The 71,784-nt window shown below is 48.3% G+C and overlaps 3 protein-coding genes and 1 long non-coding RNA gene across 5 annotated transcripts; 1 reads left to right on the top strand and 3 right to left on the bottom strand.

Annotated features, from left to right (window-relative positions):
* Window positions 1-5,849: 5,849 nt before the first annotated feature.
* LOC144948362 (uncharacterized) lies at window positions 5,850-7,448 on the bottom strand. The gene is made up of 3 exons (XM_078877790.1): window positions 7,398-7,448; window positions 6,996-7,121; window positions 5,850-6,064 (listed from the first exon to the last, which is right to left on the bottom strand). The coding sequence occupies exons 1-3, from the start codon at window positions 7,446-7,448 to the stop codon at window positions 5,897-5,899; spliced, it is 345 nt and encodes a 114-aa protein (XP_078733916.1). The 3' UTR covers window positions 5,850-5,896.
* Window positions 7,449-7,872: 424 nt separating this feature from the next.
* Window positions 7,873-9,816, bottom strand: LOC144948386 (uncharacterized). Its single transcript, XR_013640152.1, has 3 exons — window positions 9,730-9,816; window positions 8,736-8,851; window positions 7,873-7,951 (listed from the first exon to the last, which is right to left on the bottom strand). It is a non-coding gene; the product is annotated as an uncharacterized LOC144948386 (long non-coding RNA).
* A 25,782-nt stretch (window positions 9,817-35,598) lies between these two features.
* On the top strand, window positions 35,599-42,540 carry DOLK (dolichol kinase). 2 transcript variants are annotated; one of them, XM_078878076.1, is made up of 2 exons: window positions 35,599-35,723; window positions 38,457-42,540. In XM_078878076.1, the coding sequence occupies exon 2, from the start codon at window positions 38,524-38,526 to the stop codon at window positions 40,102-40,104; it is 1,581 nt and encodes a 526-aa protein (XP_078734202.1). In that variant the 5' UTR covers window positions 35,599-35,723; window positions 38,457-38,523; the 3' UTR covers window positions 40,105-42,540. The 2 variants fall into 2 exon arrangements, with proteins under 2 accessions (XP_078734202.1, XP_078734201.1); XM_078878075.1 differs by having other exon boundaries at window positions 37,872-42,540.
* A 6,468-nt stretch (window positions 42,541-49,008) lies between these two features.
* Window positions 49,009-71,554, bottom strand: PPT2 (palmitoyl-protein thioesterase 2). Its single transcript, XM_078878074.1, has 8 exons — window positions 71,362-71,554; window positions 67,133-67,286; window positions 64,416-64,511; window positions 60,725-60,832; window positions 58,732-58,815; window positions 57,768-57,852; window positions 56,815-56,869; window positions 49,009-55,622 (listed from the first exon to the last, which is right to left on the bottom strand). The coding sequence occupies exons 1-8, from the start codon at window positions 71,533-71,535 to the stop codon at window positions 55,479-55,481; spliced, it is 900 nt and encodes a 299-aa protein (XP_078734200.1). The 5' UTR covers window positions 71,536-71,554; the 3' UTR covers window positions 49,009-55,478.
* Window positions 71,555-71,784: the final 230 nt, after the last annotated feature.

Below are 71,784 nucleotides of genomic sequence, written 5' to 3'. Positions count from 1 at the left end.
CAGTGTTCATTGGACCAAGTCTTCATATTCTCCGAGCGTCGCGTACAAAGAGAGTGGTGCCATAGGGGTCATCGTTACTATTCAGCCGTACGAGCGGCGTGCTCGCGACACGAAGCCGAGTCGTAGATGGGGATTTGGTGTTAGAATTGTTTGGCGTCCAGTGCGACATTTATTCTTTTGGGGATCGTAGGAAACCCATGAATTCACAATTCGAGGCATGCATTTCCTCAGAAAATGTGAATGTTTTCCAACCCCCCCTTTAAAATATGCTCGTCCTATTGAGAAATAAATGAAATTATAGTTTTGATTGCAGGTTGGTATTGGGTTATGCTAACAGTTCTAGGTTTGAATCCTGAACTACAGCTGTATTCGTAATTGCCAAGGCTTGCAAGACATCCTCGTTGAAATAACATTCATGCAGGAGGCTTCGACTATTAGTTTATTATGAATCCTTAAAATTGTATTGGATTAAAAGCGCAATCCTTTACAATGCCTCGCGATGCGTGAATTCCAATCACGTGTTTGGTTGCCGTCGGACCCAAGTTTTATGTTGCCTGGTCTAAAAACCCCAATATTTCCTCCCAGCTGTAATCGGACAGGGGTGATGCGTGAGAGCAATATGACCGCGGTTATTCAACAGCCGTGTAAATTTCGATTTAAAGCTTTCGTGACTGCAGGGATTCATCTTCTTGGTTCTTTCGGTAAAGTCACGTTTTATTACTTCCCTTCTACGTGACTTTACTGAAAGAACCAAGAAGATGAAGCCGTGTAAATGTCGCGTTGCATGCCGATGGTACCACAGCACCTGCGACCGTCAAGGTCACTGAGCAATGCAGAGGTTCTGGGACAATTGCGAAATTCATTCTCGGGTGTCCTGGCCCCCTCCCAACGTTAGCAGTGAACCCCCCATGAAAGTCCACCTGTGTGCTGGTTACATCAACACACTTTGCCCGTTTGTATGGCATTGATAAGACACGTTTTTGTTGGTTAATGGAACCGGTGTAGTGCGTAAATGTACACTGGGTTGACGGAATTCGATTAATTTGAATGTAAATGGAAAGTGATGTTGGGTTGGGATTAATCTCAATTGTGTACAGCTTTTGTCCTTGGCATGTACGTGGTGGGTGTGCGTGTTTGTTTTCCATGAAGTCTGATTGTGGCGAGCAACGCCTGAACTCTGCCCCGTTGTGAGCCGCCACTGCACAGCCTTCAACAGCACTCGTGATGTGAAGTCAACGCATGGGCCGGTCTTGGTTACGCTTGCTTCGCGCGTGTACAACAGCTGTTGTATTTGGTTTGGATTGATCGCTGATCTTCCTCGGTTGATTAATTTTAGTTGCAATCGTAATTGGCTGAAAAGTTTGCCCCCAGTTCGTGTTTGAAATGTTTATTCCCACGTGGAGTATGCCGCCCATGTCGGCCCTGTGCCATTTCAAGTGGGATTTGCATGCATTGTGCATTCGTTGTCACTCGAGCAGTGCATCAGGTCGTGGTTATAACACACTTCCACAATGATTAGAAATTAGGCTCAGGCCACGGGCTATACCTCCACGGCTCCTGTCTTGTCCCATTGTGTCTGTGGTCTTGGCCCCTTTTAGTGTTTCTCCATTTCTTCCCTGCCCCCCATCACCCTTTTCTGATCATCGGGGCGTTGTGGTATTGTATTTTAACAAGGTGTGATGTGCTTGGGTTAGCTTATCTTGCCCCATCTCCTGCCACGTCTCTCCCCGAGTCGTCGCCTTCCGATCTTCTCTCTGTCCCCTCCCTGTGCCCTATCCCGTTTCCGGCCCTTTCTCCTTCCAACTCCTCCACTGGAATGAACTTCCCTTGTTACATTAAGCATTCCCCCCCCCCACTCCTTAACGTTCCACTCTGTCAAGCGCCTTGAGTGAAGGCGCTCCGTAAATATAAATCCGCACTGCAATTGCTCCCTATCACGACTGCTGGTGGAAGGGCCTCCACTGGAGGGCGCTCAAAAGAGCTGTGGGTATTTTTGTATTTTGAGTCCGTGAGAGTTACCCACACGTTGGCCCACACGACTTGTCGATTGGCTGGTGAACCCATGAACACTTTTGGGTGGACGTAGTTGGGGGGGATCTATGAAGCTTCTCTTCATTTGCCTTGCCGGGAGATGGGAACGGCGTCCTCTGGAATGCAAGTCCGGTGTGATCACCATTCGCGTCGAGCCGGCATTTAAGTAATGATCCCCTTCACCACGGGGATTTATCCTGCAGAACGGCAGCACATGGGCAGTGGCGATTTATATGTTTTTCTATGTCGATGTTTCGTGTGTACTGTGTTTGTGTGTCGGGCAAGAGTAAACAAGGGTGTCCTTGCATACCATGTCGTGTCAATGTGAAATATCGGGTGTTAATCGGAGCATGATTGCCTATTGTTTAAAATAAAATGATTTGGGTACAAAAAATCGAAATGGTGTATGTTGAACTTCTCTGGTTTATTAACAGCAGTAGATGATTACATAGCATCGTTTATCATGGGACCTTTTTACCAGTATCAAATATGAAAAATAATAGGTTTTACCCTTTCTCACAATAAAACAGGTGAAATGGGCTCCATTTAGGCGCACTCACACTTCTTGGGAGGCAACACTTTATTGTTAACACAACGCAACACAGGGTGGTGACCACCTACCTATTCTCGCTAACACCACACCACCGCTCACTAGCACTGACTCTCCGATACAACTCGCGTGACCCAGCCAGGAGGGCGACTGGTTGGCCACGCTGACTTGAGGCTTGACTCTTCTTCACGAGGCGTCTTCTTTCTTGACACGAGTAACCCCGAACCCGGTGCGGAGGCCACTTATATGCGCCTCGGCGTGTCCGGGCCACACCCTGGCCAAGCCCACCTTCGAGAAGGCTCCTCTCCTGTCCACGTGGCCCCCAAGATGCCCCCGGCCCCCACTTTTATCCGGTCACGTGTCCAGCCGAGTTCACTCAGTGCCACGGCCTCAACCCCGTGGCCCTCACCCACGGCCTCCAGATCCCCTGAACCTGCCGTGACGTCATTCCCGCCCCCAGACGGGATGACGTTACGTGTCTGTGTCCACCTGGTAGTGACGATACAAGTCACTACACAGGTGTGAAGATGTTCAAACACCAAATGGAAGCCTTTTGTAAGGAATCAAGTCCTCATTCACCACACGTACTTTTGTGGTGAACACGCAAAACTGGCAAAAAGGTCCCCATGATATAGCGCCTCAACCCGAGCTCTAAATGCTATTTTATGTGCCTTGTCTTTGTGCTGTTCGTCTTTTGCCGTTCTCTGGTCTAACACCAGTGAGACTTGGCCGTAAAGAAGGCTGTCTGGTGTAGGCCAATCAGTTTCAAATCATGAATATATTAGCAGTTTGCATGTTCGCCAAACAGCACGTGTGGGGTTAATGCAGACTTGACTCTTTGAAAAAGGTTTCAATTTGGTGTTTGAACATCTTAACACCTGTTTTATTGCCAGAAAGGGTAAAACCTATTTTTCATAGCATCGTTCATTGATCTATCCAGCACCATTAATCACAATGGGTTGCTTTTTGCATTAACATTTCTTATGCTTATTCCTTTGAATATAAATGGCAGGAAAACGGAAATATACATTTTCATGAATTTTTATTTGGAACTTTCAGTTTGTGCAGAAATTATTCTGAAAGCGTTTTTTACGTGAACCATGTTTTCCTGCATATTGAACGGTAAAAACAAACACGGGCTAGAAGATCTTGAAATGAGAGGCTGATGGCACACTTTGAAAACACCGCTCACTCATCTCGACAGAGAATGCAAATGAATCCGCTGCCCTGGATTCAAAACCAGGATTTCTGGTGTCACCAGGCCCCAGCACACATCAGGAATTGCAGCTGGCAGGTACACCTGAACGGATGTGGTGCAATGGTAACACCGGGTTAGGTTCGCGATTGTGTGGAGGTCGCATGTTGTACCCCTGCCCTGCATGTGGGTTTCCATGACGTTTTGCTAAACAAAAAATCCAAACTTTACCAGGATTGGCAAAACATTCCAATTCGGAAAATTACCTGCAAATTATTTCATTGGGATTACATAGAGCAAACATTGCTCCCCTCTTGCAAAATCTTGGCATGAACCTCCTGAAAGTCTTGGGACTTGACGAACCTTTCCTGGATTAAGTTAACAAGAGTTCATTGCGAGATGCCAATATTATGCTTCTGGTTTTGGCACGGACTCACGTGGTTCATAAATATGTTCAGGGTTGTGTTCTCCACTGACTTTTGGTCCCAGTGTCGACAATTTTAAAAAAATCCAAATCATTAAATCCACGATACTAAAACAATGCATGATAAGTCTGCAATTGCTAATTTCTGCAATAGCCCTTCATATAAGTGACACACAAATCTCAGTAAAATTAAATATATGAACATGTAAATATTGTAAAATCACACACGACTCTCCGAAGGTTTTCAAGTTCGGTTGTTCACCACCTGGTACGAAGTTTCGGGAGCTTCTAAATATGTAGCACAGTACAAGCTGATAAACACATCTACACCGACACAGCAGTACTCCATACATTACACACAGAAGTCAAACCGATTATTTGTAAACTTAACAGACGCCAATCACAGCATTACCATCAAATCATGTACATTACTTGAGGAGCCATCAATGAGCTGTCCCCACTAAAACACCCTGAGATCGGTAAAGAACATTGCATTGTTTCACTTATGGCTGCACACGTACATAAAAAGCACATCAGTGGGTTTCTTAATTAAAACTATGGCACCACAAAGTATCATTAAGCATTGAACAACCGCGGAGGACCGGCACAGTGGTTTGAGCACTGCGCTATGAACCCAACAACCTGAGTTTGATTCCCAGCCACGACTGACATCGATGGTGGTGGTATCCGAACGAGCCCTGACGCCGCACCCCCCACCCACCCACCGTCTTTTGTCAACCCACGCTGACCAGCGTGCTGAAGTGGGGCCAGACGACTCCAATGGCCGACGCGGCCTAAGGACACCTTCAGTCCTGAATCGACTTGAGGGGGTTGTGAATAATAATAACCGAAGCAAATTACGGAAAATCGTGCAAACGCGAAGGGATTATTTAATGGGTTTGTTTTCGGAAGTATTTAAATAACGTTAATAAGCAGTGCAGAAGTTGATGGGTAGTGTTGGTACCAAATCTTGTTTGCGCATTCGAACGTACTGGCGGTATACCGCAATAATTATTTATTTCCCCGTGATTCGCAACCCCAGTCAGAAAATCTTGCGGGTTGGTGGTGGTGCGTCCAAATCGGTTCTCGTGATGTCGAAACAGTCGGAAGACGAACGTCAGTTCAAATTTGGATTTTTAGACTGTTCTATGAGGACCGGTGTATGAGGCCCCGCGTGTTATGCTGCATCGATGTACCTCCCCCCACCCCCTCCTTCTGGGTGGACAGAAATCATGCACGAACGTCTTTCAGCACCTCGGCAGGGCAGCGTTACAAATGAACATTTCTCGGCTCGCAATTCAACTTCGCCGGGCAACCTTTTTTCTGTTGAACACTTTCTCAGAGGTTGAAAGCATTCTTGCATTTGCTCCGTCTGCTGTTTGTCTAGAGGGTCGGGTGGGATGTGTGCCCACATTAACCCCGTCAAGATGCTATCCGAATGAAAGTTGTGTTGCTATTCGGAGCTTATCAAGAGAAGAACGGCCAAATTGATCAAAAGGTTGCCCCATAACCTGGAAAAAAAACAATTCCAAGAGGATTGTCTTTTGGCTGCCAAGGCAATGACATAATTGCATGTGACATCATTTAGGAGCGGATGATAAGTATCGCTACTTAAATACTTACGAGGACCAACGGGCGCTGTTGGAAAGCATTACAAAATCCGTGCGTATGCGTGATATTTTCTTCTTCCTTGATGTCACACGGGGGAGAGTGGCGGCACGGGCATGGCGAGGCTGCCTCCGAACACCCGCTCGTACGAGCCGCGCAGGAAGCTGACGTAGTTCTGCAGGGAGCCCGTCCCGTCGTGAGATCGCTTCAGCCGCGACGTTGCTTCCTCCACCGCCCTCTCCCGATCGCGCTCCGCCTGAGCTCGCACGCACGCAAAGATAACAAGACAGTTCCCCCCACAATACCACGCTGATCTCGTCAAGCAGCATAAACCATCAACACGCGAACTCCGGTTATCCTCGCAGCAGCAGCAGCAGCGGCTTTTGGCTGGCACATCGAACAAAAATGGTCACCGCATCGCGCGCTTTCAGATCCGCTTCTGCGGCCGTCTGGAACGCTCTTCCTTCTGAAATCAGGAAGCCACTGGAGCTATGCACTTTTAAATCATCTAGATTCAAAACCCCTTTCTTTAGAACTGGTTTTTGCGTTTAGTTTGTTGTCCTCCTGCATGTCAGCACGGTTGGCTACATACGGTGCGAAAGAAGTTCAACATAAATTCACAGATTGTTGGGGCGAGGGTTGTGAGTGAGCGCCTAACCTTTTTTGGCAAATTGTTGCTAAGTATTTTGCATGTGCTAGGAAAAAGGGACGACAACAACAACTCCCATGCAGATTGGCTCACAGGCTACTTGCTATACTGTCTTCTGGCCACCTAATTAGGTGGGAATTTTCCAAGAATTTATTTCAAGACAATTCACCAACTCCATCTCCCATTTGATGGAATCGCAGGTCTGGTCTGACTTGTGGCCAAACTACTACAAAGATCCCCCCCCATGCAGCCAGTAGCCCTTGCCAGACTGGGGCAAGCGCTGTCATCAGCCAGCGCTGTCATCAGCCAGCGCTGTCATCAGCCAGCAGCCACCTGGAGAACGCCAGAACGCTACACGGGAATTGTTGGTGACCAGGCTGAGACCATCGACTCCCTTGCATTTGAGAACCTGGCTTAGTCGCAGGTGGACGAAGCCCAGGTTCGAACCGAGGACCTCGGCAGTGCAAACTCCGTTCTCCCTCCTCCCGTCGTCGTCGTCGTCGTCATCTCCATCGTGGTGGGTGTCAATGCTTGGTACCTGCTGGGCCGAGCGCTGCAGGCGGTCGAGTTGGGTTTGTGCTCTCCGCAGCTCGGCTCTCAGCTCGGACACGTGGCCCTCAGCGGTCCGCTCGGCTTGGGCCTCCTGCTCGTGCGCCTGGGTCACCTGACGAGGTCAAGTTTATTTTGTTTAACCTCGGGGAGAACTTGCAGAGACCAGGGTATAGTCTTATTTGCAAAGGTGATCTGCGTCAGCAACATAACAGATGGAAAATAAAGTATAGGCGGGTAGCCGCTCTTACGACACGATGCGTTGCTGGAAACGCCATCGTAAATCGGACCACGTTTCCCCATAGACGGTAGAAAACAGTAGAAGCATCACTTGGATGTTTTTGTTTGACAACCACGCAAGAGCTGGTGGTGGTCTCATCCTCTCCATCACCGCCTTCAATGGGACGACCTCTTCTCGGGCGCGTTTGGCTGCCAACTCCATCCTTAGTCTCGACCACCGGACTTCATCCCTGCTGCAAGCCATGATGACGTGTTCCCCACCCCAGCCTACTCGTTTGTTTGTTAACAGCTAATGTCTCTGATAGTGTTATATATATATACACAAAATATAGAACCTAGGATTCAATCCACGCAGCTTGCAAGTGAAGATGACGGGTTCCCAAGACCGACATGGGTGTGTGCCCGATGAACGGTGACGAGTGATCAACTCGGGAAGGGAGGGAGCGAATTCTGAAAGGCCGAGAGGGCAATTGGCGACAGGCCGAGCAGTGGAGGCTGCCCCCCCCTCACCTGCCCCCCCCTCACCTGCCCCCCCCCCTCACCTGCACGTCCGCTCGCTCCCGCGCCGTGCGGAGCTGGCGCTGCAGGCTGCCGAGCCGAGCCTCGGCCTCGCGGCTCCGAGCCTCCTCCTGAGCCAGCGCCGCCGTGCGCTCGTCCAGCGTGCGAGCCAGCGCTGAGACGCGGCGCTCCGCCTCCAGAGCCTCGCTGGCGACACAGCGGACACAGCGGTGATGATAACGCACGTGTGTGCGTGTGTGTGGATGTTTGTTGAACTTCTTTCGCACCGTATGTAACGAAACCGTGCTAATCGGAGGCGCGGGGGAAGGACAACAAACTAACACACAAATATCCGTTATAAAGAAATCAGATGAAAAAATCTTGATTCAAAAGTAAAATAGCTCCAGCGGCTTCCTAAAGAGATAACAAGAACCACGGCGATGGTGACGATAACGAGAATGACGGTGAGGGCGCTCGCTTTGAACTTGTTGTCTGCAAGTCACTGGAACCTTGGAGATGATACAATGCAAAATAATCTCGATTTACATGTCGCCTTAACAATTTATTATATGCCTGTGGGTGGTGATGAACAAAGTCAAACTATTGAACTAAACTATTTTATTTTACCAGGTCAGGCCCACTGAGCTACAGTATATCGCTGCTTTTTCAAAAGTGACCCGGCCACAAATGATAGCTGAACCAAGTGGCCTATCATGTGGAAATGTATAGCAGCCAAATACTGTAAACCATATGTCGACGTTAAACGTGAAGGGAAACACCGGAGGACCCGGACAAAAATCCACGTGACCACGGGTAGACAGAACACACAAACTCCAAATATACAGGAGACATCTGGGTCGGGATCACCCCCATGACCCTCCCGCTGTATACCAGGCGAGGTAGTTAACATCTTGTTACCGTGGCGGCGCAGACAAAGCGCCGCCACGGTAACAAGATGTTAACTACCTCCCCCCCCCCCCGTGGCTCTCACCTCCCCAGCTCCTCGGCGAGGCCCTGCAGCTGCTCCCCCTCGGCCCGCAGCCTGCGCACCCTCGCGGCGCCGGCAGCAACGTCCCCGCCCTGTGCCGCCCCCTCTTGCGGCGCCATCTGCCTCACGGTAAGAAGGGCCTGGGGGTTCAATTTCCGACTTGGGTGCCTCTCTGCGTGGAGTTTGTTCTCCTGATCCGCGCGGGTTTTCTCCCACAGTGGATGAAAAAAACCAACATACAATATACTTGTATTGGCAAAACATCCCGATTGTGAAAGATTACCGGTAAATTATTAAACTGGGAATCAATGTAGCAACGTCGCCCCCGACTGCACAAAAAAACTTGTCAGAACCCCCGTGAGAAAAAAAAGTTTTGAAACTCAGAGACTTTCCTAGGTATACAAGCAGTGACAACGACAAACAATAATGAGAGTGAGTCACTAATGCAGGCAGTTGTGGCTCGGAGGACCAGCGTCAGATGTTCATTAAAATGGCACCGGCGCCATCGGCCTCAACAGCGGCATCATCAGCAGCCCGTTTGTCCACCCGGTGCTGGGTGAGGATAGACGCAGCGGCTGTTTTGCTCCACTTGCTGGGGAGCTTCTTGACTACGCTGGACCTGAGTGAAGTCGCTCCGCCCAGCTACGCGGAGCGAAACGTCGGACGCGGTGCCAAACGAGTCTCAAGGCATCGTTCAAGGAGGGTCCTGCGTCGAAATGGTTGGCCCCGATTCGTTATCGACGCACGTTTTGCGCGCGACAAAGACCCGTGTGCGTACGAGGGAGAAAGCATTCAGAGATCGAACCCATCTGTGCGGTCCTGCCTGTCCACCTCGTAGCAGATTGGGGAATGCACCACGCGGTGCGATCCACCAACCCTTGCCTACAAAGGGCTGTGTTACAGGCACGTGCCATCACTCCGGGCTATTAACTACGACTGTCGATATTGGAGTGGCTGGTTGGTGCTGATGAGCAAGGGTCAAGGGCAAAGCTGGCACCTCCACTGCTTCGGTGAGTTCCTGCTGCTGCTGCAGCCGATGATTTTCAGCCTCCAAAGACTCCAGTTTGGCACGGGCGACCTCGGCCTCATCACGAACCGCGTCCACCTGAAACAGATTCACCATCACAACCCCAAACATTGCAAATGCATCATCGTTTCCTCTCGCCCTTAACGAAACTCGGCATGCAATGAATGGCATCGGTCACATTGGCCGATTATCCTCAAAAGAAATAAAACCCCATTGTGTTCATAATTTTACCCCACCCAGCAATTGGCTGTGCGAATTGTAATTTAATAAAGTAATAACATCAACAGGAGTGTCCCCAGGCATATTTACTCGTACATTTGAAGGCATATTAACACGAACATTTATTTGTTGCATTTGATTTTGGTTGCCATTATTTTATTGTACACGTAACATGTAAATCCGCTGCTGGATGAGTGCCCCCCAATGCCTTGCAGGCTGCAATAGACATTTGGCATACTTCACTACGCTGGTCAATATGGGTTGGTGAAGGGTGCAGGAAGTACAAAGCAATGGATTTCTCTGCACCGCTCTCTGCTGTTCACATCGACTACAAGAGCCTGTCCAGTGCCCACGGTGGCCACCGATCTAAGCACAATCCAAGCTCAAACCTGTTTAGCTTCCGAGATCTGATGAGACCGGGCGCATTGCCGGTAACGAGATGTTTACCCCCTCGCCTGGTATACAGGAGGTCGATCCCGACCCTGACGCCTGCTGCTGTATATTTGGAGTTTGCGTGTCTCTCTCCCCGTGGTCACGTGGATATTTTTCCAGGTCCTCCCGTTTTTCCTCTACATTTAGAAACACGTGTTTAGAGTATTTGGCTGATATAAATGTCCACACGATGACCCAATTTGTGGCTCGGTAGCTTCTAAAAAAGAGCCGTATAGCTGTCGGCCTTACCAGGTCAAATAAAATAGTTTAGATTCAGCCACGGGCGTCCATTTGTTGTTTTGGTCGATTCATTGCTACTTTATTGCCATTAATATCGTCGTCATCGTCGTCATCAATGGCGATTCGTGGAGACGTGCGACCTGCTGCTTGAGCTGGCTGGCAGAGTCGCCTTGCTGGCGCAGGGCGCCCTTCAGCGCCTCCACCTCCTCCTGCCGCCGACTCTCCCTCCGTTCCGTCTCTCGCAGCGACACCTGCGCCAGACGGCCACGTCACAAACCTCACCGGGTGTTGCTGAACTGGTGACGAATTGGCGTTTTTTTTTACGTGACAAACCTCACTAAATGGCTACATCGGGTGGTGGCGGGTTTATAACGACACATTTATATTTACACAATCTAACCAAATACCCCCTCTCTCCCTTTATCATGGATAATTATTTGTCGCGAACGCCTACAACTACTACTGTGTGTTAAACTGGCGACGTCCATCGCACGTGTCAGCGGAGGCTCTGGGGGCAATCTGAGTCGATTTTGTTTAAAATCAGGTGGGGACTCGCGCAGACCAGGATGAGTCTCATTTACAAACAGTGAGTCCTGGGGTCACCGAAATGACGAACGCAAAACAAATTAAATAAAGTTACAGCGATGAAGCGAAGAGAAATCATGGCAAAAAGCAACCGTGTCGTATGAGAAATCAAAAGTTTTGCACGAAACATAAACCGATGTTAGATAAAATAGATTGCTTGTAAGCGTACGTTGGCTCGGGAAGATCGTTGTACTTTAGATTTTGTTGGCGTTCCTCGAAAGTCACCTCTGTCACTGCGAGAGGCAACCTCGCCGTGACAGAAGTGACTTGAGCGTGGCGCGGAAACGAGGAAAGTGCCCTTGCCAGGTCGAAAGATTCTCCTCTGCAGGACCCGATTAGTGCGGCTTCGGTGCTCACAGTGAAGCCCGTGCTGCAGGCCGTTTGGAAGCAGTCGGCTTCAGGTGGCCACGGGCCATGCCAGACGAAGTAGCGGGTGGCAAACCGGCCCACGAAAGTCAACGACCACCCAGCACGGTGGGCAATGATGCGACGAACGGATGATCCGTGCACGTGGCTGCGATTGAGGCGTGCGAGTTAAATGTTAATGGCGGAGCTCCTTGGCCGAGCATGACGTCCAAAGCCAGGGGGGGGGTGGTGTATGAGAATCCTGAGTCAGGGGTATTGCCAGGAGAGAATGTGGAGCTCTTCTTTTAGATTTTTACAGATCCATGTTCGACTCTGTGTGCATCCCTTTCTGCGTGTATGTATGCGCTTTGAACTACTTCCCCACCGCCCCCCCACCGCTCCCACGGCTGTGACATCGCGACAGCAGCGGCGGCCACCTGCAGCGCCTCGTTGTCCGAGTGTAACTGCGCCAGCTCGGCCGCCAGCGCCGCCAACTCCTGCCGCCCCGAGGGAGACTCCTCCAGAGCCCGCACGTTGTCCTGCAGCCTCCTGATCCGGCTTTAGAAAACACGAGGGAGGGAGGGAGGGAGACGGAGAGAGGGGGGCAGCTGAGCTACGGAGGCTCAGGAACGGAGGTCAGGTGGGGTCCGCGTGCGTAGGCACCACGGGGGCGTGAGGCGTCGTGGGATTGATCCCTGCAGACCGTGAACCCTGGAATGGCCCAAAGTGTGGAGGGGCTGGGGAAATGACCAGTGAGGTAGCGGGTCACGATCTTGTCGGTTATCGCAGTCCAAGCAGCCCCGAGCCTGGTTTGGTGCTCCGATGGGTGATTAACCGTACAATGTGTGCAGTAGAGGCCAGGTGCATCGATATCCATCGTTGCACAGCACCGTGCTTACAATGCCCCCCACGTCCCCTGGCTACCCACTCGGTGAGAAGTTCCGCGCGAGCCGCGAGCGCCGCCTTCTCCCGCTTCGCCTCGTCGTGCCGGCGGCGCCAGCTCCCCATCGCGGACGACGCCTCCACCAAGCGCTCCTCCTGGCGGCAGAAACAACAACAACAAAGTGTCAGGAAACGCTTCAATCATCCCGACGGCACCCGGGTGGCTCGCGTGTGACGAGATGTTAACTACCTCGCCTGGTATACAGGACGTCGCGAGTTCGACCCTGATGATGCCTGTATATTTGCAGTTGGCATGTTCTCCCCGTGGTCGCGTGGATTTTTCTCTGGGTCCTCTGCTTTTTCCCTCCACATTTAGAGCTCCGTGGGCCTTACCTGGTAAAAATTGTTTCGTTATATTTGTATAATTTTGAAGTGATTTCTTTCGCACCGTATGTAGTCAACCCTGCGAATCGGTGGTGTGGGGGTAAGGACAACAAATTAATCGCAGAAAGCAGTTTTAAAAGAAATTAGTTTTCAATTGAGATATTTACCGTTATACGTCAGCACCGCTGAGATCCTGGGTTTTTGAATGCGGATTTCCGCTACTGCCCTATGATGAAACCAGGTTCTCAGGTGTGGCAAGTTGATGTTCTCAGCCCGGTCGCCAATGATTGCACAAAACAAATCACCACCGCACTTAATTTGGTTCTGCACTTAATTTGGCTGAATGGCAGCGAAGATAATTAAATATCTTGCTTCGTCTGTCATGCTATGGACATTACTATCGGTGGCAAAGAAGGTGGGACAATGCTGCCCCCTTCCGGTGTGATCACATGTCACCTGAAGGGACCTCAGAGGGAGTTCTGTGGTATCCACTTCCGTGGGCCGTGTTTAAGGGTTCCACTTGGCTGCCACGCCATCGTTAGCTGGCGACGTGTCCTGTCAGTCATGCCCACTAACTCCACTATAATTATATTAACCCTTTCTCGTTCCGAGACGTCTGCAAGTTGCAGGGTGGGTGTCCCGTTCACCACTGAATCTCTGAATGTGCAAGCGGTTAGTTTATTGAGAGGCGTAGTAGCGCCGTTGTTTTTAAAGCCACTGTATTCGCCGCAGAGAACTGTAGTGGCGTATACGTCATCGGAATGGGAAAGGCTTAATTGGTTACTTCAAAAGCTGATTGAAAAAAATCGTATTTATTCCTTTCTACCCTACCCTGGACCGTGTTCGTGAATATAAGGCAGATTTGAAACACGGTAGGACCAATACTTCTGCCATGGCTGAGCATTATTTTAATGCGGCTGGCTCACGCGAAATTAATTTCTCCAAGACGATGGTACTTTGCAAGCCATCCATATATAGACACAATTTTAACCGAAAAGAAGGTTATAGACTCAGCAATCATTGGAACGATGTCATCAACCACTTTGGGTCATGACTTGACTTGTGTTTTCTCGTCAGTCAACCTCCACCGTCAGCAGTGTGGTGGGTGGAGCGGGGTGCAGTCATTTTTTGGCATTGCTGCTGCATTGGCATTGCTGCCCCGCCCATGCTGCTGCTGATACACTTGGGCTACGCCCTTCTCCAAACCTTTATAAACAGTTTGCCTTTAGAGGCTAACCCCTTTTCCTAATGACGACCGCTTGTGTTGCGATCGAAACGTCGTGATATTTTTTTATTCACTTTATTTTTTCTATTGACGTGACTTTACCGAAAGAACCAAGGAATATAAATGTTAAGGTATTATCGACCAATGAATGAGTGTATACATATGGGAGGAAACCGGAGCAGCTGCAGAAAACCACCCGTGCGAGGGGGAAACACTCTATCCCATACAGACTGTTGGATCTATGCCCTGTTTTCCGTTATTAATATCAAGAATAATTAAGAAAAAAAACTATTTCTCTTTTTATTATATCTATATATACCTTTTAATTAAATAATGAAAACAACCCACTACAAACACACCAGGAATCTGTGAAACGGCCATTAAACTGGTAAGAAGTCGGTGACAGAGAGGTCATAGACATCCAGATGGACAAAAGATGTATGGACTAACCTCCCAAAGACATCTGGAGATGTACAGATAAGGTGCAGAGCAAACAACGGTTGAAACTCGCGTTTTCTTAACGTTTCCCTTACCGAAAAGTAGAAACTTAACATAGATAATTAACCAACAAACAATTATTTTATTATTAGTAATTCCCTTATATTCACCGCATACATATTATTTAGAAGTATATGTTTCCTATCTACACGACCTTCCGAAAAACTAAAGAGTACGAATTCCAGAAAGCTTAAGTGCATAGTACACTTAACCTCAGGACATAAAAAAAATTAACTCTGAATAAAAACACCAATCTCTGGAGAACTAAACTTGGCGAAGCCCAAAATAATAATGTGACGAGGATCATGACGAATATTCATTAAACATAAACGAATGATAACCACGATACTAAGACTGAAGGAACTCATAAAATATAATTCAAGAATAAATGTAACACACAGGACCACATAAATGTATTACAAACATCTCCTCAGCCACCTTTGTCTTCCAGCGGGGTCTGGCAAGCAAGGAGGGAGCAAAAAGGTCACAAGGGGGGGGGGGTTTGTGCTGACATTGTTTGTTTTCTCTCGCAAGAGACGCGGAGAGAGGAGAGGGTGCTCACGTTGAGTTAAACACGGCCGTCTTTGTCTCCCTGCAGCACGGACAGCAAGATTTGCACACGCAAGCAAATAATATTCCACACCCCTCCTCCCAGAAGGGTTACACAGCTGTGTCTTCACTAATAAACACACGAAACACACGGACGCAGATGTGTTCAACCCACAGAAAGATATATGACAGCCTTCAAACAACTCGGGAAGATTGAGTGGATTTTCCAAATATAAGCCGGGGAAAAATCCATTCAACTCAGATCGTCAGGGCCTCTGGCCCCACCACAGATCTCCAGGGCTTCGGCTCCATCTCTTCTCGTCGCCGCCAACGAAGAAGCTTTTCGTCATCCAGAAGGACGAGGTTCGCGGGGTGCCGAGGCGCATCGCCTGCCGCAAACGAGTACGCGAGACTCAACCCCCTTGCCGTGTCACCACGCCGAGGTGCATCGCCTGCCGCACACGAGTGTACGAGCCCAGCTCCCTTGCCGTGTCGCCACGCCGAGGTGCATCGCCTGCCGCACACGAGTGTACGAGCCCAGCTCCCTGGCCGTGTCGCCACGCCGAGGTGCATCGCCTGCCGCACACGAGTGTACGAGCCCAGCTCCCTTGCCGTGTCGCCACGCCGAGGTGCATCGCCTGCCGCACACGAGTGTACGAGCCCAGCTCCCTTGCCGTGTCGCCACGCCGAGGTGCATCGCCTGACCACGCAAACGAGCGCGGCCGCGCCGTCAATCATCGTACGGGGTCAGCCGAGGGAGGAGTCGGAAAGCAAGCCGCTCACCGCAGCCGCGCAAGCAAGAGGGTCCTTCTCCGAAAGTCGTTCGTACCCACAACTTCCCCCACCAATAGACCCACACACACGCACGCATCGACGCCCCACTCACCTGTGAGACTATCCTATCCAGTTCACCCTTACCATCGTATCAACCCTAGTCAATTATCAGAAGACTGATTATCAACCACATGAACCATCAGCTGGCCATGAGGAATCGCGGCCCATCGAGTGATTAAGAGTCCGTCGGTTATAAGAGTGAGGTTATTTTCCTTGCCTTTTTCTTTTGTCCCGCTCATCGCATAGGCGATCAATATATTCGTCGAGGCAAACTCAAAACTCTCGGAATCCTCATTACGAACCGGCCCATATATAGAGAGAGAATATCTTGTCAAATCGGTTTTCTTTGTCAGAGAATCTCGCCGAGGAATTAACCAAAGCAGAGCCGATACTCTCTCTCACAAGCGCATCCACCCACCCTTGTCTCAAACATTTCGTTAAAAGGACATTATACTTGCCGATGAATTTATTGACATATACTTTCGCCTCTGGGATACAATCAGTGTTTTTATTACCGCAAAATGAAGTGTGTCATGCTTGTTTTCAAACTCGGCCAGTCGCCAATTGTAATCGATACAAAAACGAACTAATGAGATGCCTGGTGGAAAGGTAGAGGTTACGATCGTTAGAAGGGTTTTTAGCCATTGAGTTCGTTAAATGCATAATATCGCAAAAGCATACGTGTGTATTCATTCATATTAATCAAATGCATAATCTCGTAATTGCATAAGCATTTTAGTTATTCATATTAGTCAAATGCATAATCTCGTAATTGCATAAGAATTTTAGTTATTCATATTAGTCGAATGCATAATATCGCAAATGCATACGTGTGTATTCATTCATATTAATCAAATGCATAATCTCGTAATTGCATAAGCATTTTAGTTATTCATATTAGGTAATCGTATAATATCGTAAATGCATAAGTTTTGTCATTCATATTAGTTCATTGCATAATCTTGCTCATGAATTATTGACGCATGTTTGACCTGCATGATAGAATGTCACATGCTTGTTAGAATAAAATTGCTTAACACCAACTGTTCGAGTGCTTCCTTCCAAGTCCATGCAAAACTATCTTATTCATAAGAGCTGTTGCCTGCGATGAGATCTGAACTGGTGACCTAAAATAATATAAACACACTAAGATAATCGGTAAACGTTTAATCGATGATAATCGTGTTATCCTGATTGATATAATTCTGGATAAACGAAGCTGAGCCTAATTATCACAACTGCTCACATTAACATCATCGCAAGCATCCGCATAAATTACTACGATTATCTCAGCGATTATCATAATTTATGCATATAATCACATGCATTATCATAATTTATGCATGTTAATACACACATTAACATAATTAATGCGATTTGCGCATTTTTCGGAAAATTATTAATTTTTATTATTTTCATCAAAATTTCCTAACCCTAGCATACAACAAGACGGAAGAGGTGGAGTCCACATTAGTGCTGTACTTGCCTTCTCCTGGCGAGCCAGGGTATGGCACCTTCACGCCCACGGGAAGGAAGTTTCACAACATTTGTGCGGTGTCCACAAACCCTCGTTGCCTTTCACAGCGTCGGATTAATACACGCCACGTGCATTCCCACCACCGCCCGGGTAACCGGCCCCATCACTTCTGCTCATCCCACGTTCGCCCCCCAACGCGGCCGTGCCACGTGCGCGGGTCGGTCAGCGTGCCAGCGGTTCCCGTGTCCCGAGTGAGTGTCGACGTGCCCCGGCGCCCCCCCGAATGAGCGCGTACCGTCTCCCGTATCCGCGTCCCCAGCTGCCGCGCGTCGCGTTCCCCGCGCTCCGCTCGCCGCTTGTAGGAGCGCGCGGCCGCCTTGAGCGGCTCCCTCTCGCGTGCGCGCGTCGCCACCTCGCGCCGCAGGCGCCCCGCCTCGGCACGCTGCCGCGACACGGACTTCTGCAGAACCTGGCGCATGGGGGGGGGGGGGGGGGGGACACACAGGGTCGAGGGTCGGTGAAAACAGATGAGGGTGCAACCGAGCCTTTGCATGGTACCCCTAATGTTGGAGTTGGCCAAGCAGCCTAATATAGGACCACAGAGCTTGGGCGATCGCTGGCGCCGGTTCTGGCTTCCTTGACGCTGCTCTGTGGTTTCCTGCGCCTCTCAATCATTCTCCATCTCTGTAATGTAACAATACAAATATTTCTCATTTATTTCTAGCGCTACCAAATATAGCTCTGGCTCATGGACGGACCATCCTCCCTGCGGCGCGGCTGTTTAGTTGCGTCCGAGCGGGCGGACGAGCGAGCGAGCGGGCAGGCGGAGCGAGCGAGCGGGTGAGCAAGTGGGCGAGCGAGTGGGCGGGCAGGTGGGGCGAGCAAGTGGGCGAGCGAGCGAGTGGGCGGGACAACTCACGGCGAGGCGCACCGCCATGCGGTCCCCGTCGGCCGCGCGGCTCCTCAGCTGCCGCTGGAGACGAGCGCGCTCGCCCTCCAGCTCCCGCGACTCCCACGCGGTCACGCGACCTCCGTCCTGCGAGGGGGGGGGAGGGACAATGGAGACGGGGAGACATGCAGACGGGCGAGGGTCGGGGGGGGATGGAGAGGGAGGGGTACAGGAACAGAAGATAATGTGGACACGGGCGCACGGAGAAACAGTGATATGGGGGACACAGGTGAGATTGAGACGTTGGGGAGATGAGTAGGACAGGAGGAAAGGAGAGGGGTGGATGGGGAGACAGGGAGGATGGAGAGACAGGGAGGATGGAGAGCTGAGCACGACTGGGAAGGGGAGGACAGTAGGATAAGGAGACAGGGAGGATGAGAATCAGCAGACGGGGCGGGTAAGGTCGTTGAACTGGACGACAGAGAGGCACGCAGGGCATGGACGAGGAGGATGAGGAGGCAGGCGGCTAACGCCACAGGGAGAGACATTGGAGCTGTGGTTAAGGGACCCAAAGAGCGTGGGAGGAGGATGGGGGTCGAGGGGACAGGGTCCAGGGGAGACCCCTCGGGGAGCCTCACCTTCTGCATCTCCAGCTGCGTGGTCACGTGCTGCACCTCCGCTTGTTTTTCCTGGAGAAGCTGCGAGAGCCTCTGCTCCCAAAGCAAACAGACGACATGTGACAAGTCAAGTCCGGGCTATGATCCCAATCCTGCGAGTCGTGAGATCAAACTAACAGGAAGGGAGTTTCTTAAAAAAAAAATTAAGTCGTTAATGGTGACACTTAATTGAATGTCTCCAGCACAGTAAAACTGCTCGAAGCCAGAGACACAGGGAAGCCAGATTCCAGAGTTAGCCGTTTACAGCTCGTAATGCATTTCATTTTGCTTTCCATAGTCTAAGAATATTCAATGCAATGTTCATTAGAGGTAATTAGCACCACTGCGACGCGGGTTCGGATCGCGCCTCGGGTTGCTGCCGTCCAACGCGCGGTCATACCCCGAACGCGTAACAACCTCGAACACCCGCAAAGTCATTCTCTCGTCGTCGTGCAACGAAATAAATGGGGGACCTATTTGCGGGTTTTTTTTTTGGATGGCACGGGCTCCGTTCGGCTGCTCACGGCTCATTTCGTAAGAAGACCCCCCCCCCCCGCCCGCTCACTGTGCACCGGCAGAATTTCCGCCGAACAGGCGAACAAGCGAGGTCGCAATTCTGAGACGCACAACTCAGCGCGACAGCAGTCGCAGTACGGCGCTAAACTCGGACCGTGTTGGGCGCGTGACGTGCCGTCACACGCCCCCTCCCCCGGCATATTCGTTCCAGTTATTACTGTGAGGGCGCGCAGTAGGTGTGTATGTTGAACTTATTTTGCACCGTATGTAGCCAACCATGCTAATCAGAGGTGCGGGTATTTATACTTATGTCGAACTTATTTCGCACCCATAATAGAGGTTTTGGGTTAGAACGCAATCTAACCCAAAAACCTCTATCATGGATGATATTGGTCACGAAAGCCAACGTGTTAAACTTATTTCGCACTGTATGTAGCCAACCATGCTAATCGGAGGTGCGGGTATTGTGTATATCACGCAGCTGGCCTCAGTTTAGATGGAAACGGTTCCGACGTCACCTCGTTGTCGAGTTGCGACTGCGTGAATTTCTTCAGCAGCAGTGTCTCCTCGTCCCGCAGGCACAACTTTTCCTTCTGCGTGGGGGGAGCGGCGAGCGGCGGTGTCGGGAGGCAAGGTGGCAGACAGGCCAGGAGAGATGGGATCAGTGCACGAACGTTAAACCACAGACTTCGTCTCATCGTCGTCAACCTACGTGATCTCAAGGAGCATAGACCGTCACGCAAACTCCGGTCATCTTAGCAGCGGTGGCTTTTGGCGAGCCATCGAACAAAGACAGTCACTGCATCATGCGCTTTCAGATGTATAAGAATTATAAATCCTATTCATAATGGTATATTCCGAGGCACAGTTTAAGTCTTTAACTTTAACAGTTTATCATGTCAACTGATGGACTGCTATGATTTCCATGATGTTATGTTTAAGTTCACTGCATCGTGCGCTTTCAGATGCGCTTCTGTGGCCATCTGGAATGCTCTTCCTTCCGATATTAGGAAGCCACTGGAGCTATGCACTTTTAAATCATCTAGATTGAAAACTCACCTACTTAGAACTGCTTTTTGTGTTTAGTTTGTTGTCCTTCCCCCGCACCTCCGATAAGTAGGAATGGCTGTGTACGGTGCGAAAGAAGTTCAACATACATATATACATATGTGGAAAAGCTACCAACTAATTTCACAATATCCATAACAATCAGAAAGTGAAGTGGCTATTGATTATCTGGCGAGAGAACATTAACGATTACAAGTCTCGTTTTTAGAGGGCGAGTCTAGGTTAGAAACAAGTTTGGTGTGAAAAGAAAATTGCAGATTGCAAGGGATTGGAGCGGTGGCACAGCGTTTTGCTGACACTGTGCTCTGGCCGTGACCACCCGAGTTCAATTCCAGACCATGGTACTCCGTCAGTGGCGAGTGGTATCTGACCCGGCCCTGGGCTCCAACTTCCACGAACCGGTACTGAGCAATGCGGTGAAGTCTGCCCAAACAAAGCTCCACGATAGGACACAGGGGAGGGCCCTTCATCGTCCAGCGAAATGGACAAAGGGCTGCAAATATAATCATCCCACCACCTTGTAAATCCACCGCTGGATGAAAGTCTGTTTGTGCGTGTCGCACGCGAAAACAAAAACCGCGGCCTTGCGAGTGGAACAAACCTCTCGGGCCTGCTGCTTGCGCGCCAGCGGGCAGAGGGCCCCGTAGGCGCCCTCCACGCTCAACAGAATGCACAGAAGGACCTCCATCCTGGCCGCCTCTGCCAAAGTCAAGTCACCTCCCTGCCGACACACGGGGAGGGGATGGGGGGTGTAAGTAATAAAAAAAAAACACAGTGCCACAAAGGGTTCGCCGAATCCGCAAACGTTCCCTCAGTCACCGTGCTCGACGATGAAGATCAATGAAGTGGATTTGTAAACAAATTGCTCAGCGGCGCGTCAGACAGTGCCTTGTCTAGCAGTTTTGGGCGAGGCGGTGGCGCAGTGGTACGCCCACTGCTATACGATCCCGGTTACCCGAGTTGGATTCGCTATCCGTGCGATTAAGTACGGTTGGCTACGTGCGGTACGAACGACGTTGAACAGACATACATACAGAGGCCGGTAAACTAAAAGGTGATTTAGGAGTGTTGACGTTGCCAGGTGGACGCTCCAGTAGCAACGGTTTAATCAGCACCCCCGCGGACTCGCCCGCTAATTACGCGTGTGACACGACACCGCGGTCGTTAGTGAAGCTTGCAAATCTCTGGGTAATAAACGTTTGAAGGGGTGTAGCGGTGGAGCAGTGATTAGCGCACGGCGCAATGAACCTGGCTACCCGAGCCCGACTCCAGGCCCTGGATAACGTCGGTGGCGAATGACATCTGAACCAGCCCTCGGCTCCGTCTTCACCAACCCGCACTGACCAGCGTGGTGAAGGTCGAACAATCCCCACGATTGACACGGCATAAAGGAGGCCTTCATCCAATGGGTTAAATAAACGGATAATTTAATAAATGCATAAATGGGTAAAACCACAATAGTATAATTCTACAGGCACACAAACAATTGAAAATACTGTGATACAATTTCGAGCTACCCTGGTCTCTACTCCTGCCAACAACTTGCAGATTTCTAAACTCATGAAATAATGCGATTGCAGGTGATGGGAGGAAACCGGATAACAGAAAGGCACCTGAGTCCGGGATCGAACTCAAGCCCTTGTTACTGCGAGGCGCAAGGTATTAGCACTGCTCTGCCACCACCCTTCCGCCCAATCCGCGGGCCGAACGGGACGAGCATGCGCGCACGTGCGTGCCGGCCTGTACGCACGTGCGTGATGTCATGGACTGCGTCCCGGAGAGCGGCCGCGTGGCGGCACACCTCCCTGCTGCCCTCCTCGGCCTCCTCGAGGCGGCTCAGCACCGAGCCTCGAGCCTTGAGGAGCTGCCGCCCCGTGCTGCTGCCCTCAGACACGTGGGTCACGGGGGGGGACCGGGTCAGAGGTCAGACCGGGGAGATTCAAGAATCCCCGAACATGTGTTTGAACCTGGACAGTCTTTCGGATGGGCGACCACTGCGCATAGCAGGTGTTACGGTTTGCGGAGCCAGCCCACACTGACCAGCTCAGTGCGGTATGGATAAAAAACTCACACGACCTGAATGGCATGGGGAGGCCCTCAACCAGCAGTAGATTTGACAATGGGGTGATGAGCCCAGCACCTCTGATTATCACGGTGGGCTACGTACGGTGCGAAAGAAGTTCAACATACATGCTTAAATAATTGTCATTATACGAATTTTGTTCATTCAAATCTTATAGTATCTTAGCCACCGCACCATAAAATGAACGTGTTTTTGCAATTATTCATCGTACATAGCCAACCATGCTAATTGGAGGTCTTTCTGTCTTATGCTCTCGTAAGCGAGATCACGGGAAGCATCAGCTCAGAGATGTTAACTACCTCGCCTGGTACGCAGGAGGTCATGGGTTCCATACCATCCCTGACACCTGCTGTATATTTGGAGTCTGCATGTTCTCCCCGTGGTCACGTGCGTTTAGAGTATTTGGCTGTTAGAAATGTCCACATGATATGCCAATTAATTTGGCTATCATGTGTGACAGCCAGATCACTTCTGTAAAAGAGCTAGATAGCTCAGTGGGCCTTACCTGGTAAAATAAACAAAGTCCGTTACAAAGCGACGGAGGTAGCCATGCTTCCATTCGCCCCCTCACCCCCGACCTCTCCCCAGGGCTCCCCCCACCCCTCCACGATTCAATCGTCACGATTCGGGGTTATCGCTCGATTCCAGAAGCGATTCTGTTTTACCAACCCTCGCCGTGGAGGCGAGGGTTGGTGGATCGCACACAGATGTTGTGAAACTCCCTTTTCCGTGGGCGTCAAGGAGGAGCCATACCCTGGCTCGCCGGTACAGAAAAGTGCGGCCTAATGGCCAATTGTTTCCATCTGTATGGGGATAGAGTGTTGCTCCCTCGTATGCTTGGGTTTTATTATCATTAATTGGCTGAAAACACCTTGAAGTAAAAAACCCAATATTAGGACCCTTCTGAAAGTGAATCCTACAACTCATTGTGGCTCTCCTAGATAAATAAGTAAATTATTATTAATATTATGTTTGTTCTTTCTCGTTCATACCCTAAGCATAAAAGTAACATTTACATACATCGCACCTCCGATTAGCACGGTATGGCTACGTACGGTGAGAAAAAAGTTCAACTTACATACATACATATGCATAAAATGTTAGTACATTACTATACGGACGATAGGATGCATATTGTATCCGTGGGCATGAGAATACAATTTACCGCATCGTTGCCATGACCGAAGCCATGGCAACGGTGTGGTCTGTCACTCCGGGGATTGTGGCGCCTCTAATGAGTCGTGCAGCGTCAGGTGCAACCGCCCGTAGGGGCTACCGAGCTAAATGGGGGCTAATTAGGGCGTCTCAATTCGGTGCTGGTGTCATGCCCATTATTTAGACAGGAAAACCTCACTGATTCTCAAGCCGCTATATCACGAGTTCAACTCTAGTCCAATAACATTTGGCGGCAGGGCGATACGGCAAGAAGCCTGGGTGCGGTTCCCGACTCGAGTGCCTATCTGCGTGGAGTTTGTATGTTCACCTCCTATTCTGCATGGGGTTCTCTACGTCTTCTGCAAACAATAACCAGATACCAATGCTACTGTGTGGTCCAGAAGTAATTTGAAGAGTCCTGAGAGGTAGCTCTGTCATATATGCTTTTGTGGGCCATTCTTTAAGAAAAAGGATTAATCCTAGCCAGGTCAGTCTGGGTCAGCGGCCCGGTAAATATTTCCATGACTGGCATTCTGCATTTGGATATCTCTGACTATGGATCTGGCTACTAGTCACATGACCGACACCATTCTACCGGAATATATTTATTGAGAAATTCTGCCAGAGATCCAAATTGACACGATGCCTCACGACACTAGTGAACGGCAGGATCGGGAAAACATTGGGGGACAATGAAGAATTTAAAAAAACTATATGAATGTACACTATGAGATCTCTTTTACCAGTGGCAAAATATAATAGTAGGTTTTTACCCTTTTAACTGGTACAAAACTGACACCTTTATTCAAGGCATCATGTTTGCAATGACCACAACACAAGTAGTCAAAAAAGCAAACAAAAAGAAGCAACTCTGATAAAGATGATAATATGCACTGTCCTTGAAGTTGATTGGCCCACACCCGAGACGGCTTTCTTTAGAGCCTAGTCCCCATTGGTGTAGGGCCAGATGACACCAGAAGGCGTACAACTCAAACACAGTGCAATATCAGAGTATTGAGAGCTCGGGGTAAGCATTTTGTTTGCTTTTTTGACTACTTGTGTTGTGGTCATTGCAAACATGATGCCTTGAATAAAGGTGTCAGTTTTGTACCAGTTAAAAGGGTAAAAACCTACTATTATATTTTGCCACTGGTAAAAGAGATCTCATAGTGTAAATGCTTACCCCGAGCTCTCAATACTCTGATATTGCACTGTGTTTGAGTTGTACGCCTTCTGGTGTCATCTGGCCCTACACCAATGGGGACTAGGCTCTAAAGAAAGCCGTCTCGGGTGTGGGCCAATCAACTTCAAGGACAGTGCATATTATCATCTTTATCAGAGTTGCTTCTTTTTGTTTGCTTTTTTGACTACTTGTGTTGTGGTCATTGCAAACATGATGCCTTGAATAAAGGTGTCAGTTTTGTACCAGTTAAAAGGGTAAAAACCTACTATTATATGAATGTAAGCGAGGCTTGAATCCACGAGGCCCCACTGAGACGTGGCCTCACGGCCGAGGCCAGCCGGTGCGGCGGGTTGGCACAGGTGGCCGACGGGAGCCGCCGCGCACCTGTCAGACGCGTCACCTCCACAAGAGTCTCGGAAAACGTGGCCCAGCGGCGGGGAGACATCACCACGGCACGAGCAGCCCCCGTCCGTGTCCCTCGCGGTGCCAGGCGCGGCCTCCTCCGCCCGCCATGTGGATCGCGCTGCCCTCTCCGCCTCCAGCTGGGGAGTGAGCAATGGAAGGGGGAAGACACAAACCTAATGACGGTCTCTCACCGTATCGTTCTGCGACATGTGTTCGGATTGTGCCACGGGTTGCTACCGAATAATGCGGCGTCATAACTTGAACGCGTATTGTAGAGCAACACAGCAACGACTGCGAAAACCTTCAAAGTATTCTCTCATCGTGGTAACAACATAAATGGGGGACCTATTTGCGGGTTTTTTTTTTGGATGGCACGGGCTCCGTTCGGCTGCTCACGACTCCTTTCGTAAGGAGACACCCCTCCGCTGACCCTGTGCCGGCCGAATTGCCTCCGAACAGGCGAACGAGCGAGGTCACTTTCCGCTGCCATTGCAAATTGTCGTTTTGACAAAAGCGTCTCCGTCGTGGGGCGGAGGCAGCTGCACTCACGGGGGCGCTTGGACAAAGCAGAACGAAGACAGACAGACAGACGCTGAACAAACTCGTTTGTTTAAAACGCCCACTGTTTATAAACACGCAGCTGCGGTTGCTTTCACAGTGACACCACTGGCTTGAAAGGAAAAAACATAAACATCACCCAGCATCTGAACGTGCACCCGTCCCGTTGTGGTTCAATCTTAATTTATTTAGGGAATGACTTGCATGTTAATCTCAAAAGCAAATAAATTAACTATTGAATAAACAATTGACAGCAGAGTTAAAATGTGAGCAATTGCATTGATAGAGATATGTGTGAAGTGGACTTTCAAGTACATAATCTGTCGAATCTGAAATTTACAAGCGTCCCTTCCAATCCATATATATATTTGAAAATGCGATGCAATCAATGCTCACAATAACACTTCTCAATGTGGAGCATAATTAATTACAGTGGTCCGCAGAGCTGTGCACACTACAATTAAGAGCAGTTTTAATTAGAAAAATACGTTATTGCTGCATGGTGCTCCATGAAAGTATATTGAGGGTTTACGTTGACCCACGCTTCAGACCCATTCCATACTCTTTGTAAATTGGGGCTGCTTAATGGAACGCTAAATCATGCAATATAGCAGCGACGATTCGACTCGATTGATCGATTTACATTGTACATTACGGCGACGAGAAACCACAGGCGCTGGATGTGACACACGTGCACTATCGCCAGGCCAGTACAGGTGGAATCGAGCATGCACGCACACATGGCGTGGAACAGCCATGGCATTTGCTTCCCAGCCCTCCGATTAGCACGGTTGGCTCCGTACGGCGCTCAGGCTACGTCTCACCTCGTCCGTCAGGGCCGCCACCTCGTCCTGGAGCCTCTGCACCTTCTCCCTGCAGCGTCGCTCCATCTCCTCGTCTCTCCCTCCCCCCGTCGTGGAGCCGGGCGAGCGCCGCTCCCCCTGGCGCGAGAGCTCACTAACACGAAGCGGCGACGGGGAGCGGTCGCGTGGCCGCGGGGCGAGCGGCGGCACGGAGGCCGCACCGGGAGCATCGCCCTGCCGGCGGGCGGCACGGACGCCGTCGGTTAAACCGCGGCACGGTTAGACGCGAAGCGATTCGGCGATTCTTGCCCTCGTGGTGTACGTGGACAGCCCTTTGTCAATCCACTGCTGGATGAGGACTTCTGTTGCCAATAGATTTTTGCACGGCCATAAATTAAGGTAATCTGATTTATTAATAAGGAGGGATTTGCTCATGATGGAGATGATCGATGTAATTCCTTCTTATGCTGATGGTAGCATTCGGTTCTGACGATAATGAAGGCAATGATGAAGATTTATGTGCCTGCTTTTGCTCTTGATTATGATGATTCAAGTAACTACTCCTGAAGATTATAATGATGGCAATGAAGATGATGATGATTCACGGACATTATTCTGATGATGACTTATGAGGATGAAAGCACTTTCCTCCGACGAAGATAACAAAATGACCGATGACAATGATGGGCGGAGACAAGGCCTTGCGGTAGTGCATTCAGCGTTTGGTTGCAGAGGCTCATGGTTCTAACCCAGCGGCCACCCTGATAAATACTGCGGTTGCATTAACCGTGAAAATACTACACACCATTTGTTTTGGAGTGGGCGTTAGGTATCCCATGACGTAATTCGCAATTTACCAAATTTCAGAAATTACCCAAAGCTTACTCAATTGAGGTAGTAACATAGCAAATCCTAACAATAGTGAGTTCAAATTGTAACGCGCAGTATTCACTCGCACTCTTAAAAAAGAGAACGACTCAAGAGGCGTGAGGAACCACAGACAAGCTGCAAGACAGCTGCCACGCTACCAACAACTGTCCATGCTCTGCTATCCTCTATATATTGAGGTGTTATCGGCCAATTAATGAGCCCCATTGTTGCAAAACTTAGCAGGACCCTCCAGAAAAATAGTAATTGAGACTCGGTAAGACTTTTATGGGTGAATAAGCAAAACAATAATCATAATAATAATAAACTATTAACTATTATTATTATTTGACTAGGTAAGGCCCACTGAGCTATATCGCTCTTTTTCAGAAGCGAACTGGCCACAAATGATAGGCCAATGGAGCGGCTTACCAAATGGAAATTTATAGCAGCCAAATACTCAAAAATGCATGTTTCTAAATGTGGAGGGAAATATCGTAAGACCCGGAGAAAAACCCCACGCGACCACGGGGAGAACACGCAAACTCCAAATATACAGCAGCAGGTGTCAGGATCGGGATCGAACCAACGACCTCCTGCGTACCAGGCGAGGTAGTTCATGAATGAGAGTGAGGACAGCTCGCATACCGGCTTGCCGATCAGCTGCCCTCGGGCAGGCGACGGGTGGGAGCAGGTTACCACGCGCGCGGAGGGCCGCCCACTCGGCCGCACCGCCTTTGACCTCAGCATGAGACGCAGCGGGAAGAGCTGTGGACACATTGACAGACGTCGCTGTCCAGTTCCTCATTCGTTACGAGTCACGCGACACGCTGGATGTTTCTCCAACTCAATTTGTAATATCTTCCCGAGCCGACTCACGACAGGGAAGCGTGTTGTTTTACATTGATTTACATTTGTGCAATACAGTCCAGTAAATAATAAGTGACATTCATAACGCGCCAGATTTTACAGACAAGTCAACAACTCAGAGGCGCGGAGCCAAGCTCAGGGCAGCTCAAAAGCCTGACCAAGGAGATCGAGGGGGCCTTTAGATGTTTCTTGAAAGTCCGAGTGCAATTGATGTCGCGGATGTGCAAAGGGATTAGAGAGTTCCACACCGAGGGGGTTGATAGCAGAGAACCGACGTGAGGCCGTAACAGTATAGTGCAGTGTATAACGTATAGTAGTGTGTAGCGTATTGTAGTGTATAGTAGTGTAAAGTATAGTATATAGTGGTGTAGTGCAGTGTATAGTAGTGGTGTATAGCAGTGTATAGTGGAGTGTATAGTAGTGTAGTGTACAGTATAGTATATAGTAGTGTAAAGTATAGTGGTGTAGTGCAGTGTATAGTAGTGGTGTATAGTAGTGTAGTGTATAGTAATGTAGTGTATAGTGTAGTGTATAGTGGAGTGTAGTGCATAGTGTAGTGTATACCGATGTGAGGCTGTAACAGTTCGAGACCTCGGTATCCGAAGCAGATTTTGAGTGACGCTGCTGCTGCGTAGAGTTCTACCATGAGCCTTCAGTGCAAGGCGAGAGTATTGGGGCAAGGTGTGGTGGGGAACCGGTGGTGAAGGCGTGATAACAAAGGCAGGCGCGATTTTATAATTTTACCTGCTGGCGAAAGGCAGCCAATGAAGAGTACGGAGAGCGGTGGCTGAATCGAGTCGTAGATGATCGACACCAAGGACGACCCGAGCAAGGTTCTTCTGTAACCGTTGTAATTAAAAGGGCGTTGCCCCGTTTACATCGGGGGGTGCGTTCCTGAAAGGTGCCACGATGAATATCGAAACGACGTCAATTTGAAGAAGCGATTCACACGGTACGGTGGTGGAGGCGAAGGCTGAGAGGCGACAGGTAACGAGAAAGGATGATCGATGCCATCAGCGACGTGAGTGTGGGCCGAGGCGATGCAAATCAGGTGGCGGCGTTAATAAAGCGACGATGTATTTGCTAAACGACGTATAAGGGGGGAGACATAAATCTGGGTATTACTGAATGATAATTTTATTTATTTCACGTTTCTGTTTGCAACATTTCTGTACGAGCCGATTGCGTGTTCTGTGCAAGACAAGTAATTCGCTAAATAAATATTCAGACTCGCCTTCCCATACATTCGGAAATAAAAAAAAAGGTCTTCTTTTATTGAATCTACTACTTTTTCCATGCAATTCGTTGCGCACGGTCGTACTTTATTTTGGCGTGTGGTCGTGCTCGACTTTGCTCAGTCGGTGTTCGCCGCTGAGGGTCGTAGAAGGGGTTATTTTCTCAGTCCCTGCTGCTGTAGGCTCCCCCTGTACAGCTCCTGTCCGACTTGATTTAGGGCAATACCAGCTCGCAAAATAAAGATTTATTTATTTATTATTTCCATTTTGGTGGCCCAGGTCACTTCTGCAAATCGAGACTCTATTCTGGCCCCCCGAGTTCCATACCTGTCAACCCCTTATCAGTACCTACATTGTTACGGATCAATTCAGACCCTATTGGTCACCCCGTTGCCTTATAAATCTCAACGTTCATCCTACAAAGTCCCATCGCAAGGGAGAAACACAAACATGTGCCCATATTGAAACGGCTGTACGCCGTATGGACCTGACAACTCAATTTATCTGCACAAGAATGTGGGGTAAACCGTCTGGGTTGACGCGGTACACGAGTTCTCACCTGGCTGAACGAAAATAAACCCGAAACGAGAAGGCAACCTTGGGCTTCGCTATAGCCTTTGGGGCCGCCCATAAATGACGTCAGGCAATTTTGGACGATATTTGACCGCCCCCCCCATCGTCACACGGCGTCACAAAAAGTCAGACCCCCCCCCTAAAATATGACGTCACAAAGCTCTGCCCCCCCCCCCCCCCCCAAAAAAAAAAACCGTGCTTCAAATCGCTTTCAACTATTGTCATTGTAGTGCGTATTTAATGTGGCGCTGCACTCTGATGTTGTAGAAGAAAACATTTATTAAAAAGTCTATTTAATTAAGTAGAACGTGTTGTCTATATTTATTTAAAGTTGCGCATTTTGATGTGACGTCACATTTCTCAAACCCCCCCCCTCGTCACAAATGTCTGACCCCACCCCCACCCCACAGGTGCGTGACGTCATTTATGGACGGCCCCTTTCCCGCTCTCGGTCCCGCCACGACTTGTCAGGAGCTGTCCCCACGCCACTCCACGTCCCTCCCGACTCCACAAACACCCAGCGGCGTCGTTATCGTTGTGGTGGGAGAATGTCGGTCACCACCCACACACTCCGTGTCAACAACCCCTACGGGTTAACGCCGCATTCTTGTGCAGGGGAAAAGACGTTTCAATACGGGCAAAAAATGTTTTTTTACTTTATTATTTCCCTTCTACGTCACTTTACCGAAAGAACCAAGAATATAAAAAATAATGCGTCTATTTGTTTGTGTTTCTCGCTTGTGATGGGACTTTGTAGGATTAATTTGGGGATTTATGTGGGCACGGGGTGATCGATAAGGTGTGGATTGGTCTGTAATAAGCTAGGCACTGATAATGGGTGGACAGGTTTGAGTAACAGAGACTACTTAACGCAGACATAACGCCCGTCGCTTCCTAGGTTTGTCTCTCCACACAAAATACAACTATGTGTTACGTATCCCACGTCCTTCCGAGGGTATCATCTTCATACATACGATTAGCACGGTCGGCTATGTAAGGTGCGAAAGAAGTTCAACATACATACATGACACACATCTCCTTTTATACGATGTTGTTGTATTAGAATAGAACTAGAAAGCCTACTGACTGCCGAAGAGGCACCGAATTTCAAAACCGGTCCAGAGTTTCCTCTCGGTGAAACGAATAATGCTGACCAGGTTTTTTTTTTATTATAAGGTCACAACTTCACGGATCACTCATTTAAATCACTCGGCTCACAGCAACGCCCCACCGACGATTCGCCGTCAATCACCGCTGAATTGAACACAATCCTCAATTGTGGTGACTAAATAATTGCTCATCTTCAACTATAAATACACCCGGGGGGTCAGCTGACGACATCACGTCAAGCTGACAATGCCACGGTCACCCTCCCCATAATGCGGTGTTCATAGTAAAACAAAAATAACCACATTCATCTTCTGGTGGCAACAACATGACCCCCAGCTCTCAAGCACCGCTCATCCGGCCGAGAGGGCATCAGAGAAGCTTGGGATGCTCCCTTCCTCAACTCCTGAGGTCGGTGCCGTACAAACAACACAAATTCGGCACCGACTTGGAATAATTCACCCAGTTCCCTGCTCCAAGTGGTCGGCGAGATTGACGATCCACGACACCACCCACTTTATATTCTTGGTTCTTTCGGTAAAGTCACGTAGAAGGGAAATAATAAAATAATAGAAATATTTTTATTTTTTTTTATAAAAAAAAAATTGTTTTAAGAAAAATGTGTTTTATTGTTTTATATTAATATTATTTTATTATTTCCCTTCTACGTGACTTTACCGAAAGAACCAAGAATATGAATCCCTGCAGTCACGAAAGCTTTAAATCAAAACCACCCACTTTGTTTGACTCTCCAGGCAAAGTCGCCCGCCTGCCCGGGGGTCAGTCACCTTCTTCGTCATCTCTCTTCTATCGCTACTGCCGTGGTTGACCCCCATCCCGTGAACTTGGTTCAGCGATTCCTCCATCCGTGTCGGGAGGGCTCCCTCTGGTCAAGAAACCCGACTGTCTCGTCGCAGCCCAGGGAGTCGAAACGTCGTCTCAAGTCCACCACAACAGCATGAGAGCGCTCAATGGAAGGGGGGAAATTAAAAGACTCCGTTTAAAAAGCCAATGCATATCCTACCAGAGCATGTGTTTTGTTTGCATGTTCACCACAAGTACGTGTGGTTAATGCAGACAGGATTCCTTGATAAAGGATTCTGTTTGGTGGTTTAACATCTTAACACCGGTGTTCTTGCCAGGAAGGGTAAAATATATTGTTTATATTCTTGGTTCTTTCGGTAAAGTCACGTAGAAGGGAAATAATAAAGTAATACAAATATAAAACAATAAAAAAAAGAATATGAATCCCTGCAGTCACGAAAGCTTTAAATCAACATTTATATTGTTTATGTTGATACTGGTAAGAAAGTTCCTATATTAAAACTCTCTCGCTAGCCAGCAGCGTACAAAGTCTGGTGAAGTATGACACTGTGACTGAGGAAGCGACGATACAGGGAGTTGTGTTTGAGCAGATCCATATTCATCTCCGTGTATCTGTGTGTGTCTGTCTCCATGTCTCTCTGGTGTCCCTGTCTCACAACTGGAGGTCTCTCTCCGTGTTTTCTGTGTCTGCGTGTCTATGTGTGTCCCTGTGGATGTGTGTATCCTCCTGTCGACACGTTTGTCTCTACGTCTCCCCGTGTCTCCATCATGTATACGGGTTTTTCCTGTTTGTACACACAGTATGATTATACGAGTTTGCTGTTGTGTGCTTCAATGTGTCTGCCCCTACCTTTAACTTCAGATCTGTTTATAACTTCATGTTTAAAAGTGTATCTGTATTTCTCCACTCTCTGCACTATACACGAATTTCTGTCTCTCCATCCGCTGATTTACATTGACTTCATTGCTGTACAGTACAGAACTTTATTCTATTTATTTTGCATTTGTAATGTTGGTGACCCAGGCCGCTCTTGCGAATGAGACTCTACCCCGGCCTCTCGAGTTATCGCCAAGTTCAACAAAATTAACTTCACCCCCCCCCCCCGTCTTTCAATCTCTCGTGCACGTCTTAGTAGCCGAAACCATCTGTCTGTGCTTGGGGTCCAATACCACAGCCGCCACCAACCACCACCACAACAAACACCACCCACGCGCCTTCCCTTCCCCATCGTCAATTCAACTGCTGAAACAAAAAAACCCATTCGCCACCAAGTGACAGTCACGTCACCTTACGGCGCCTGTACCAGGCTAGGTGCACTTTAAAGCCACGTGAAGTGTCGCACGCCCGCTGGCAGGAGGACACGGGGCAGACTCAGCAGGTGCCATGAGGTCGACTGACTGAAATGACAAGCCCGATGCACCGCCTGCTGTTGCTGCTGCCACTTGACCACGCACACTCACTCACTCACCTGGGCCGTGTCGAGCGCCTGCAACAACGGGTTGAGCGCGGCGGTCGGCGTGCGAACGAACGAAACGAATGAAACGACCGCACGACTCGACGATTGTATGAAAACTGGCGGCTCATCGCTCCCGCCGAACAGCTGATCACTTCCCGCCAAAACAAACCCCCCCCACTGTCGTCTTCCTATTGGCTCGTTCAAACGCGGGCGACCGTTGAGCCGCGCGGCGATTGGTCGGCGTGCACGTGACGTCACGAGGTTGTGGCCACGCCCCCCTCTCGCTCTCATCGATGGTCTACGGGGCCCTTGGTGTAGCAAGCCCATAGCAGCTGTTATGCACGCTCGCTCACGGCTCTGCCTGATGATGCTGGTTGTAATTACTGGCGAAACGTCGTACTCAGATTGTCAATGTTGTGGATTGGCTCTTCAACACACCGGTGTGCTGTACTAGTATAGTACACTACACTATACACTACACACTAGTGCTGTACTAGTATACTACACTATACACTACACTATACACTACACACTAGTGCTGTACTAGTATAGTACACCATACACTACACTATACACTACACACTAGTGCTGTTAGTATACTACACTATACACGACACACTAGTGCTGTACTAGTATACTACACTATACACTACACTATACACTGCACACTAGTGCTGTACTAGTATAGTACACTACACTATACACTAAACTATACACTACACTAAACACTATACACTACACTATACACTACACACTAGTGCTGTTAGTATACTACACTATACACGACACACTAGTGCTGTACTAGTATACTACACTATACACTACACTATACACTGCACACTAGTGCTGTACTAGTATAGTACACTACACTATACACTAAACTATACACTACACTAAACACTATACAATACACTATACACTACACACTAAAATATACACTACACACTAAACCATACACTACACACTAGTGCTGTACTAGTATAGTACACTATACACTACACTATACAGGACACACTAGTGCTGTACTAGTATAGTACACTATACACTACACACTAGTGCTGTGTTAGTATAGTACACTATACACTACACTATACACTAGTGCTGTACTAGTATAGTACACTATACACTACACACTAGTGCTGTACTAGTGACGAATTGGCACGTTCTGTTTACCTCACAAACCTTACTAGTTGGTTGTGTCGGGTGGTGGCGGCTTTAACGACACATTTATATTTACTATCTAACGATACAACCTTTATTTTTGATATTGGTCGCGAAAGCGTACGTCAGTTTAACACGTCGAGGCTTTCGCTACCGATATTATCCATAAGAGGTTTATTTTTGTCCGCCTGACGATGCTGGTTGTAATTACCGACGAATCGTCGTTACTGGAAGTGTAAATGTTGTGGGTTTACTCTCCAACACGCATCGGCGTTTGCACTCCCAGACGGCCGTGATCGCCTCCATGGGATGTGCGATAAATAATTTTCTTCTAGATTTGAAGCTTTCGTGACTGCAAGGATTCATATTCTTAGGTTTTTTCCGGTAAAGTCACGTAGGTAAAAAATTAAAATTAATAAAAGTAAAATAAAATAAAAATCACGACGTTTTATTAATTTTAAAATTTTACCTACGTGACTTTACCGAAAAAACATAAGAAAATAATTTTCTACTTCACGTTGCGGACGTGCGAAGGGGTTGTTGCTGATTTTATTCTTGTCGCTCTCTCGTTGTCGGCGAGTGTCGAAGTTTTTCAATTCCGTCGTACGAATTTTAGAGTGTTTGGGTTTCTGCGATTTAAAAGAAAACCGAAACGCGAAACACGTGCGGCCGTCGGGGCGCCGCGGGGGTCCGTCTCGCTCGCCGTAGCCACGTGCCCACCCCACACCCCACCCCCGGCCCTCCGTGACTCTCTGACCTCTCAGCATCACTGGCGTCTGTCATCCAGCAGCAGCAACAACAACCACAACCACCACCACTACAACAACAACCTCTACAACAACAACAAGCTCGCCTCTCACCATCTCCCAGCAGCACGCTCCGCGTAAGCCCGCGGGTCTGATGCGTTGCGCTGTGCGCTGCGTGTGTGTCAACGCGAGCTGATGTGTGTTGTGTTACGGGGGCTGCAGCTGGTGTAGGTGCATCTACCGGTCTTCTCAGTCAGCCGACCCATGGCACCTGCAGGGTCTGTCCCGAGACCTTCCTGCCTGTCAGCGAGCCTACAAAGACATTTCACGTGGCCTCAAAGTGCACCTGGCCTGGCACGGGCGCCGCGGGTAACGTCACCGCCAACTTAGTGGCGAATGTCGAGGGGTATTGTTTTGTGAGCGCGTGTAGGCCCGAAGATGAACGGCGATGCTCCCTCGACCCAAACGACGTCCTTAATTGGTCTAATGCGAGCTTAATTAGACTGCCAAATCGATCGCCGTTGTGCCGTCGGTGTTGGCTGCGCAGACAAGACGCGGCGAGGCAATGACGATGGTGGTTTGGTTTGTGTCAAGGCCGCCGGGTGGTTCCTGAACGAGCTAATGAATACATCATGCGAAGTTCAATTGATTCCTTTATTGTTTATTCGCTGGAATCAAGGCACGGCCCGTGACCGAATCACCCCCCCCCCCATCTCGATCTCTCCGAAGCTCGAAGGGAGAATGTTCGAGCCTGTGCCGGGGTGACCTGACCGCCGTGCACACATCAGAGATTCATTGGTGGTGGTGTTGTTGGTGTTGTTTTGTTGTTGGTGGTGGTGGTTGTTGTTGGTTATCACAAATGATAGCTCAACGGAGTGGCCTATTTCGTGGAAATGTATAGCAGCCAAATGCTCTAAACGCGTGATTTTCATTCTAAATGTGGAGGGAAAAACCGGAGAACCCGGAGGAAAATCCACGCGACCACGGGGAGAGAGACACCGCAAACTCCAAATATACAGCAGCAGGCATCAGGGTCGGGGTCATCGCCACCGCCACTTGGCCGGCATGAGCGTGCAGGGCAAAGCAGAGATGCCTGTACAGAGTACAGTATAGCAAGTCGGTTACATTCACGCCGCTTGTATAGCAGTGTGTGCGTGCTGTGCACAGTTGAGTGTAGTAATGTTCATTCGTGCTACCTTCGATGACTAAATAATGCCAGTTTACAGTGCTTTGTTAATCCAGTGATGGATGAAAGTGAGTTATTGAAGGGGATGGTGGAGGCAGGAAAGGTTGATGTGATGCCCGCCAGTAATGTTCCCTGGGAATCTAACTCAGGTGGCCAGGTTCATAGTGCAGTGCGCTAACCGCTGTGCCACCACTCCTCCCCCCAGAGGCCCATCTGTGCAAAAACATTAAATTGGCATTGATGATTGTTAACAAACTGAAGAACAAACATGCCGTCGGTATTTCACACTAATGGGAACAATGTGCACACAGCGCATGAATTGAAAGGGTCACCCCATTGGTCAAAAAGACACGTAAGCAGTAACTAACAGCGATAACGACATGGGTAATGAAAACCACGTGTTCGGAACGACTGTTCCACTCTTCCACTGTTACTCATTCTCCCGTCACTCCCCATCCCCAGACAGGATATCAACTGGGCTGTACAATTTTGCTATTTTGCCACACAACATCATTATCATCGCCACCGTCACACGTTAGGTGCAAGGGTAAGAATGACTCGTGCGTTATCAAGTCACGCTGGGTCCTTGGGGCTGGTGAGCCAGCCAAGTCGATGTTGTCATCTGGGTCAAACATTGGTAGGAGGAGTCGTAGTTGAATTTCGCTTTTATATAAAAAAAAAAGTTTTATCCCTGAAAAAAATTGATGACCTGCATCACCCCTTTAAAAAAACATATATATACACACACTTTAACACATAGCAGGCTTTGTCAATCCACTGCTGGAACAAATCCCCCTCCGTGCTGTGTTGGTCACCTAGCTGAATTAAGAATGCGGATGGGTGAAGGGGTCCCACCCAGGACTGGTTTAGATATCACAGCCGCTGCCGACGTTAGCCGTGGCCAGATATAAAAAAACGTGGTTCGCCGCGTTCAGAGCACCGTGCGTGCTGCTGTGCCGCCGTGCCGCTGTGCCACTGTGCCGCCGCCGCTGTGCCGTCGCTGCGCCGCCGAGATTTTGCAGGACGCGCGCTCGGCGACGACGCGCGATCGTAACCCGAGCGGGGGGGGGGGGGTCCATGTGCGTGTTCGACGACGCAGGGTGGCCGGATCGCTGACCCAGAGCCCCGTTCCGCCACGCTGCTCCGAGCCCCTGCACTTCTCGCCATCCCACGGAACACGCAGCTCGGGGATAGAGAGCACCGTTAATCGGGGGCAGATTGGCGCAGCTCACGGAGTACAACAAGGAGGCTATGTTGCACAGATACACCTGTTAATGCGGTTCACACGGTGCACACGCAAGCTACCTAGCGCGGATGCACTGACCGCGCGGTGTATTCAATACACGGGCAGGATCCATTGTTGAAATACGTTATTGACGCAGTTCACGCACCCAGCGCAGTGGACATAGTTGACATGCATTGTTCACCTAATACGTGCACCCAATACAGGCAGCACACATAGCCGAGAAACATTGTTCAAGTGTTTATACACAAACAGCACAGACGTCTTCACGTAGCTCGGTTCCAAGCAGTGACTCATCTTGAATTTATATCAGGGATCGGCTGGCACCCAGACCGTAAGAAGTGGAGGAATTGGGTCGCTTGGCGCATCAGTGGGACGGGACAGACTAAGCACGAAGTATCCACTCTAATCCACGCACACGCACGGCGCTCACCCCCGCAGTCCGATTTGTCCAGGCGTCCGTTCGGAAGCGCGCCTGAGCCCTCCCGCTCTCGCGCCGCCGCGAGCCATGTCGTCGTCGTCGGTGGCGGCGGCTCTGGAGGCGGCGGTGGTGGTGGCGTGCGTCTGCCGCCTGCACCTGACCTCGTGGGGGCCGCTCACGGCCTCGCTGCTGCTCCTCGCTGTGCAGACCTTCTACACGCAGCCCAAGTGGGGCCGCCTCATCGGCGCCTCCCCGACGCTCGGCGCCACCTTCCGGCCCGGCTCGGCCTCCGCGTGCGGCCTGCTGGCGGGCGGCCTGGCCGTCCCGCTCGTGGCCGCGGCGCTGGCCCACCGCTGTGCCGGCACGGCCGCCAAGGCGGCGGCGGTGTCGGCGGCGCTCTCGTCGTCGCTGCTGCTGTCGCTCGCCTCGCTGGTGGGGCTGCTGCTCACGCGGCCGCTCCCGCGTCGGACTTGCGCCGTCTACGTCGCCACCACCGCCCTGGCGGTCCACGCGCTGCGCGGCGGCGCCGGCGCCGACGGCGCCGCCGTGATCGCCGGCCTCCTCCTGGCATCGGCCGCCTTCCTGCTCCTGCTCTTGGTGGCGCTGCCCGGCAGCCTGTCGCTGGGCGAGGCGCTGGTGGTCGCCGAGGGGTTGGGCGCGCTGGCGCACTGCCTGGCGACGTGGACCGTGGCCTCGGATGGCGGCGCCAAGCGGGATGAGCTGACGAGCGTGCTGCTCGTGGTGAGCGCCGGCGCCGTGGTCGCCGGCGCCATCTTCGGCCTCCTCTTCCGCTTCATGACGTCGAACCACCTGGCGCGCGCCGTCTACTTCTACGGCCTGTGCCTGGTGTTCGCGCTCGGCATCCTGCTGCCCTGGCTGCAGCACCTGTTCCACTCCGACCCCTTGCTCTGGCTCGCCGACTTCCTGAGCCGGCCGCGCGACCGCCGCTACACGCTCGCCTACTGGGCCTTCCTGCTGGCGGGCGCCGTGGCGCTCGCGGCGGCGCTGGGCGGCGCGGCGTGGCCCGCGGGCGGCGCCCTGCCCCGCACGGCGGCGCGCAAGGCCTTCCACGCGTTCGCCGTGGCCGCCTTCCTGCCGGGCCTGGCGCGCGACCGTGCCCTGCTGCACCTCGCGTCCGTGGCGGCGGCGGCGGCGTGCCTGGGCCTCGAGTACGCTCGGGCCTTCGACGTGCGGCCGCTGGGCGGGATCCTGCGCGCGTCGCTGCCGGCGCTGGTGGACGAGCGCGACTCGGGCCCGCTCGTCCTCACCCACATCTACCTGCTGCTCGGCATGGCGCTGCCCCTGTGGCTCTCGTGGCCCGCCTGCTGCCCCCTGGCCGGCGCGGCCGTCGGCCTCCCGTCGCTGGCGCCGTACGCCGGCGTGCTGGCGCTGGGCGTGGGCGACGCGGTCGCTTCGGTGTTCGGCTCGGGCCTCGGATGCTGCCGCTGGCCCGGCACGAACAAGACGGTGGAGGGGACGGCGGCGTCGGTGTTCGCGCAGGTGATGGTGCTGGCCGTGGTGGCGGTGGCGGACGGCGCCGTGCGGCTCGGGTCGGAGTACGCGTCGGTGCTCGTGTGCGTCACGCTCGCGGCCCTCCTCGAGGCCTTCACGGCGCAGATCGACAACCTCCTGCTGCCGCTGTATGCCTTCGCGTTGTTCCTCGCCTGAGCGACGACGGTGGTGCCACCGGCGGCAAGGTGAAGCGTGCCGAATCGGCTCGTCGTCATTTCTACCTCCCTCGTGTTTTCCGTCGGCTCCGCAGCGCGTTTTCAGGTCGTGCCGCGCATTCGGTATGACGCCGTGGTACGATCCGACAAACCGCGTCCCTACGGGGTGGAGGGGGCGATTCGGCTCGCTAGACGTGAAATCCTACGCAGTTGTTTCCCTCGCTAGAAGCTCACGGTCCGGCTTTTCATTCCCAGTGGCCCTTCCCGTACGTGTGTGTGATGCAGGGAACGTACACACGGCTGCCTTGCATGCATGCGCTCTCTCGTCTGTTTCGGCCGTTTGTTTTCATGGCTACTATTCTTCTTAAAGAGATTACTTATATCATTTCACTTGGGGTCACACTGCCAGATGATTTTTTTATCATATCGTGAAGGTTACCGCACAGCGTTTTTGTCGTCGTATTTTACATTCTCATTTTTTTGGTCAAAAAAAATTAGTTTTGTACAAATTACGTGAAAAGGGGGATAAGGATATTTATTTTCTGCAGTAATTTTTTTGAGCGGCGACGTGTAGCGGGTCTGCTGCGCATTGCACTTCGACCGGCCACGGCATTGACCAGCGCGTGGTGAAGTATGGTCACGCACACTTCACCCGTGACCAACGACACCATGAGGGGGGAGGGGGCATTGATACAAAAGTGGATCGACAAGAGGGCTGTGAAAGGAAATTGGGTGACACAGGTTAAGACGGACCTCCTACTTCCTGCACTAGAGAACCCGGTCTTTAAAATCAGTTTGCCGCCTGAACTCGTTTGCTCTAAAGTGGGCGCTATGAGCCCCTGAGCCCGGAGACACCTGGTCGCCCAAAAGGGATCGCTATCGTTGCACTCGAAAGCACTCGAGGTACGTAGCGGGGTGGTTCACGTCGATGCTCACGCCGGCCATGCGCGCCCAAATTGTGTGTAGGTGTGAGAGATATGAACCTCATGGCGGTACCCCGGGGTACCAAATAATACAAAATGGCCGAGGCAATGAAATATTTTATTTCTGGGACACTATTTTTTCCAGGGGTGTACTTCACTCCGCGACTGGGGTACCAAGCAATCCGAAATCAGTGCTACTCCGCAATGTCAAAACGCAGCGAGGACGATAGCGCTAAAACCCTGAGCGCTCGTACACACCATAGTGCATCGTGCACAGCTCGTCGAGATGAGTCGATTGCCGCATCGCCGACCATCAACAGACTAAAAATGACTGCATCACGGACATTATGCGAGAGCCGGGGTACCGCCATGAGGTTCATATGGGTTGTTCTCAATACGTGTTGATTTTTACGTGCGATTTTTTTTCTTCTTTTTAACCGTCAAAGGTGAATAAAACAATCCGATGTCGATTACTGGGCAGCACAAAAGATGAACGTACAAATAAAACAACAAACATGAGATGGATAGTGCGTGCAGTGCAAATGAGACGGACGAAGCGGAGTGCAGTCGGTACAGGTGAGAGGGCGGGGGGCGGTGATCGAGCTCCGTGGACGCAGTGAGGGTTGGTGGATCACACGAATCGTGGAACCCCCTTCCCGTGGCCGTTGAGGAGAGGTGCCATACCCTGGCTCGCCGGAAGGCGGTAGAGCAAATGTGGAATAACATCGTCCGTCCCTTATGTATGGGACGGGACGGGGGGGGGGGGGAGTACCCCCTCGCGTGGCGGAGGCTTTCTCTGGGCGCTCTGCTTTCTTCCCGCAAATGTGAACGCTCATTAATGCGCTGAAAACATCTGAACATTGAGGGGACTTCAGAGTTTGAGCAATTGTGCCGGCTCACCACCTGGCTGCTGCCCTCCAGCTTTTCCGTGGTTCCTCAGCGATTGTGAGCAGGAGTGGCCTGAGCCGTCCATGTAGGCGAACGAGGGCGGTTGCATAAGGCGCCAAGTTAAGTGGGGCGCAAATTTCGAGGGGAAAAAAATGCAAATAAAAAATCACGAAGATGTCAATATTTCAATTCCCCATGCACGTACAGAGGGAATATTAATCGTAATTAATTTCTCAACATTTCTGAGAATGTATTGGGTTGGATAGTTGTACGGACGGACAAACTGAATAATTATGCCTCTGTTTAAAAACAAATACGCTTAAAAAAAACATTATATGGAAAATAGGGGCAAAATGTTTCCCAGTTTACCAAAAACCTCAGCCTAGATCTGCCCTTGGGGCTGAGGGGTGCCGATTGCAGTCTGCCTCTGGCGCCAGTTGCTAGCAGCTGGTCTCGGGCCAGCCCTGACTGTGAGATGCATTTTGCATGAACAACGACAACGCTAAATTTTGATTTAAAGCTTTCGTGACTGGAGGGATTCATATTCTTGGTTCTTTCGGTAAAGTCACATAGAAGGGAAATAATAAAATAATAAAAATATAAAACAATAAAAATTCTCACGACGTTTCGACTGCAACACAAGCAATCAGCATCAGGTGTGAAATCCATTGTTATTGTGGATGTCACACCTGATGACGATTGCTTGTGTTGCAGTCGAAACGTCGTGAGAATTTTTATTGTTTTATATTTGTATTATTTTATTATTTCCCTTCTACGTGACTTTACCGAAAGAACCAAAAACGACAACGCTGTATAAAAGTAAACATTATTATCAAAAAGGGATCAAACAGAGAACATGCAAGAGAGTGTAAAGGATGCAACCAGAACAGATGAGGCGCAATGAATGAGACGCACGGTGCACACTGGAGGCAACAAACAAGGCAACAATCTGATCTCGAACTGCGACAAGCCGAATCGCCCGAGCGTGCGAATTGTCACGTAACTTACCTTCGTGACTTGTTCGGCAAGCGCGGGGAATGGCTGGCTGCAGCGGAACCCTGCAATATAGATGAGGCTTAGGAGAGCGAACTTCAAGAAGTCCTGACTTTGAGTTTGATTTACAAGCTGCCCAAGGTCTTTGAGACCTCTTAGTAGCAGTGTTGGTTCTTAACTCACGGTTGCGCGAGGCCTGGGGTTTTTTCTCTGTTCGTTTTTCGTACAAGGACCATGTGAAAGGCCCCCAAGCGGATGATCAATTTTACTGCAAAACAAAAACATTACGTGCAATTTGTCCGTGTCGATGTCGTTTTTAAACTATAGCCTCACCACTTTGAAATGTTCGTGTTAAGACCCGATGGATTTTTTAACGTCTTGGCGGCACCCCACAGCCATAACCGACAGATGTTTTAGTTTTTTCCCAGTCGGGGGACGAAGAGACTGGACTTGTGTCTTTATTTGAACAGGAGAGGGCAGTCGGGTGGTGGGGGGGAGGCGTCCCTGACTATAGGGGACTGCAGTGGAGAAGGAGACCTCTCAAGTGAACTTAAGTTGACTGTAGAGTTTAGTTGCTGGAGAAGAGTGGCACGGGCTGGTTTTCTTCACGTTTATCAAGCGCCTTGAGATGCACGTGCATTTAGTTAATGAAGCAAGGTGGCCAACCTTTACTGACCCTACGAGCCTCGTACCACAAGGCGACAAGTGGCAAGACACCGAGTGGTTCACTTCGGGTGATCACCTGGGGTGGTCACCTGGGGTGGTCACTGGGGTGACACGGCCACGTGGTCACGCGGCCCGGTTTCGCTGTCGCTGGTTGGCCGTGGGGCTTTTTAGTTTAGAAATCTGCGGTAGAACCCCCCGGGGAGTGCTCGTGCCGGGCTCCGTTTCCGGAGGCGAGTGTCGCTGGCTCCTCTTGCATTACCTGGGTTTTTATTTCCTGTTCAAATGAAAGTTTTTTTTATTGAAAATTTGATTGAGCGCTGCACTTGAATTGCCCTAGAGATTTGGCCACCCCTGGCCGTATTAATTTTTTAACTAGAAGCTTTTTTATTTTACCAGGTAAGGCCCACTGAGCTATACAGCGTTTTTTCAGAAGCAACCTGGCCACAAATGATAGCTCAACGAAGTGGCTTATCACGTGGACATTTATAGCAGCCAAGTCCTCAAAACGCATGTTGACTCTGAAATGTGGATGGAAAAACCGGATGAACCAGGGAAAAATCCACGCGGCCACAAGGATAGAGACATGCAAACTCCACATATACAGGCGTTAGGGTCGGGATCGTACCCAACGACCTGTATACCAGGCGAGGTAGTTAACATCTCGCCACCATGGCACCCCAATTCAAATTGTTGTCAGTGACGATGGTGGCTGTGTGGGTCATGGTGAGCCACACAATAGATTCGTGCCGTATTCTGTAATGTGTCCTGTGAAAGTTTCCCCCCGCGTATTTAATTGTCACCCCTGTAAAACCTTTCCTACTGATGATAATTATGTAAACTTCCATTATAAATTCCATTTACATTTTTATAAACGTGTTTTGTGGTGCTGCACCGAAGTACATTTCACCGGTTCAACTTTCAAAAGGGGCGACGGTAACTTTTGAAGCTACCATTGTATACTCGTCACACACCAGACCTCCACCGTGTACACCACCGATGTCCATCGCACTTCCTTTTGTAATAGGGATGGTTTTTACTCGACGACAGAGCGGCGCATGATGTGTTTAAATTGCGTGAGGACAGGCTCCACGACACGCACAGTTTGTGATAAACTGAGCAGAGCAGTTGCTGCTGCTAGAGTTGGTCCGTCCGAACTTAAATAATCGATTACTAATTACCAGTTTGATTCCTGCACTCATCAGTAACACAAAAATAGTTGTGAGGGGGTTTGGGAAACGGTCTCGCTTCTGTTCCTGTGTGCGTCCCGGCTGGACGGGAAGCGATTAGCGCGATTGGTGATGGCATCATTTTTCGCGTCACTCTAGGCGAAGCTTCTTGGAGCGGGGGCCCCACTTTAAGAAGGCAGGATTTGTGGGGCTGCGCTGACATTGAAGTTAATCGACCGCGAAAAATAGTAACCAGTTACATTTCCCGTCCATTAATCGACAGCATCTTCCCAGCTCGACCTGCTACTTGAATCTCCACTCAAAAGCAGCCACCTGCCACGCCATCGGCGCCTGGCACCCCGCGCTCATGCGAGCGGCGATCTGTCGCAGCCTCTCTACGGTTTCCTTGGGTCCCTTGCTGCCCGCGGAGCTTCTGGGATGTAACCACTGGGATTCAGAAACGAAGATCGATCGATTTAATCGGCAATGCTGCTTCCCCCCCTCCCTCCCGTGCGAACTTGGAGATAGACATCATGGGACCTTCCCTGCCAGTATCAAAATAATAGGTTTTACCCTTTCTGGCAATAAAACAGGGTGTTAAGATGTTAAAACACCAAACAGAAACTGTTCGCAAGGAATCATGCCTTGCATTAACCACATATTTGTGAAAATGCTAACAAAAAACATGCTCTGGTAGTATATGCATTGTCTTTGAAATTGATTGGTCCACACCATAGACAGCTTTCTTTAGAGCAGGGGTGGGGAACCTTTTTTCTGCCAAGGGCCATTTGGATATTTACAAAATTATCAACTTAAAAATGAGCCTGTTATATTTGGTCAAACATATAATTAACTCACCCCTAATGTGATGGCTGGAACTGCTTTTCTTTGGCGAGGCGTGTGATGTTAGCTGGTATTGATGATGTTGCTACTCGCAACTGCTTTTCCAGGTTTGCTCCTAGATTTATTGAATTCCGAGTCCCGCCTGCGGTTGCCTTGGCAGGGCCACACCAAATGATTTTGCGGGCCTTATACGGCCCACGGGCCTTATATGGCCCGTGGGCCAGACGTTCCCCACCCCTGCCTTAGAGCATAGTCTCAAACAGTGACATGATTCCTTGCAAAAGGTTTCTGTTTGGTGTTTTAACACCTTAATACCTTATGGGAACCTCATTTGCCAGTAAAAATATGATAATTGGTTCTTTACCCTTCTATCTGGCAACAAAACTGACACCTTTTTACAAGGAGTCATGTTTGCATAGACCGCAATACCTGCAGTCATAATACAAACAAAAGAACATAACAACTTCAAGGACAGTGCACATTATCAGAGTTATGTTCTTTTGTTTGTATTATGACTGCAGGTATTGCGGTCTATGCAAACATGACTCCTTGTAAAAAGGTGTCAGTTTTGTTGCCAGATAGAAGGGTAAAGAACCAATTATCACCTTAATACCTGTTTTATTGCCAGAAAGGGTAAAAGTTATTCTTATATATTGGGGGAAAATGCTGGGTCAGGTCGCCCCCAGCGTGGGGCTTGAAGCAACGACAAGCAACTCCACTTTTCATTTCATGGGGATCCAGTCTTGCGTCTGCGCCGTGGGCCCTTCCTACTCTGTGAATACCTCTCTCACCCTTTGAGGCAGAAATGTCCTGATGTGTTGTACACCCAGAGGTCGGCGACCAGTGCAGGAGGCCGAAAGCCAAGACGCGGGATGTTGTCGAGTGGACTGTGTTGGGCGGGGTGTCAACTGCGCAGCAGCGTTGGAATCTAGATGATGGAGCCACAGTGATGTGTGGTGCCAATGATCTCATGTGGTGTCACAAAATAATATTGGTGTTTTTGTTTGTGCTGAGCTCGTGTTTAGATTATCACAGGAAGTACCAGCTGGAAGGAGGGACCTAAATGGGAATGTGCCAATATGCAGTTATCAATTTCCAGATACCCCACTGATTTCTAATGATGGACTTTTTCACAACAGCCGATTGCATATGGTGATAACGATGGCTCCGTATCTCACATAGAGAATATTCAAAGGTTTTATTAAGGTCTCGAGTTTGGCGGGAGACGTGCAGAGGCTTTCTAATAAAGTGTTTTCCAGTTTCTATCATTTCAGTGGGGTATCTATAAATTAATCACCCTGTGAAATTTCGTACGAAATGTTAAATGTTTATAAATGATTCGTGCAAGTTTTTAAATCTGTCGATTACACTATTACAGTATCGTGTTTATTTGACAAATCATTGCTTACTGTGTCCGGTATTTCAATAAATGTGAATGCTTTACTCAACAACTGTTGAAACGTTTTGGCGGTGATTTGTGTCATGCTGATTGAAATAATATTTTTTACAGAGCATTATGGGTAGGTCATTTCATTTCGACTGTGGTTATGTCCATTCCGTTTAATAATTACAAATGTAGGCTTTGGGATTTTTGTGCAAATGTAGCGTTTGATCAATCTTGACTGTGTAGTGGCTCCAAGGCGAGGGAGACGGTTCGCTAGAGGCAACACGTTCATTACAAACTCGGGAACATGACACAGGGGGTAACGGGGCCCCTCACTCGCGATATCCTAAGGAGGTAGCCCCCCTCCGGACTAACGTGCCCTGACTGGTTACAGCGCTAACCCTACATTGGTTAGATCTGAACCCGACCCTAGCCAGGGGTCCGGGTTCTGCCCACTGGGCTCTTCGCTTTAGCTCTTCAGTGTAGCTCTTCAGGTCTTTAGGTCTTCAGGTGGACGAGGACTGCCGGACCCGTTGAGGGGTCCGGCTTTTCTACCCGTTCCAGGGTCTGTCCGCCCCTAGCTACGCCTCCCTTCTGGAACTCTCTAGAGGGCCCTGGGATATCCCCCAGTCCCCCTCGTGGGGTCTGGGGACCCTAGTGGCCCAAGGGCCCGGCTCATCCTACCGAGCCAGTCGACCACCCCGTTGACTCATGTCCACTACTACGGGTAAGGATGAATGGGAATATACACAATATCTAACCATGCTACTACAACTGCACCTACGTTAATAATAAATGCCTGGGATTCTCAGACATTTGGTTGAATTGCTTTTATTAAGTGCAACTTGGCATGCTTTGACGTGGATCAAAAACATGAACATTGACAAAGAAAATAGAACAGAAGCTGAAAGCGAGAAGCACGCAGAGAATTAGACAGAAAGAGGTGCGCATGGATAAGGGAGCCAAGGCTACAGTCTACATTATAGACTGCCAGTACACTCAACTTAATAACCAGGCTACAGTCTACATTATAGACTGCCTGTACACTCACTCCGATTAATAACCAGGCTACAGTCTACATTATAGACTGCCAGTACACTCACTCCGATTAAGAACCAGGCTACAGTCTACATTAATGGTTTGTTATTTTAATTTTATTTTTATCATTTTTATTTTTATTCACTTTATTTTTATTTTATTTTTCTATCTACGGGACTTTACCGAAAGAACCACAGAATAGCATATGCCAAGTTCGACACACCATGCTGAATGTTAAAAATACTGTGTGCTTGGGCATGATACAATGTTGTTTTTCGGAATGATGGGCGGTGGTCAAAGGTTAACGTCAAGAGCGGCAGCCAGAGGGAAGATGGAGCGATTAAATTTGCTTGCATGCAGGAACGACTGTACGTTGATACATCATGGGACATTTGACATCTCGAAGCCTTCATCCAGAAGTGGATGGATCATGGCTGATGATGAATGCGTCTTGCTCACGCCATTCGATGGGCATGTAACGACGCATCAATACTTGATTCTTGAGCTCACAATACACACCGTGAAGTTGTGTGAAAAACATTTTTTTTGATGAATACAGTCTGTTCTCCTATTACGCGATGTTCATGCAGATGTCGGGTTAAGCACAGTCTGCGATAACATGTGAGATGCGTAAGCAGGCCGAACAAAGACTGAGGCATGTGGGTAGCATCTAGAAGCATCCAGCAGCATCCCACTGCCTTGTGATGCTACCCCGAGCAGCCGTACGACCGCTGAATCCGACTCGCGCGACGGAGTTACCTTCACTCAAATCGCGTTATATTAAATTAGCTTCCGCGTTATAAAAAAAAAAATGTTCCCTCATATATTCATCATCGCGTTATATCAAATTTGAGTCGTGAAAACACGCAGCGTTATATAACAGACTGTACACTTTGGGAAATAATGGGAATCAATGTAAAACGTGTTTAGCTCACTGCACCGTGAACCACAGCAGTGGTTCATGGCTCCCCATTCATGGTCGAGCGGTATCTGAACTGGACCCAAACAATCCTGTGTGTGAAGTCAGGTCGAATAACCTTCCATGACCCACAGTGTGGGGAGGCCGTCATCCAACAGCGGAATCTGTGCAATTTAAACGCACTGCACAACCTTGTTTCATTTCCTGTAAAAGACTCTGCGGGGTTCCACAAATGAATGAAGGTGAACGAAAATACATTATTTTTCCCATTTATTTGAAGTCAGAAAATCTGTGAATAACAATTTTTTTAGGAACAAAACTAAAACTTTGCATGCAAGAGAAGTGATGGCTGTTCACATGAAGGTCGAGTTAAAAATAAAATAGAGGCCCTAAAACAAGCGAGTGGAGATCTCACGACCTGGCTTGAAACGGCGTTTGTGTGAATGTGCGTTTAACTTCTCTTGCAGCCTTAAGTAGCCAACTGTGCTCACGTGTTGTCCACAACAAGACAACGGGGAAGTTAACGCAACAGCAAGACACGGTGTGAGATTTCACAAGACGCTTTGAAAGTTTAATTCATCCAAGCTCTCTTCTCCATATTTTCACTCTCCTCTTTCACATCTACAATTTTTTTAAATTAACGTACAGACAAAGAACACAAAAAATCGCCTCACCCGAATTAATTCCCAGATTACAACACGCTGTGAACACATTTTCAGATGTGCATTGAGTAACCACGTGTGATCAACGAAGACGGCCATAAACCCCACACACACGACAAACATATTTCCCTTCATCTTCTTCCCATATGTGAATCCACAATAGATCATCAGTATTCGCTGATGGTAAAATCAGCTTGTGGTAAAAATCGTCAAAATAATAACGGTTCAACGACTGCACGAGCCGACTGAATGTGTGCGGGGCGGTGTGTCTGTCGAGATGCACGGAACGCTTCGCCCATGGCGGCACTTCTCACAACCTCAAACACCGTGCGGACCGCCACTTTTCGATGCGACGATAATTTCCGCAGAGGGCAAATGACAGTGATAGGGTGTGAGAGTGAGAGGGTGGCGACATGTGCAAGTGTGAGGCTGTGAGTGTGTGACGAATATCTGAACCGGTCCTGGGCCTCCCCTAGGTGGACTCAGCCACACTAGGCGGTGGTCACCTTCTCCACCACCATGCCCTGCAGTGGAGGTGTTTGTCACACGGCAATTAAAAAGGAAAACAATTCAGTCGTCACGTGTGGATTATTGAAAGGAAACCCAAACCAACTTTGGTACAATGTTATTCTAGGAGTCAAAAGAAAGCCCCCAAAATATTTTCTAAGTGTTTTGTAGAATTTCAAAGCGGTCACCACGGCTGATACGATGCATGAGAGGGTTAAAATTAACAACCAAACTTAATATGGTTGTTTAATTGTGCAGTCACTGGTGACCAGGCTGAAATGATCAACTCGTTACATTTGAGAACCTGGTTTAGTTAACAATCATGGGGGTGGCTGCTCAGATTTGAACCCAGGGACCTCGACGGTGCCGGCTCGGTATTCGACCACGGTCACTTGCACTCATTCTAATTGTACACTGCTTTAAGCGTAGCCAAATCGCGAACACAATCTACATTTCCCGAATGATGCCTTGGCAAGAAGGTGGATTAAAACAGTGCCAGCGGATGCGCTGTCGCAGTCCGTTTCAAAATCACGGCGCAAACACGAGAGAGAGACCACGGTTTTGTGCCACCTTTAGCGGCGTAGTTCCTGAGCTCGTACACACGCGGGGGGGGGGGGCTGCCAACAACAGCAAAAAACTGACCAAGCGAACAAAAAGTTGAAAAGGGGCGCTGCTGGTGAGGTGTCGGAGTTAGGGTTCAGCCGGGTCAGTGCCAGTGCCAGCACTGGCAACTAACGTATCTGCTAGAATTTAGTTTTGTAATGGTTATTTAGGCTGCATCGTTGACTACGCTGTGGGGCAGTGCTAGTCCGAGCGTGTCCTGCCTTGACAAAAACGGTGCCACAGGCAAACAGATAATGTCGAGCACTGAGAAAATGTACCGAGAATAACCCTGTCGTTAACTTTCATTTGTTAACTGTGACGTCTGATAACCCGTTATATACATGTATAAATGTAATTCACCTGTTACACTGGGTAGAAAGCACTGTTCTCTGTATACCGTGCTTAGAACAAAAAAATATCTCGGCCACCCTCGCAGTGTTATGTCGTGGTTGCATGCGTACTCATATCATAAACTGTCTGCTCTACATCCCCATTGCGACGTGTGTGTGTATACTCCCCCTTCTCATTTCTTAGCCACTCTACACAGTATGTCCTTGAAATAAACGTGGGCATATGTAAATATTGAACCGTATATATAGCGGGGAATTTTTGGGGAACTCCAAATGAACTATTTTTAATCGCTCTCTCTCCCAGGGCTAAAAAATGTTGCAGCTTGTTGTTCAGCGCGTGTCTCCATGCGGCGGGGGGAAACATCAGCAAGTCCCAGCTTGGCACTGCACAGTCACAACTGTAAGCATTGAGTCGTGCGTTCCTAAATCTGCCGTTGATTTTCTGCGGTTGATTCAAGCAATATGAAGAATATTACAAACTGTGAATGGTCCAACTGGATATATTGCGGGTTTTTAAACCGCTCGTTACACGTGCCAATTTGATTTGTTTGGCTCTGTCGGTTGGCCGGAGGGTTACGTGGTAACAAACAAAAGAAATGGCCAGATTATTACGTGGCTGAACCCAAACATCTATAATGAATCGTCTGAGTTTTGTTGAGAGGACCAATCGACTGGGGCACCCCGGGCCCCTGACTTAGCCCGGTATTTAAAGGACACACTGTAGTGCTGGCAGCACCTCTCCAGAGCGGAACATGGGAAAAAATGTGAGCGCGCAAGCATTTCTCACACATCACACGGCTGCACACGGAGCTCGATAAAGGCACATGGTTAACAACTGTTTGCGTACGACTCACCCGTCTTTCACAATAGTCAACGCTTCCGTCAGAAGCCAACGTTATCCGTAGTTTCCAAATTTGCATTGATAAGATGTTAAATGTTTTGACTGATTTATTGCTAAAACTAGCTTTTTTTAAGATATAAAACAAGTTTCCTTCCTTAAAAATAGTTTTTTTTTTATAAACAACGCTTTTGTTCAACATTGAGAAATGTTTCAAAAATACGAATAGAGCTCTTCCGTAAATCTTTGCGATCACTTTGCGAACGCATTTTTCACTATTCCTGTAAAAACTGACAAAGGTTCAACTTTGCATTTCCCTCCATAAGAAATTTGCCCGATTTAAAACATGCGACGACTTTTAAAACTGTGCTCGAAACATTACTCGTGGATGGGGAAACTTACAGAAGTTAAAAATAATCGTTTTGTTGTAAACAATACTTGACATTTTTGGTGCAAAAAAACCCAAATATCGAATCGTCATTTAAGCTCCGTTTGGCGATTTGCTCTAAAACTTCGTAGAAATTAGCTTCCGATCTGAGTGATTCTTTGGGTATACAGAATTAATTGTATGTTTTTTTTTAAGAAAACGTATTCAAACGTATTCACCAGCCCATAAAAATCACCATCGGCTGTAAGGATGATGCTAACGTACAGCAGACAGACACATGGCCCAATTTGGGTTCATAAGGTAAAGCAAGAAAATGTTTTACTTATAGCAGCTGCAAATCACCAATGTGTGTGAGATAAAAAAATCGGCCAGTGTGAAAAGCCTCTGTATGAAAATGTTGGGCCAGCTTTCCAAATCAACGCAATCATACTGCAATTTAGGTGCAATTGCATTTCTACTGCATTGGAGACTATGCATTTGGTGGACAGCGCAGGGCAGTGCAGTAAAATCCATCGTTGCACTGTCCTGTGCCCTTAACATCTATGCCTCTAACCTTCAACCCACACTGACCAACATCGTGGAGTATGGTCAAATAATGCCCCCCCCCCCCCGTGACTGACGTGGTGTGGGGGAGGCTTTCAGCCAGCAGTGGACAAGGGGAGCTGTGAATGAAATGAAATCAGTGCAGTAAAATCAGAACAGAATCTGTACCTGCCATGACCAGACGTGGCCACCAGCTATTTGAGTAGAAAGCCCGGCGGCACGCGACCGTGGAAAACCCTGACTCGACCGTGGCCCACATCGTAAACCATGTGAACCTCGGGTTAAATTCAGCGGCGGGGTGTTGAAGACATCATCCGTTCAAGCTTCCCCCTGAGACTCTGCTTTGGCGATCACTCACGAGTTGCTGTATGCAAGAACATTTGTGCAGTGAAATGAAAATGCAACCGTCAGCGAGCGGACATGGAACAAAGTGCCATGTAGGAAGTGATGAAATGAAAACTGATGAAATGGAACCCCCAAGACCCTATCTAGCGACCCGCATTGCAAAGACACTTGGTGGTTTGAAAACGACAATAAATTGTGCTACTGCTTTATGAGTGGCCGGTTAATAATTAACAGAGAAAGGGCAATGAAGCAAATATAAATACACAAGAACATGATGGACCTTGTCCCATGATTCCATCAACACTCAGCGGAAACGTTCAACTGGTTCACATGCTGCTCACAGGGGCTTCCGCCTGTCACTGAAAATAAATGAACTGATAACATTTAAAGCTATCACATTAATTTGCCTATGGCCAACTCACCCAGACTCTGCCCGATCTCTTGAGACCACTGCAGTTTGTTACAGGCTGTGGTGTTACATGGAGGGCAGTGCAGAAAATCCACTGTTGCTAAGCTCCTGAATCTGCTCCCCACATTTCTAGCCAAACAACCCCCACAGTCTGCAGAGGGCATAGAGAGGCCCTCATCTAGCAGTGGACTGACGAAATTCTGTACAAGTCAATGTTCATTGATTTCAATTGTCCACAACTGCCAATCCAGTTAATCCAGCTCCTCATGTTTTTTTTTTACTCTAGGTCTACGAACATACTGGACTGAGAGTCATTTTAAGATGCTTTGCTCACACATTCATTTAGGAACGGCTGGCTTGCGTGACTCGGCTGTAATGCGTGGGCTTAACACAAGACAAATTTGACCTTTACAGACCTTTACACAAGTGAGAGACAGTGTGCCAGGTTTTGTCATCTTCACAAACACGGTTCAAACGCATCGCCTTGACAATTCATCCCATGCGTAGTGATGGAGACATAAAATGGACATAAAAGCCATTCCTTAAAGTGCAATTTGAGCTCTAATTTTAATAAATCTCACCAAGCACACATTTAAAATGCTAAAATCATAACTTTGGACAAAAAAAAACATCCAATTTTGTCAGCTATGTAAGTACTCTTGTGTAATGTATTATTTATTCATAAGGGTTTTTTTTACCCAGGAAAGCATCACTGAGTATCGGGTTTCACTTCCAGGAATTATACCGAATTTTCACAGTAGGAGGCTATGTTGCTATGTGTAATCCCAATTAAGTAATTTGCAGGTAATTTTTGGTTTGTTAATTATCATTGCTATGTTTGCTCAATTCCAGTTATTTTTGCATGTTTATTTTAACTATGGGAGGCAACTCATGCCAAACAGCGGGAGAACATATAAACTGCACAGAGTAAGGAATCGAACCTCGGTAGTGAGGCACAAGTGTTATCACTGCACCACCATGCCGCCCCAAATCAACCACGTACATGCCAAAGCATGTACACATATTTTGTCTAAACCACCATTAGCATCAAAACGAAGTCAGATATTCAACAGTTTGGCCCAGATGATCGCCGATTCAGCTTTCCTGTTGTGACATTAAGCTCACAGGTGTGAACTTAGTAAATGTGGCTTTCATAGTGACTTGCCCATGTACTGTATCTATCCAGGTCAGAGGCAATGAGACTTAGAAACAGGTTTTTTGAGTAATTGGCTGTGAAAATGTTCCACGCGATAAGCCATTTTGTTGACCTGTGACCAGGTCCCTTCTGAAAAGGAGCTCGAAAGCTCAATAGGCCTTACCCAGTTAAAAATAAACACACAATTAAAAAATAAAATACATAGTGTGATATGCATTCTCTCAGATGTATGTTGAACTTCTTTCGTACCATACGTAGCCAACTGTGCTAATCGGACGTGCGTTGGAGACTGGGAGAGGCATTGCGATGTAGTGATGGTTATTGTCATGATTTTTTTGGGTAGTTGCATTTTCCACCTGTGATTCGGTCAACGATATGCACAACACGGTACAATGTCCGACACACGTACGGACAATACCACGGTCCCAAAATTGCACTTGAGATGGCAAGCGAATTAAACATGCCATCCATTGAGCATGAAACACTTCATGCCAAGGGTCCACAGTAATGTCACAACACACACACACACACGAACCTCATTGCCAATCACTGTTCACAACAGTTACAAATGTTCATTGCTACAGTGCGGACGCCACACTATAATGCTGTTAAAACGGTCGTGATTGTAAAACCCTGAATGAAAAGAAGACATTGCAAAGGATAAAATAGATCAGAACGGTGAAAATAAAAGTTAGAACTAATTAAGGATGATGTGGAAGATGATTATTGATGATGGCGATGAAGGTGTAATCGCTCAGCTGAGCCACTTGCTGATGTAGCGGTCGAAGACGGTGCGATTTGAATGCCAGGAGGTGTGCGTCACCCCTGGCACCTCATACACCGTCAGCGCGCCTCGCTCGTCCAGAGTCCGCAACCCAAACATGTCCCGCTGGTACACCTGCAGAGGGTGCGCGGAGTAGGGGAGCGGTGAGCTATTGAGTTAGTGAGTAGATGAGCCGGTTAGTGCGTGAGTGAGTGCAGCGAAGAGTGGGAGAGTGTGTGCAATTAAATGAGCGAGTTGGAGTTTGAATTGGTGTGTTTTGACTACACGAGTGAGTGCACGAGTCGGTGAATCATTTGGGAAGTAGAATCGTGGGTGAGTGGATAACTGAATGGGTCGGTAGTGGTTGAGTGAGTGGGTGATTGAATAAGCGAGTGAGTGGGTGATTGTATGTATGTATGTTGAACTTCTTTTACACCGTACGCAGCCAACCTTGCTAATTGGAGGTGCGGCAATGGGTGAGTGCCGAGTGGGTGAGTGAGTGCCGAATGGGTGAGTGCCGAGTGGGTGAGTGCCGAGTGGGTGAGTGCTGAGTGGGTGAGTGCCGAGTGGGTGAGTGCGGCAATGGGTGAGTGCTGAGTGGGTGAGTGCTGCGAGAAATCTTGCAGTCTCAAGTGTTCTGGGCATCACGAGAGAAAACATTTCCAGCAAATTGCGCAGGAACACGCAAAACACTCATGAAGGCACGACACACGAATGTGGGTGCTGAGTGGGGGTACTCTGATACATTTTGACAACTCTGTCCCCGAAAGTCTCCACCGAGTATGAAGATTTTCTTTTAGGTGGGTAATGCTTATGATCAACTCACCGATAATGCACTCAATCTCATCGGATCTCAGAAGCTAAGCTGGGCTAAATGTGAATGGACGGTACTTGGATGGACGTCCACCATGCATAAAACAAGCGTTATAGGCTGCTCCCGGGCTACGTCATCGAAGAGTGCAGTGCGACAAAATCCACTAATATACTGTATTGACCAGCATGGTGGCGTCGAATAACCCGCCACGTGCCTTACGCAACACATAGGCTCTCATCCAACAGTGGAATGAGAAATGGAACGTATATTTAAGATCTTTGGCCAATCCCCCTGCTGAAAATGATTGCGCATTTCAAGGAAAACGAGAGTGCCAGGAATAAAGCCACGGCATACGTGGGGATAACAGTAAACACGTGCGTCGATGCAGAGTCGCCACTAGTCAAGCGCACACCAATTTAGCGGTTTTCTCCGAGAGGACCGGGCAGAGCATACACTTTGTGGCTGAGGAGAGAGTGAAGTTTGCTGCGACCAAGCCTGGCTGCTCACACGTACCTCCTGGTCCTTCATTTCTTGCACTGTTTCATTGCCATCATAGAAGCCAAAGTGACTGGAACACAAAAATGAACACATTTAGTTTGGACAATGACAAAAGGCTTGAGAATAGGTTTTTCCCTTTTTTTTCTGGCAACAAAATAGGTGTTAAGATGTTAATACACCAAACTGAAACCTTTTACAAGGAATCATGTCTGCATTAACCACAATACTTGTGGTCAGAGTGCAAAAAAAAACCACTCTAATATATGCATTGTCTTTGAAACTGATTGGTCCACACCAGAGACAACTTTCTTTGGAGCCTAGTCTCAAAAGGTGTTAGACCAGAGGACGCCAAAAGGCGTACGGCACAAAAGTCTTAGCAGACTGTTGGGGCAAGTGCTGCTAGCGAGCACCTATGAAGGCCGGCACGGCACACAAGGGGATGGGTGGCCAGCACCATGTCTCCCCAGTGGTGATGTTTACACAGCGCACCAGGTACTCATTTGAGGCTGAGTCGACCTAGGGGAGGCCCAGGATCAGTTCAGATAATCGTCACTGGTATTGACCGTGAGCGGGAATCAAACTCGGGTCGCCAGGTTTGTAGTGCAGCGCTCCCCATTGGACAATGACACACACACATGGCCTACAAGGCAAGCTGCCCACCACAATCAGCATTCCGAAGTGGAAAACCAGAGCAAAATACAATGGAGCAAAGTCCATTGCTGATTTTAACTTCTATGCTCCTGTACCTTTGTTCTATGCCTTCATAAGCCCGCGCTGACCAGCCGTGGTCAAGTACGGTCAAGTTAACCGCCACAACTGGTACATGGAGTGGGCAGGCCCTCATCCAGCAGCGGATTTAAAACAAAAAAAAACTGTCCACATACATGCGCACAAATACAAGAGCCGTGTGTGGAGATTGTCTTTTTGCTCATTTTTAACGAGCGCGGCAGACGCAGCACTGCTGCTACCTGGACTGCCAGGGCGTGATAACACCGTCATCCGGTCCCCCGATCAGCACCAAGCGGTTGATGCGCAGAAAGTTTTTTTTCCATTCTGCACAAGGAACGGAGAGGAGATGATGAGACACGGCCGAGGCAAGGGCTGCTGCTGTATCGTCGCGTTCATGTACGAATGCATCTGCTCAAATTTTCACTCATTTGTTGGGTCTCTTGTTCTATTGTTTAGCTGTGTTTGAGCTTTCACCTTTATGGTCACATGCAAGGCATTCGGTGACTAAATAATACCATTGTATAATTAATGGACTATCAAATTACTCGGCAAGTAATGATTTACCCACTCATGATTCACGAATCATCACAATCCAAGGTCAACATTAATTTCAAGAATCAATTTTGCCGACTCATTTCAGTTGTCGGTCTCATATGTCCCTGCTTTGTCCTTCATTTGAACCACAAGCCTAAATGTAACATTAGCATTAAGATGTAAATTTAATTAATCAAGAAGTCTATTCTAATGTGCATGTCTCGATGTACGAACTGATTATAATTGAAGAGCTGTTCCATGCCTACTCAGAGCACATCTATGAGAGCACCTGTCTCGAGGTGGAGAAAAAAAGTGGGGAATTATGGGTCAAGGCGCATAAACCGTCATCATGCGAACTCCGGTCATCCTCACAACAGCGGCTTTTGGCAAACCATCAAAGATGGTCACTGCATCGCGCATTCAGATGCGCTTCTGCGGCCGTCTGGAATGCCCTTCCGATATTAGGAAGTCATCATATCGATTAAAAACGAATTTCTTTAGAATCACTTATTGTGGGGAGTTTGTTGTCATTTCCCCGCACCTTCGATGACCACGGTTGGCAAAATAGGGTGTGAAAGAAGTTCAAGAATACAATACGTATAAATCGGTGGGGAAAGTCACATGGCAGGGGCGGTAACTTAGTGCCTCCCTCTAAAGTCTAAAGCGTACCAGCAGCACTCGCGTGTTCTCTCTCGTTGTTGAGAAAAGACAGGAACTGGCTGCTCTTGAGATAATCCCCCAGGTGGTGTGGGTCTGCAAGCGAGCACACGTGACATCCGTCGTGAACGCTCGCGCCAACAACAACAACCCCCTCACCGCTGTGAGACCCCGTGACCCGTCTGCTGCCGTTGCCAGCTGGGCCTGGCTTGTTGGAATTTTCATATCAACGTTCGCCACTTCAAAGAGGAGCCCTCATAATGATTTACCACTCATCAAAATAGCAAAAACACACGGTTATAAAGTTCAGCAGACGCAAAGTAAGGGAAAGCTCGATGTATGATTCTAAAGCAAAAAATGTCATAGGATTGAGCCTCTGAACATCATCGAATTGGAACTGATTTGTATGGGATTCATGTTTAGTATGAAATTAAAAAAACCATAAGGTCATTATAATACGATATAATTCACGTTGAAAAGCCTGAGTCTCAGGTTTTTCGAGACGTTTAGCCGATTCCTTTTTAAAATAACGTTCTGTGCATGAAGAGGAAACCAGGGTACCTGACAATACTACTCAAAGATTCATACAGATGGAAACTAATTTGCTGCTGGGAGGTGGCCAGGAGATCAGTTTTCTGGCAACGTCTCAACCCTGTGGGCTTTTGGGAGTTTCACAAATCTACGCGATACACAACCTATGGCCTCGGAAGAACTGGATAACAGCCGTGCACGACCATAGCCATGGGACCCTTCATACAGGGCATGCTCGCATTAGAATAAGCTAAATCGATTTCACTCCTAGCACGTGAAGGACACATCCTCATGCGGCATGGTTACCACATAAAACGTCCCTCAAAAATAGTCGAGACTAAACATGGGGCAGCAGACAACGGAGGGAATGTGTCAGTGGACATCCACCGTGGAGATGGAGAGATGAAATCGGCGTGTTCGCAGGTGCTAATTGGATTGTTGCATCATAGGACATGGTGATGGCTTGGGGAGAATTTTAGAGTACAACAGTTTTACCTCAAAACACTGCACTAATTCAGAGGTGGAGTGCCCTGGTATCGCCATATGGTAAACAAAACCAAATTATTTCCATGAAGACAAAATCGAGCCCATTTACAAATTGTATTTAATTTGTACTTAACAATTCATATTACATTCAAACACAAGTAATATAATAATAATAATGGTCAAAGTAATTTAAAAAAAATATATGATGGGAACCGACTTGGTCTGCAGGTAGTTTTAATCTATTGTGTAGTGTTAGGGGCTTTCTACTCCGTATTGTTTCTATGGTTTCATAATCTGTGGTTAATTAACGGGGGGGAAAACGCCACGGAAACCCCCAAAACTCACAAACCAATTCTGCAACGCACAATCCACCACTACCGTAGTTTCTCTGCATTAGTGAACTGGGACTGCACTGGCGCGTGACCTCTCTGCAGAGAATTACACTAAAAACTAAACTTTTTATTTTACCGGTTAAGGCCCACTGAACTATATAGCTCTGTATTCAGAAGCGACCTGACCACGAATGACAGCTCAATCAAGTGGCTTATCATCATGTGGAAGTGTATAGCAGCCAAATACGCTAAACGCATGTTTCTAAATGTGGAGGGGAAAACAGGAGTACCCAAAGAAAAATCCACACGACCACGGAGAAAGAGACACGCAAACTCCAAATATAAACAGGCGTCGGTGTCGAGGTCGAACCCACTACCTCCCATATACCAGGTGAGGGAGATAACATCTCACCACTGTGGCGCCCCACGGAGATAAGACAATGTAGCGGACAACAAGCGGACGCGCTGCTGGGCACGCCGCTCAAATGTTGAGTTTCCGGAGTGCAAGTTTAAAATTCCTTTTCGAAACATTCAACAAATTTAGCAGTTCCCTAGAAACCCCCATTGTACGCGGAACATTGTAATATCAGTCCCATGTTATTCTAGGGCTCTCTGTACATAATAATTCCATGTCCATGTGCCCTCCCACGCCACACCTTTCCAGTAGTTGCAGATGGAGACGTCCTGGCCCAGCTCCGTGTAGCAGAAGTGGAAGAGTGTGGACTTGACGTACTTCGGGAAGAGCCACCATAGGTAGTTAGTGTCTGGCCAGGAGAGTGAGCAGGCAGAGAACACCACATCGCGATTAGCCACTGGCGTCACTTGCACTGCACGGGATAAAACACCGGGCAATGAGTGGTTACGGCGGTTTGAAAAAGGTGCTGATATGCACCAAAAAACTAATACGTCCAAAATAACATTATCTTTATTAAATTTGCAAGCGCGCGAGAGATGGCGGCGATTTGGCTGATGACGATAATGATGAATCCTATTCCATTTCATTTAATGCAAACATTATGTTCTAATTCCTTTAACGTGTATTATATACTATATAATGTATTATAGTGCAATTAACATACATGATCTACTACGTGATAGTATGCTAGTTCATTTAATATCAGATTGCATAGGTTGTTTGCTAAATCGGCAGCAAACTGCTAATTTTAAGAGACACAAAGAGTGGATGACACATTTGTTGGCTTCATACCAATTCTAAAATCTAAAACTAAACTTTTTTTTATTTTACCAGGTAAGGCCCACCGAGCTAGATAGCTCTTTTTTCTAAGCGACTTTGCCACAAATGATAGCTCAACGAGAAGTGGGTTTTCGCATGGAAATGTATAGCAGCCAAATACTCTAAATTCTACACAGGTGAGCAACAAATACTTTATAGCCTAATATCAGTGGCGGCTCCTGCAAAATCTCTCAGGGGGGGCAAATGTCTGGATGATTGATAAGGATAAGGTCCACCCATGCAATGGATAAATTAACAGCTTAAGCATGCAAAGGCAACTTCACTTCTTTAATATTAATGAAAAATAAAGTGACTCTTACAATACATCTTGTTTGTTTCTATACTCACTATTAAAACAAACCACTCAAGTTTATTTTATTAAAGATTCCACTAGGTGGCGACAAATTATATTGTTGGATGAAACGTGCTTACGTATGATGACGTAAGCACGTATGATGACGTAGGCACGTTAGGGCGAGCCCTCCCGGAAGCCATAGAGAATGCATTGCAGCGCCCCCGTTCGAAAAAAAACATCTTTGAATGTAAGTCTATGGGACCACTCGGGGCGATTCTCAGCTGGAGGGAAATCGCCCAAAAAGAGGCGGTACTCCACAGAACGTAGCATGACGCTGATTGGACTATATCCAGAGGCACAGTGACGGCTAGCGTGACTCTGTGATTGAATGACATTGGTGGTGCGTCGCCCAATCGCCCTAATGAAGAAACCGCCCCTGCCTAATATAATCTTAGATAAAATGCAAAGCAAAAAGCAGACAACCCTTATCTTGTAGCTACATACCCAGGCTGTTTAATACAAGTGTAGTGTAATAGCGCCGGCTGGTGGACAGCCGCGGCAACTGTGGTGGACAAACAATACACACGCCGGTGAGGGCGTGCACGGTGTGTGGGCAGAGCAGAAGAACTGGGGCAAGGGTCACGGAGGACCCCATCTGGAGGCCCCTGGAACCTGCTGGCGGGTTCGAGAAGGGAGGCGCGGTCAGGGCGGAGCCAGGCCGCGCTGGGAGCATAAAAGGAGCCGAGAGCGGGGGGCTCGAGGCTGCCGGTTCTGGGAGTGGACTCGTCTCGTCGTCACTGTCGTCTCGTCGCCGTCGTCGCTAAACGTCTCCGCTAGACACTGCGCTACGAAGGAGAGTAGTTGGCTATCTCAGTCAGCGCCGTCAGTGTTAGACGGCTAGTGTTGTGTACAGGCGAGGCTAAGCTACTGTGGAGAGTGTGCGGACGAGACCGTGGAAGTTGTTAATAAAGAAGGCAACTCCTATAAACTCTGTCTCCGAATCGATGACACTGCACAAGTTTAAAGGTCCATTACTCAGGATATAAGACTTTACTCAGGATATAAGGTCAATGGAGTGTGATGTCACTCGCGTTGCCGAAAGTCACTTTAAAGTATTTATCCCTCATTGCCGAAGCTTTAAATTCATGTTGGATCACCCAGGAACACATGAAGTAGGTAGATATATTAACTGAGACAACCGATGACAAAAATACCTGAAATGCACTTGCTTGTCAGATCTCAGAAGCTAAGCAAGATAGATGGGTGACCATCAATCAGAACAGGTGCTTGAGGCTGTGGGGGTTGTAGGCAGCATAGGGCAGGCCAGGGCAGCAAAATCCTTAACTGTACTGCACTTGTATGCTCCCGCACCTATGCTCCCCACTGAGCAAAGGTTACATATCAGTTAAACGAACTGTAGTTTTTCCTGCACTGAAGTATTCCTGCACAAAAGATTTGTTTATTTTTGTTCCTGGTCTCCTTTATAGGAGGCCTCTGTGTCTCGGTGGGCTTTCACCTGGTTATAAATAAACTTAACGTGTGTATATGTGCAGGTGGTGTTATTCAAAATGCTTGGGTTTGTATTTCCTGTTCTGTTTAAGCTGAACAGACGTGCAGGCTTTCAAGGAATGCTGCTTTATATTCTGCCCAATGCTACAGGGCTGTTAACAAGCGCCTGGGGTGTGTGAACTTCCTTATAGGCAAAGCTTAAATAAATATTTATATCTTACACTAACAAAGATAGCCTTGGCTAGGTGCCATAGAAGCAAAGTTAAATCAAATTGTCTAACTTTTTATTGAAATAAACATGCCATTTTCATAAAGGTGTGCACAACGCATAACACAAATGAAGGTCGTCTTGCCAACAATCTTATGCAAACTGGACAAGTTATGTATGACAATTGTAATCTAACCGGTAATGTGTTTGCTTGCAATATTACACACTTCCTTGTTGCAAATGTGGCGAGATGGAAGTACAGTTCCGTCAACATTCTCATCAAGGTCAGAAATTTGTTTAAATTTAAATAAATTGGGGGGAGGGTGTCTTGGTAAAAAGACAATTATTGGCAAAAAAATCTAATTTTCCAGAAAGTAGGGTTTTTGTTGTCAGTATGTGAAATAAGTGGATGAAAACATGGAAATGATTATGTTCATTTGCTTGGCATGGGTTGTTCATAAATATCGAACCTCCTCCTTCCTGGCATTCCCCCACTCTTGTGGACTCAGCCTTCCGGCTCCTCATCCCCATCCTGGGCCATCATCTCCATGTCCACTCCACATTCCTTTACTTCATGTCCTGGTTACCTACATAGAACCACCTCGTTCTAGGCCTGCCTCTCAAGTCTTCCCCTGGTGCTTCCATGTTCATCGCCTTTCTCCCAGAGTGGTTTTCATTACATATAAACGAAACAAATATATGTGGGTTATCATGTTTTTTTCTCGCGGGCTCACATATACAAAGATCCCCCACCTTTAACAGACTGTTGGGGCAAGTGCTGTTAGCGAGCACCTATGAAGACCGGAACGGCACATGATGGGGTGGGTGGCCATCACCATGCCCGGCCGCCTTTGTCTTTCTAGTGGCGATGCTTACACATCGCACTAGGTACTCATTTCAGGCTGAGTCGACTTAGGGGAGGCCTATAACCTGTTCAGGTAATCGTCGCTGGTGTTGGCCGTGAGTGAGAATCGAACTTGGGACGCTGGGTTTGGAGTGCATGTCACGAACTGCTACACTCCCGCTCTTCACATACAAAGACACACACACGTCGGTAAGCAACGACTCTGTAGTTAGTCCGAACAAGTCACATCTCTGTACCTCCGTACTGCCCGGCCTGAGGCGAGGAGAGAGAGATGAAGGTGTCCACGTTATGGTTCGGCATTATGGACAGCACCCCTCGGCACACCAGCCCCCCTGCCGAGAAAACCCACCACACGAACGCACGAGGTTGCACACACCCGATTCTCGTTCACATCAGAAAGGACGATGGTGATGGCTGCTGATGGCTACTGCTGCTAATGATGAAAATAATAAGGCTGATGACAACTTGATGGTGCTGCGAGTGAAGAAATTGTTATTTTGTGCCAGCTTTTGGCTTCGAGCAGTGCCAACATTTTTCGCACCGTACATAGCCAAACGTGCTTAATCGGAGCCTGATCGCAAAGTCCACTGGTCACATGTACAGGATGAATTAGAAACATGGGTAGAATTACAAGGGAAGCGGAACAAGAGCTGAAGAGTGAGCATTAGGGCAGCATCGGGAGATGCAATTCGTGGAAATACACTGGGACACACAGAGGAACATATGGATAATTATGTAACAAAGCAATTTAGAGACATATTGACTGTCAACTAACTAACAAGTGTGCTGGGGCAGGACGCATCGTAGATGTATGTTGAACTTCTTTAGCACCGCGTACGTTGCCAACCGTGCTAATCGGAGGTGTGGGGGAAGGACAACAAACTAAACACAAAAAGTAGTTGAAAAAAATTGTTTCCAATCTAGATTTAAAAGTGCATAGCTCCAGTGGCTTCCCAATAACACTTATCAACATGCACTGTGACAATTATGGTCATGATCACATGGTCATGATTTCCCGCACCTCGGATTAGCACAGTTGGCTACGTACGGTGCGAAAGAAATTCAACATACATACAATCCCAAAACGTGTTTTTTGTTTATTTGCTTTGTTTGTGCTGTATCATTTATACAGTATGTACTATTTGCCTCATTTGTACTCTCCATCTCATCTTTATCACTTGTTCTGTCTCGTCTAAGCCATGTTTCGTATCGTTTGTATTTTCTTTCTCTTTGTTCCATAAACCTGAGGCGAAATGCCCAGAAACTGTGCATGAATCGTAGATAAATCTGTTTTTTTTAAACACGATTCAATGCCTGTATTGTGAGCATGAACATCTATATTAAATCAATGAACTGTCACACGCCTGTACATTATGAATCAATTAATCATTGCACGCCTCTAAATAAAAAATAACTGTAGCTGAAAGCACACTGCAAGAGACACAACTTAAGCCGCCGTCCTTTATTTTTAGAAAGTGCCTCCAACACTTACACATCACCCGAGCACTGTAAAGTGCTCCCTGTACCGAGTGTTTTGATAATGACCAAAGCCTAAAGTCAGAGCCAAACGAAACATGATTGGCCCAACATGGAGGCACGGTCACTGGAGGCCACATGAAATTGACACGTTTAAATAGACGGGCTGAAATATTTGCAGATGGTGGATGCGTGTTTACTCATATGGAAAGGCCACTGAGTTTAGCAAACACTGTCACCAGAAACCCGAACCCAGACTGTCAAAAACTGCTCAAAGTCGAGTCAAAGTGTTTATCTACTCCAACTAATGAGAAGCGAAGACCCTTCCGTAAACGGCCTTGAGCAATGCGGAAAGTCCACATTTCCGCGGCAGTCTCTCCAGAGGGCAACTGTTGTTGACTTCCCAACAAAGCGGAACTTGACAACTAGGACTGAAAATAGAATTTAAAGCCTGCCGACTGCGAGTTGAAGGTGAAGCAACAATGCCACCACAATAGATGGCAACGTTATTGACTTGGGTTTTGAACCACAGTATTATCAATGCATTTAGCAATGAATAATATACCGAGTCTCAAGACTCCTTTTGTGGGAAAGGGGGCTTTCCCACCTGATGACGGACGCTTGTGTTGCGCCCGAAACGTCGTGATTTGCTTTATTTTGTACCTAAGTGACTTTGCCGAAGGAACCAAAGAGTATGGATTCCTGCAGTAACGAAAGCTTTAAATCATCCCCGGTACGAGTCTATTTTTTCCGAGTTAACTTCCCCCGTATCCCCAGCTCCCTCGGCCTTCCACTTCCAGCCCCGCCCACTTTCCCCCCCCAGCCTCACGTCCCATCTCCTAGCGTTCACGCAGCGCTCCCCCTACCCCACACCCCCCCTCTCTCTCCCCCCCCTTGCCCCTCCCCCCTTTCTTACCTATATAACCTCTTGCCACGGCATCTCTCTCCCACTTCAGCAAAAACATTTTCTTGCTGTGGGTTTCCCACCTGATGATTGCTTGTGTTGCAAAATCGAAACGTCGCGATTTATTTCATGTTATACCTACGTGACTTTACCGAAAGAACCAAAGAGTATGAAATATATTGTTTCGCGTTGTTTGACTAAATCACAATTCAGCATTGTTTTTAAGTTGGATAAAATCAGATAATTTTATGGCGAACCCAAAATGGCTTTAAAAACTCAACTCACAGTAAAGAATTGCAGCGTGATGAAGTATGGGAAAATATACCCCAGGACCAGTACGGCATTAAGAGTCACTGACGACGCAATTGAATTACATAAGGGCTGCACATGTACATTAATGTGATCGGGCATACAAACATTTATAAATTAATAAAAACACTGGGGTGCCAGGGAGTAACCTGCCAGGGCCCAAGGCACTTGCAAAGTTGTCTTAGACGCAGGGCGGCCGGAGGCCACCGTGTGTCTGTGTGCGCGAATGTGTTGCTCTTGTGTGTGTGCGTGATGGCGACGAACCCTGGGAGTAGCAGATGATGTGCACACCGTCAGGAGCCTCTTGCATAATGGGGCCCATCATGGCTCCAAAGCCCTTCACCTGGCTCCACAGGGGCTTGAGGCTCTCCATGTTGTTGAACAGGCTGAACACCGTCACGTTGGTGCCTGGGTGGGCCTGAAGAGAGAGCAAACGGGTGCAGCGTGAGAACTCCGGCATCCTCCACTCCTTCACAATTTCACCTTCGTTTCTAGTTTTGATGTTCATATTTGTGTTATTGATGATTTGTGTTGACTGGCATGATTTCGAAATGAGACTTATGATTCAAGCCAAGACAGCCTTGGCGAGTAAGCCCATGTCTCATTATGCCTGAATGGGTTTTTTCTTCTTCTTACGAAATAAAGTTTAATGCTGCTTTTACTGAGATGCTGCCAAGCTGTAATAGTTCTGGCGGCAGCAGTTGAGACATTCGTCAAGTTTTATAAATCCCCACTTCTCTGTCCACCCAGCAGTATAATCGAGTGCACCACAGTGAGAATCAGCAGGTCGCACGTGGTGGTGTAAAGTGTTCGGTTATGAAGGTTTTCTCAAAGATGCAAACATATTCTCATGAAAACGTACCCAAACGCCTCAAGGTGGAACTTTCCTGAGAGAACTGGGACTCATTCTCGATTTGAAGTTTTCGTCACTGCAAGGATCCATACTCTTTGGTTCTTTCGGCAAAGTCACGTGACTTTACCGAAAGAACCAAAGAACTGAGACTCAGTGAGGGAAAGTGTTTTAAAAAAGGGACACCACCAATACCTTCATTTGAAACTCGTTTTCTGCATTGATTCCTGCTACTCTCCTCCAGCTACTTCACAATTATCTCAGAGCTTCGGTAAAACAAAATTAACACGTGACCAGATCCTCTATTTATAACCAGGGGTGAAAGGTGACACCCTGTTACATGGAAAACCACAATCAATCTCATCGAAACGGCGATCGAATGTCGATCATTGACCTGATCAGAATAACTCTTTAAGCCAAAAAAAAGGTTCTTCTTAGGGCCAAACTTGCTGTCAAAATGTCCCGGAAGTACGTATTTTTAAAGTCCATGTTTAGAGCCTTTCCCGGGTGAAGTGTGGGCGTCTCACGAATATACCGAAGGTGAACAACATCGATGCCTTTGCACTCAAACATCACCACGTTTCCAGTGAGGAACCAGCATCCCATTATCATCTACATGGCCAAAAAGTGTTAAACCAGCTACGACCACTCCCGAGTGCACTATCACTCAGCTACTGCTAGCTACTACCACTCCCAAGTAGGGCCAGGCTATCCACACGAGACAGGACACAACCAATCTCACAAATGGCAAAGATGATAGGATGATAGCGGCTTGGAGAAGGCCTTTACATCCAACATTTATAGCCTCATTCACCTCACCGATTACATCTATTTCTAGAGTCGACTGACAGACGGCTGTAAATGGCTTAAATACGTTTTATTGTATTGTATGAAAAAAATCAAACAGGAACTGTATTGACACAGTGCATACTGTATAATATACATTATACACTCAACAGTATGAATGGTCAATAAACTTCAAAAAGATATTAACACAGTGTAAAGTACATATATCGTGATAATAGGGTTTTCCCCTTTTTTCTGGCAACAAAACAGGTGCTAAGATGTTAACACTCCAAACTGAAACCTTTTACAAGGAATCATGTCTGCATTAACCACACTACTTGTGGTCAGAATGCAAATAAAAAAAACACTGATAATATATGCATTATCCTTGAAACTGATTGGTCCACACCAGAGACAGCTTTCTTTTGAGCCTCGCCTCAAACGGTGCATTCTGACCACAAGTGTTGTGAACACAAGTGTTGTGGTTAATGCAGACATGATTACTTGTAAAAGGTTTCAGTTTGGTGTTTGAACACCTGTTTTGTTGCCAGAAAAAAGGGGAAAAACCCTATTATCATATTTTGGTACTGCCAAAGGAGGTCCATGATACATATATCGTATTTCGCACATACTGTATTACACCACCACTACACTATACCCCATTAAACCAATCAATACTCTATGACCGAGTCCTTAAATTGGCGGCTTGCTGGACAAATGTTACCAGCAAAGGCTCTTAGGGGTGACCCACGGGGAGAAATGGCTCACCAGTACATTAAGAGATACAGATCAGCAAGATGAGAGAGAGAACTAAATGGTAGAGGTGAATGTGTGGGAGCTGCAGACAAGAGAAAACATTGAGGTGAAAAAGAGATAAAAAACAAAAGATGAAAAAGTGCCATAGGCAACAACAATAAGAATAAAATGCACTTAAAATAGCGCCCTTCACAAAAATGCTCGAGGCAACGTGCGTGAAAAGGAGATAATCGATAAAGAACCACCGGGTGAGCAAAACAAGGAGCCAAAACGTAACAAAACGCATGATAAAACGGACACTTTTTTCACGTGATTTAAATGCTGTCACCAAGTATTCCAAAGCCTCATCGTACAGGTCATTTGGTCACATTTACAGGATGGATCAGAAATATGGGAACCATTGCAAGGGAAAGCGGAACAAGAGTTGAAGCGTGAGCAACAGGGCAGCATCAAGAGATGCAATTCTTGGAATTACACTGGGACATATTAAGTAACAAAATCAATTTAGAGACGTATTCGCTGTCAACAAACACGTGGGCTGGAGGGGGACGTGTATGTATGAAGAGCCTCTTTCGCACCGTACGTAGCCACCCGTGCTAAATCAGCGGTGTGGTCATGGCGAGCAGCAGGGACCATGATGATGATCGGTGGTCGAGACTAACGACGGAGTGACAGCCAATGGAGGGAACGAGCCCGAGAAGAGGTCGTCCAAGGCTGTGATGGAGGGATGAAACTACCAGCTCCTGTGTTGTGGCGAGATGGGTCGCGTGACATTGTGTGTGTTGAACTTCTAGATTTGAAGCTTTCGTGACTGCAAGGATTCATACTCGTTGGTCTTTTCGGTAGTCACGTAGGTAAAACAATTAATAAATGAAATAAATGAAAACTAAATTAAATCACGACGTTTCGGAGGCAACACAAGCCTCCCTCATCAGGTGTAAAAAGGACAAGCAAAATAACAGTTATTTTGAACTTCTTTCGCACCGTACGTAGCCAACCGTGCTAAATCGGAGGTGCGGTGGAAGGACAACAAACTAATCACAAAATGGAGTTCTAAACAAATGAGTTTGTCACTCTAGACGATTTAAAGCGCACATTTGCAGCGGCTTCCTAATATCGAAATGAAGAGCGTTCCAGACGGCCACAGAAGCGCATCTGAAAGCGCGCGACGCAGTGAGGCCGCCTTTGTTTGGTGGTTCTCTAAGAGCCGCTGCTGCAGCGAAGAAGAGCGGAGTTTGCGTGACGGTGGTTTATGCTCCTTGACGAGATCAGGATTGTGGTTCACTCAGGGGTACCCCTTCACCACGCGGTGCATAGATCGTGGCTGATGATGGCCGACAAACACAATCGCCACTGCACTTTAGTCCAATCAGCCGATGTTATTGGCTCTACGGACCAATATTGTCCAGCAGCAGCGGCAGAATTTGTAGAAGAGAGCCAAACTCCAGGCCGTCTGGGTCTCCATCAGCAGTCGCGCTAAACAAATATGCTACCGGAATGTTTGACGTTTACATTCAGTGACGAGAAGTCTTCATTCAGAAGAAGCATCTTTATCGGTTGGAATTTCCCTAAACACAAGTTGGCACGTATAACGAAAAACACACAGACATTACCTGTCAACCCCTTACCAGTGGCAGCCTTATCACAGACCAATGCAGACCTCATCGATCACCCCGTGCCCTTATACATCTCAACGTCAATCCTACAAAGTCCCATCAGAAGCGAGAAACACAGACGAAACGCAGTGGTTTTCGCCCGTATTGAAACGTATGTACGCCGTATGGACCTGACAACTTCATTTCCCTGTACAAGAATACGGAGCTAACCCGTAGGGGTTTGACATCTGTGCATTTATAAACAAATATTTTTCCTTTGTGACCGTGACAATCGTGTCGGGTGGCGGAGGGCAACCCGACACAGGCGTATTGGGGGGCAGCCGAACCGGGACAATGCAACGACAAAGTACAACAAACCGAGGAGTACACAAAACAACAACGCAATCACACTGCACACAACAACAACTCTCTCTCTCTTCTCTCGTTCAAAACAACAACAACAAACATCAACAACCCCCACTGGCGCTTCGCCTCACGCCGCTCGCCTCCTCAATGTAGCCGCGCAGCGCCTGCAGGTGCTCGGGGTCGTCGAAGAGACCGTGCACGATGAGCACGGGCTTGTTGGAGGCTTCGACTGTCGCCAGTGGCATCAGCAGCGTGAGGAGCAGCAGCAGCAGCAGCGTGAGGAGCCAACGCGAAGCCGCGAGCCGCACCGCCATCGCCTCGCGTCTCCAAGTCTCCAACGCCGGGTATGGGGAGAATCGATCCTCTTTAATCGAGACTGACGTTTGTCGCGAGTCGATTCCGTATTGCCTATACGACGCGAGCAAAGAGTTCTTGGAATCGATTCCGTCGGTCCCTGCGGTTGTACACGTTGAGAGCGTAAACAAGGGAATCGATTTGTGGCTTGAGTTTCGGCGTATCTGGAATCGATTGGTATTTTAGGGGGGAATTTTGCTTGGAGTGTA

This window comes from Lampetra fluviatilis, chromosome 49, assembly GCF_964198595.1.
Source record: "Lampetra fluviatilis chromosome 49, kcLamFluv1.1, whole genome shotgun sequence".
In the NCBI taxonomy this organism is placed as follows: Eukaryota; Metazoa; Chordata; class Hyperoartia; order Petromyzontiformes; family Petromyzontidae; genus Lampetra; species Lampetra fluviatilis.
Note: the sequence above shows the minus strand (reverse complement) of the source record. Positions and strands in the feature narration are given on the sequence as shown.

Coding starts and splice junctions, on each gene's coding strand:
- LOC144948362 (XM_078877790.1), bottom strand. CDS start 7,448: ATGGAGTTGGCAGCCAAACGCGCCCGAGAAGAGGTCGTCCCATTGAAG. Junction 7,122..7,397: donor AGGTCGTCCCATTGAAGGCG/GTGATGGAGAGG, acceptor TGACCTCGTCAG/GTGACCCAGGCGCACGAGCA. Junction 6,065..6,995: donor TGCAGCGCTCGGCCCAGCAG/GTACCAAGCATT, acceptor GTGCGAGCTCAG/GCGGAGCGCGATCGGGAGAG.
- DOLK (XM_078878076.1), top strand. CDS start 38,524: ATGTCGTCGTCGTCGGTGGCGGCGGCTCTGGAGGCGGCGGTGGTGGTG.
- PPT2 (XM_078878074.1), bottom strand. CDS start 71,535: ATGGCGGTGCGGCTCGCGGCTTCGCGTTGGCTCCTCACGCTGCTGCTG. Junction 67,287..71,361: donor TGCGCGGCTACATTGAGGAG/GCGAGCGGCGTG, acceptor CTCTCTCTTCAG/GCCCACCCAGGCACCAACGT. Junction 64,512..67,132: donor CATCATCTGCTACTCCCAGG/GTTCGTCGCCAT, acceptor TTTTCTCGGCAG/GGGGGCTGGTGTGCCGAGGG.